Here is a 72,089-nt window from a genome sequence, read left to right on the forward strand (position 1 = left end):
TCCAGAAATGCCAGGAAGAGACAATTCTGAGCGATCTCTTATAACAATATCGAACACATTATTGGGAAAAATGTCAAATAGGATGGAGCGCTGAAATGATTTTTTTTTAACCGTGTGCATCATTTTTTGGGGAGATAAAGGGATGACAAATATACTTTAAGTTATGGGCTTCTCCTGGTTTAGGAAAACACAATGGCCTGAATTTCACAGTCAGCTGACCTCAAAGAAAGCTGCCCCCAAAGGTCTAGCGATATTTGTGCATAGATTTCCCTATTCCTGATGTCAGTGTGAAACTGACACCAAGTCAGAAAGTTTTCCAGGCATCGAGCAACAGTGATGTCATTCAACAAGGTGCGATTTTTTTCAGGGGCTTTTCAAGTGAGATTAAGTGTAACGGGACTAAATTTTTGTCAGCTCAGTAATTTCTACTTGATTGGTGGGGGGAGGTGGTACTTCAACAGTGCGCCTAATGGGATAGTGTGGAGCACTGACTGCAACTTTTGAATCTCTGCATTAAACTGCACATGTGCAGACTCCAGAAGCTGCTGTCAGTTTCAAAGGAGTAATAACGGTGACTGCTAACAATTTCACCGTCATTATTACCACAAAATCTGGACCAATGAAACAGTTTGTTTTTAAACTTTATTTTGCAGTTTTACCTCAGACAATAACACGATATAAGTAATTACATGAAGAAAAAAATACAAAAAAAATGAATAAACCAACTCAAAATCACATTGTAAAAATTACAAAATTAAAAGAGGTGGAGGTCATGGAATCCAGACAGAAAATATCAGCAATACTTGTCAAGGTCAAGGGCATCGCAAGCAGAAATAAAAGAAAACAGAGTAAATCAGGATGTTCAACCTTGAGCGGCATTTAACCTATTCTAGGTTATCCTTGACCATCCTTTAACAAGTGGCACAATATCATTAGCATAGATCAGGGAAAATACTGATCAGGTGTTCAAAGGGAAAGCAACCAGGAAAGATACAAATAAATAATGGACGAGTGCTGTATTTTGTTGTGGAGTGTTCTAAGCGTTCATTTCCATTGCACAGTTTCTAAGTTATATACATGCTGAAGAATAGGTAGATGGACCCAGTAATAAACTATGAACTTTTGGTGCTGTACTATGGGGATCAATATCTGCCCGTAAAAAACTGATTAAATTTCTGTAATCCCAAAAAGATGGTCTGTATTTTTAACACGTAACATACTCAAATCCACAAAGGACCAGAAAAGTAAAACAACAGCCCTAAGTTTCAATGTTGTGGTGAGACTGCACTTTGCCTCTTTGGGATAAATGTTATGGACAGAATTTTACGCCTTGTGAGCGGGTGCATGCCCAACCTGAACAGACGTGAACTAGCGCGAGATGATGTCGGGCGAGCGTCCCGATGTCATCTCACACGCGAGCAACCTTCAGATCAGTAAGCGCGCGGTTGGTGGACGGGCCAATCGGCTTTTACATTTTTGCTCAAACCTTGACCCAGGGCGGGATGAAATCTCCGTGGCGAGGTAAAAAAGAGATATCTGGGGACTTTTTTTTAATGAGATATGCTTTCAGATGCTTGATTGTGCCGCATGGACATATTTCGCAGCATTTTTGTTATTTTGTTTATTCTGTGGAGGTCTGCAGCTCCCTGAGGCAGCTGTCTGCCTTCAGGGAGCTCAGCGGAAGCGCTCACCAGCACCCGCGGTGACGTTGGTGCCTGGCCTCTTCCCACCCCCCACTGGCAATGCTGAGTCTTTCTCAGTGCGTGTTTCACACTGGTTGGCCGTTAATTAGCCAGCCAGCTTGAAATCGCAGTGAGGGGCCGATCGCAGTCGGGGGCCCGTTTCCCGCAGGCCCGACAAGCAAAAAATTCAGGCCTATAAGAAATATGGAAGCATTGTACAATTTTCACTTGCTGGATTTTTTAACAAGCATCAAATGATTCCTCTTCATAAGCCACACAATTGGGTTTCAGATTCATAATGATAATGTAATAAACTGAGTTGAAAGCTTATTGAAGGCAGATTAATTCAGCAAAAAAACAAACTTGGTTCAGAATAATCTGATAATAAATATTTTTCATCTAATTGTGAGTTATTGAAAGAAAGGGTATTTGTACAGAGCAAAATGTGGCTTGCCATCACCTTCTCAAGGGCAATCACGAATGTGCAATAAATGCTGGCGTTGCCAGTGATGCTCACATCCCTAGAACAATTAATAAAAAATATGATATGCTACAGCAAAACTCTCTCCAGTAAAATAGTTCCTGGAGAAATGTGCATTGTACTGCACAGTTACAGTGGCAGACTCAAGAGGTTGCTGTCAGTTTCAGAGGAGTAATGATGGTGAATGCCAACAGTTTCACCATCATTACTACCATTGAACACAGCTTTGATGGGTTTATGTATCAAAAATTAAAACCCCCAAGTTGGAAGCATCTTTTTGACAAGTGTTCATCAGAATGTGTATGTTTTTCAGTTCTATGTTTCTTTGGAATTATAAGAATTGGAAATTTCAAGCCAGTCATTTCACACTTCATACTTGTAATGGCACTGCAAAATGTCACAAATGAACTGCCAAATGCTATACAGCATCATCACAGGCTAATGTAATGAAATAAAAGCAGAATCTAAAGGAATATATCTAATGATTGAGGGATATTTCTAATGATTGAAAATGCAATGCTGCTAACTCCTAATTGTAACGAGCAAATACTTACAAAAAGATGTACATTTCCTCTCCCAGTTTACTTTCACATTCCTGCATTGTGTCCCTTTTTGGAAAAACAGGGAAGTGAATGACTCTCAGGCTTCTCCCAACTACTAACTTCAGTCATCAATCTGCTTCCCTCTGCAATGCAACCAGCAGCCAAGCCAGTAATCTGTCCCCATATCAAGAAACAGAGAATAATTCAGTTTACCAGCATATTGCCCCACCTGAATAAACATGGCCAGAACTTTTACCTCGTCGGACGAGACCGCGCCCAACCTGAACGAGCGTAAAATGGGGCACGATGATGTTGGGCGAGCGCCCCGAGGTCATCGCACACTCTTGCAACATTTTGGTGGGCGGCCATGTGCGGGAGTTGGCAGCGCGCCCAGCGTCAAATAACAGGCCTATTAAGGCCATTAAAGTTCCAATTAAATGTTCTTTTTCGCTGCCCCGTCCAAACTTATGGTTGGCGGGCAGACGAAAAGGCCAAGCGGCCTTTGCATTTTTTACAAAACCTCATCCACAGGCAGGATGAGGTTTCCAACAGCAATTAAAAATAAAATAAAAATTTTAACATTTCATTAATAACATGTCCCTGCTCACGTGGCAGAGTCGCATGAAGGGACATTTTTTTTAACATTTTACAATTCTTTATTTTTCGTTTTCAAAACTCTTCATCTCCCTGAGGCAGCTCTGTGCCTCAAGGAGCTTTTCCAGCATCCCCCCTGCATGCGCAAACTTGCACGCTCACCCTCCTCCCCCCACCACACAGGCAGCGCTGAGCATGCATTTCAAGGCCCGCCCAGTGTGAACTCGTGGTCACAGCCTGATCATGGGCGGCGGTCAGCTTCCTGACTGACCCCACCCACCCCCACCAAGCCCGCCCGACAAGGGCGAAATTCTGCCCCATGTGTTTGATGGGCAGTCTTCGTTACTTCTACATCAATGGCAAAGATGAAAATTTTTGACATTATAAGATCATTAGGATGTATGAAATGAGAAGAGCATCTACATTGGTTAGACCTCAGCTGGAATATTGTGACCAATTCTGGGCACCGTACTTTCGGAAGGATGTCAAGATCTTGAAGACAGTGCAGAAGGGATTTACTAGAATGGTACCAGGATTGAGAGACTTCAGTTAAATGAAGAAAATAGAGAAGTTGTGACAGTTCTTCTTAGAGCAGAGGTTAAGGAGTGATTTAATGGAGGTAATCAAATGTATGCAGGGATATGATAGGGTAGGGAGAACCTACTTACAGTGGCAGAGGGTTGGCATGAGCAGGCGGGTGGGAATGGGCAGCCTATTTTTTATGGCTTACCTGAAAAAAAGCAGGAAGGAAGTTTGGGGGGAGGGGGGGGCACCTCAGTCAGGGGGTGCCCTCTGTGCCTTGTTACTTTACCAGGTATACTGCCTTACTGATACTCTTTGGTCCACTTCTTTTTTGCCATTCTCAACATTTAACAACCACTCACAATAGAATTCTCTTCTACCTCTGTGGCAGCAACTTTTGAAAAAGCACATCCTACTGTTAAGCACCTTATCGCATAATACATCACATGAAGTGACATCAGAAAGGAAACAACCTTAACATTTAAAATGTTAAACTACATTATGGTAAGAAAGAATTATGCACTAGGACAGTAGTTCAAATCATTCAATCTTTATGTTTCAATTTTTGCTTCCTGATATATATCTCCTATTCAAGTCAATAACTATGTGTTCCATGAGAAATAGCAGACTGATGAAATATCTGCTAACAGTAGATCTCGCTTTTTCAAAATGATCAAAAGTGTTCTGGTATAAACTCCCTGAAGTCACAAAAGCCAATAACCAAAGGTTCTTGCATCTTACAGCTCGGAGTGAGACCATAGTGTAACCATATCCTAACAGGATGTTAGTCAATCTGAACCTTTGGGTTTTCTAAATAAGCTTCATAAACTCTTAGAAACAGCCCACCACCACCTTCTCAAGCGTAACTTAGAATGGGCAATAAATGTTGGCCTAGCCCACATCCTATAAATGAATTTTTTAAAAGTCCACCACATACATGAAATTACAGGTACCACAAAGGAAATATTTCTAACACTGTCATCTTTAAAAATGAGGCTGTTTCATTTGAGAACAAGTTATGATTCTGTCCTGAGAATGCTTACCATTAGGTATATTTATAACAGTACTAGCATGAAAACTGCTGAATAGTCAAACTCTTTAATATCCTGCATTTAATTGCAGGAACATAATGAGATTTTCATTTGCAAATTTAAATATTAAATTATGTTATTAAAGAAGTATATTAGCTGCTCGAATCAAAATGTATGACTCAACTTCCTGCTTCCTGGCCTATATGCTCTGTTCAAACAATGAGGGAAACAGTTTCAAGAAAAACATCAGACAGATGAAGTGTCTACTAGTTCCCAGTCCTTTGAGTTACTGGAAGATTAATAATATTTTCGCAGCAGAAAAAAACCCAGCATTTGCAGTTTGTTAAAGTAAGTCTTCAATCCCGTTTCTGCTGTGTCAAGGGTGAAGTTACTGATAAACTGCAAACTGGTTGTAAAGAAAGCTAGTTGTAAGCCAAGCTAATCTGCAACAATTTTTAAAAACAACTCATTGTAGAAGAGCAGTGGTTGGTTGCTGACATAAGGAGTAACAGTGCTGGTAACTATCAGCAGTCAGAACCTCATTCTAGCAGCAGAAGGTGAGGTAATGTTGCTTTCTAGAAGTGAGAAAATCAGTAACAAAAGGACGACAACAACTAATGTAAGAGCGAGCCTTTAGAACTGATAATATATCTGACCATTTGCTAATTTACTATGGATAGAAAAAGCCTCTTTAAACTATTTATTACTGTCCAGGTTTAAGTTGACAATGGATAATGGCAATACTAGGCACAAAATCAGGCAGGTACTGCATGGGTAGGTCAGCGCCATGTTGCCAGACTTCAGAGACTAAATTCTAAATGGCATTCCCATTCTTCACGCATTCAATTAAAGCCTCTTGTAGCTGCATCCATATGGTGCTTATTTTGTCTCTCTTTTCACCAAGAGATTAGCTTCTCATGCCATCAGTATAGTGCATTTAATCACTAGCAAAGTGCCAGCCTTTGTTTTCTCTATGCTAAAAGTGCAGCTTAACAATCTTTGGCAGTATTGATATAAGCATATAATAAATTGATTGGTTACCTCAAATAGGTTTCTCACAGACACACTGTAACTGTAATCACTGTGAATTTGGTCTTATACTTTTGTTAAAAAAATTCTGGCCATACAAAAGGTTGCTTTCTTTTCCAATGAATTAGAATTTACTGATAGTTTTTTTTAAAAAATCATTAGTAGTAGAAAATCGCTTCAGCTCCCTGAGCAGGTTTGCATGCAGCTCTGCTGTCATTACCTTCACTCTTAGCTACATAAGCAGACGATATATCTGCAGGCATCATTGTTGCTTTAATAGTCCTGTCACTGCACTTGCAGCACTAGTATAATTGCAGATTTTTTAAACTAATCTAGAATAATTCAAGAGCTCGCAGTAAGACATAACATTCATTGCAAATCTCTGAACGCTTAGAATTTTTTTCTATTGAATGTCAGTGAACCCTCCCAAATTGCTGACTTAAAGCTTGAAATTACAGTACTTCCAGTCAAGGAAGGATGGATAGCTGAATCCCTGTTTTTGTGTATTAGCTGCTGGCACTGTGTGGGCGCAGGAGGTAAAATCCACATGCTTTTCCTTGATAATGCAGATTATATCATTGTCTTATTTGAGGTTTGTGGCCCACATCAGTGCTGAAAGGCAGTAGTATTATTTCTGGGAAGCACATTTACTTCAAATACGAAGAGATAAACATAGCTATCTTTGCTATTGGCAGAAGAACTGTCCTTTAAAACAAAAGTATATGTTTCCCAGTCGTTTGTTGACAAGGCAGGCATGCTAGTCGCTGAAGTGCTGCTCTTTCATTAGTTCCTCTTTGACTGGTCTTCAAAGTACGCTAACAAGTACCTTCTAGCTCGTCTTCCAACACCAAGAGAAGAGAATCCTATGATCTTCTTTGCAGCATTTTCAAATTTAGTATCTGCAGATAGAATTATAAATAAATCACTATGCAATGCCAATTTCAAATACAGAAATAACTAGTTTGCCTTCTAACTTTAAAGTATTAATTTTGTGAATCATTGATAAATAAAATGAATAATTCATATTTGTTATAAATCATTAGGCTAGACCAGAATAAATTGATTTGCAGTCAGTTCGTAAGCAGTCGCGAGAGAAATTATCGAAAGGCATTTTCTTATGTGCTGCTTGTGGCTCATTTTCAATGCTTTCAATGGAAAGAGACCTGGTTACATTGTTTCTTTCAAAACAAAACTAATATTGTTACATTGCCTTACTGTCAATAAATTTGGACTTCAGTTGAATTGTGTGATGTAGCTAAAATCATTGATTGAATAGATTTAATCCACACAGCTTGATGAAATATATTCTTATCACATTTTAGCTGAATTTGTGGGCTTGCTTCTCTACTGGATATTAAACAAAATAAATACACTGCAAAAATGACTGGCAGCTCAATCTATTGATCGAGTTTTGACCTGGTGTTACAGCGAGGGAGATCCACAGAGTAGCCTTCCTGTCTTTTGAGTTTATGCATCAGCTTGAGCAGGAGCTTGACATGGTAGAAACCAAGAGATTGTTTCTCTGGCTGGGAAATCTGGAACACGGGGAACAGTCTCAGGATTAGGGGTCAATCATTTAGGACTGAGATGAGGATAAATTTCTTCACTCAAATGGTTGTGAATCTTTGGAATTCTCTACCCTGGAGGATTGTGGATGCTCCATTATTGAATATGCTTAAAAAAAAGAGACTTGCATTTATGCAGTGCTTTTCATGGCCACCGAACGTCTCAAAGTGTTTTACAGCCAATGAAGTACTTTTGAAGTGTAGTCACTGTTGTAATGTATGAAACTTGGCAGCCAATTTGCCCACAGCATGCTCCCACAAACAGCAAAGTGATGACCAGATAATCAGTTTTGGTGATGTTGATTGAGGGCCAGGACACCGGGGATAACTCCCTTGATGTACTTTGAAACAGTGCTGTGGGATTTTTTAATATCAGCCTGAGCAGGCAGATGGGGCCTCAATTAAATGTCTTATCTGAAAGGTGGCACCTTCTACAGTGCCACATTGGAGTGTTAGCTTTAATTTTAAGGCAGAGATAGAAAGATTTTTGGTCCCTTAGAGAAGTAAGAGGTAATGAGAGCTGGCAGGAAAGGGGAGTGAGGCAGGCATCAGCCATGACTGTACTGAATGGTGGAGCAGGCTTGAGGGGTGGTGTGGTCTACTTCTGCTTCTATTTCTTATGTTAAGCAGCAACCACTGAAATATGTGTGACAAGAGAACAAACAGAGCCATTGACCCTTTCTGAACATAGTTCTTAAAATGACATACAATTACTTGTTCCTTCCCCACATCCATTACCAGGACAACTTCATTCCACCTTTGCAACATCACTGGCCTCTAATCCCACCACTACAAAACCCGAATTCTAATTGTCACCGATGGGCTTGAATTCTCCAGTAGTCAGCCTCCAATCTCCACAAATTGCAATTCATTCACAAAATCCTATGTACTGATCAATGATGCCCTTGCCAGGCTATGGTGCCTCATGCACCCTGGCAAATAGATTTCAAGATCTTTTTCCCCTTTCCATTTACCTCCGAGTCTCACCCCGCCCTACCTCAGCAATATGCTTAAATCACACAACTCAGTGTGCATGCTCCGCTCCTCAAACAGTCATCTACTTTTCAGCCTCTGCTCCCTTAGCTACACCACCAGTAGTTAATCATTTAGTCATCATGTTGCTGTACTTTATAACCCCCTCTCGAATCCTTCAGACTTGTCACCTCCATCATTGTTGTCAAAATCCATCCAATTCTTTTTGACTTTTCTTTTCATTCCACCCCACAGGATTTTTGTGTTCCCATTTTCCTTTCTTGCTCACTCTGCTCTGTAGAGTGTTTCCTGATGTCTTTCATTAAATAAAGAGCTCCATAAAAATATAAGTTGCCAGGTACAGGGCATTACAGTTCATATCTGCAATGTTATTTTTTGCCCTTTAACGGCAACACACGTACCAACCAACTCTGATATTTCAATTGAATGAGGTTTTAAGCTTAACTTCTTCAGATGCAAACAGAATCTACACTAACATATGATAGATTTGCTGTTTTGATCAAATGGATAATGGGCAAATAATGCCTGATAAAAAAAGTAGTCCCTGCAACAATTACTTAGAACATTGGTGTGAAATTAGGAATTCGCTTCATAACACATAAATGCAGAAAAATTCTTAAAGCAGAATTTTCTCCCCGTCAGGGGGGGAGGTTGAGCGGGAGTGGGCGTGGGCAGGCGCGTAGCCAATTGCTGCCCACGATCGGCTGCACACCGCCAATTAAGGCCCGCTCAGCGTGATGAGCACATGGAAGCGCTGAGCACTCCCTGTGTGGGCGGGGGGAGTAGGGAGAGTCGGGGCCTGCGCTCTTTTGCGCATGCGTGCAAAAGAGCACAGAAATCTCGCTGAGGCACAAAGCTGCCTCAGGGAGGTCAGTTTGATATATAAAAATTTAAATAAAGAAAAACATTTTTGAAGACGTCCCCTCAAGTGACAGTGTCACATGAGCTGGGACATGTCAATGAATTTTATTAAAAATTTTTATTAAACTTTAAAAACCTTCATGAAACCTCATCCCGCCCATGGATGAGGTTTCATGATAAATGTAAAGGTCGCCTGGGCTCTTCACCTGCCCGTCAACCTTAAGGTTGGACGGGCAGCTCAGTTTATTAGTTTAATTGATATTTAAATGGCCTTAATAGGCCTTTGATAGTTGGCGGGTGCGCAGCCGACTGCGGTGCGCACCCACCGCAATCAAGGTCTGAATGATGCGCGGTGATGTTGGGACGCACGCCCAACGTCACCATGTGTCATTTTACGCGTCGGCGAGCAGGCCCCACTCCTGCTCACTGACCCGAAGATTCTGCCCTTAGTTTTCACTATGATGATATAGGGCCAGAGGTTTACTCACACTCATAACTCGAGTTAGTAAACTATAAGACACTGTAACTGCAGAAAAGCTATGCATTCTTCAGTCTTTTCTGCCATCATCGTTAACCTAATAATAAAAGTAAAACCTTCATGTCCACCTGGGGAAGACCTGACATTTTAACGTGAGTTTAATTCATCACTTCCTTAATTCATTATACACTCTTACCTTCTTTGCAGTAATACAGAAGGAAAGCCAATCCTGCTGCCACACTAAAGCAAGCCAGAAAAAACACAGGACCTGAAAATGAATGCAACATTCAATGACACACACTTTAGTATGGATTTTAGATCAAGTGTTTGAATTAGATTGTTGGGTCTCTTTACTCAATTTATAAAGTAAGCTCGAGAAAGGAAACAAGAGCTCTGAAGCTTGTAGTAAGTACAATTAGGGATGGACAATAAATGCTGGCCTAGTCAGTAATGCCCACATACTATAAATGGATAAATAAAAACATTTCTATGTCTTTAGTTCATGGAACCAGAACCATTTCACCATACACACATGGAATATATTTAGGCTCTCCTGGGTATACACTCTAACTTATGTCAGAATGGAAAACATTAAGAAAAAGTAAAAATATATTTGCACAGGTTCAGTTTGAATGTTGGAACATAATGTTGGTGCTTCAATTCACTCTGACATACAGCTCACTCTAATAGCTATATAGTGAGTTACTAAACTCAGCAGTGCTATTGAGAAGGGAGGAGCACAGAATAAGGGCCACAGTCTGCAATAAAGGCAAAAACAAGCCATCACAGGCATCTCAAGCTACAGGCTGACATACCACCAACATTTGCAGAGTCTGTTGCTTGGCTACTCTATTAGTTTGAGAACAGTGCAAAACACAGGGCAGCCTAAAGAGAGGTACAGTAAGTTGATTTAAAATAACTTGGGGGTACAAAGGGAAATCGATTTCTCAGCCTAAAATGCCAATAGGAAATGAACACGATGGAATGCATGTAAACATAAGATTGTGGTTCGATAACATACAGAACTGGCTACAGCATTCATGTATTAAACATCATATTTGAGCTGTACGAAGCAGATCACTGCATTTGCAGTGTTGGGTAGAGTTAAACGACAGTGAATCTTTTAATCCTTCTTTCCCATTCAGGACAGAGAAAACAAGCCAGGAATCGCTAATTACAAAAAAAGGGAACGGACAGGAAAGGATTAACCATTTGCATTCGAGTCAGGTAAAAAAATTCAGCCAGTTCCACTTGTGGTTGTTTCGTTCTTCACACAGGTGCTAGAATATCCATCATCAAAGAAATTGAATTTCCTCAAAAATCCACAGTGTAACTCATTCCGCAATTTAATAGATATATAACTGCAGTGAATAAGCGTTCTGTTTCAAAAACACCAGGGAAAGGTGTTCCAACTTCACCCTGGGTCCTTCATTCTTTTTTCATCATAGAAAGCTGGCTGCAGTTAACTTTCGTGAAAGGTTTCACATCTCAAAGTGATTAAGATCAGGTGCATAACATTCCAGATACAGCAGCCAACGTTAATCTGATTACAATGATCAGTAAAACAAGAATAACGCACTAAATTAAACATTTTGACAAAGCTGCCATATTTTTAATACAAACCCCTTTATTGAGTACACTTCAAGCATTCAACAAAAAAGTAGTCTTTCATGAAAGAGTAATTAAATGTTTGAGATTTATTAATAGACGAAGTAAATACTGAGAAACTGTCATGCGCCACCTTCTCTCACCCACAGCTGCCATACAATATGGAGTGGAACTGGGGAGACCACTGCGGGTAACACATGTAAGCCTAGAGCTTCTGAACTTCGGGGGATTGTACCCCAGAGGTACGCGCTGGGGTAAACCCCCCAGAAGTCCCCCTGCAAAGGCTGTATGGGAATTGTCCAGGAAGTTTAAGCTTCTGAAAGGCAATTATCCTGGACAGGGAACCATCTGTTACTCCGATTTAAATCGGAGACTTCAGACAGCTCCGACTGTTGTAGCAGAATAGTTACCCAGGCAAAGTTAGGAGTAAAACCACTTCTAACTCTTGCGGAACTATAGTACTGACCGCCCGATGCCCCATCATCCTTGCACCCCCGAGTACTCTCCCAACTCCCCTTGACTACCCTCCCAACCCACCCAACTACCCCGATTCACTCCCATTCAACTATCCTTCCAACCCCTCCTTCACCCCAACTATCTTCCCAACTCCGCCCCAACCATCCTGCCCCCCATCCACCCAACTACCCTCCCACACCCCTGACTGTCCCCCAACTTGCTCCCCATCCTGGCATCCTGTCCTCCCCCATGCCCCCGACTACCTTCCTCACCAACCTGCCGACCACCCAGCCACTCCCCCCACCCCCATCCCCTTGACTGGCCACCCAAAACCTCCCTTCACCCTATCCCACCGACCACCATCCCCCAGCCAACTCATTCTCTCTTCCCCGGCCCATCCTACCCGCCCGACCTATCACCCCCTCCCCCCTCATCCTACCCATTTACCTTCTCTTTGGCTTCTCAAAGTGGCTGGGGCCTTTAAATTTCACCTGCTTTATGGCAGCTAGTGCCTTCACTTCCCCTGCCGCTGCTGCCCTACCCTGGAAGGCCTTGGGAAGCCACTGTACTGCACATTTCTCACCAGGCCTGGGTCGGAAGGTTGGGCGAGAAATGTACAGCTCCTGGCTAAGGTAGAAAAAAGGAACGGAGTGGCAATCCAACTGTGATTGCCACTCCTTGGAAGTTGATAGTTAAAATAAGGCTATAGTTAAATCTAGCACCAAGCTCCATGATGGAAAATGAAGGAGTCAGTGTCCATCTCTCCCACATAATCTCACTTCATATCAAAACGCTTTAGCACTCTGAAAGGGAGGGACAATTCCAATTGCTGCACAGACTTTAATACTGACATAATTGCTGGTGAAACAAAACCTTTAAACGGACGGAGATGTAAACTTACTTTAATTTACGTAATTTTATTAATAATTACATATTGCTAAAGTATATGCTCTCAAAATGATTCCTGTGAACTTTCCCCACAGCACTCCTTCTCGTGAAGCATTCATCTTGACACAATACTAATGTGAATCAAACACAGTAATTATATAAAACAGAAGTTCAGAGTGTTCTTACACATTTTTATATCAACTGCTCATTTACCTTCAAAAAATATATTTTAAAAACAAATTACCCCTGTCATTGAGTATGTATTTCTCCCTATGGTAGGTATCCATGTTAACTCCCACTGATCCTGTTGTTTCTGCGAAAGAAATTAATGCATTTTATTTAGTTTCACTTTCGTGCACTATGTATATTATTCCAATATAAATGGTTGTGTGACAGAACTGATTAAGACATCGCAAACTCCAAAAGGTTGCTTATATTGAACTTAGGTGCAACCACACCATGCAAGGCTTTAAAGGTAGCCTGGTGGTCATCACAACAACATTTTTGGGCAAACCTATTTTTTGTTTTAGGGAGGAAAGTAATTAGATGTGCATGACTTCCGTCATGATAAAGTCACAAAAAGTGAAATCATAATGTGGTAATTTTCTTCATCTTCAGCTAGATTCGTATTTTTACAGAGTTTGCCCAATTTTCATTACACTGAAATCAGCCAGACCCAATGCTAGGCCCAACCAATATTCACACATCCTTACTTGCAGGTCACTGGATAGTGATTAAAACTAAATGTAGACCTCCAACTACAATCAGGTTAAGATTATTATTGAAATATAGCACAAGGGCATTAAGTCATCAAAAAATAACTGATCAGCACATTCCGGTTTACATCAAAATTAACTCTGATGTGGTCCATGGTTTGTGTCATACAGAAAAAATTGCCTTGTACAATTAACTCGTGTTAACTATTAGAGTTTGCATAAAATCCAGTATTACAAGTAAATCCAACAACTTTACTTAATATTTTCATGAAATCAAAAACTTACTGGCCAGACATTTGCTTGGCAGGTTTTGATATATCTGTGCATCATTTGTCTCTAAAGCATTGTAAAATTCCTTACAGGCTCTGTTGTTCTTGTTCTTCAGATGAAGGAGGAGCTCAGATACTCTTGCACACACTGGAGTGTTTACATTTCGGAACTGTTGGAAGAAACTGCAAGGTTCAGTATGGATATTGTAAGATGAGCAACATAGAAGGACATATAATTTACCAATGTTTGACACTGGACCATTTATCCTAATGATGTCAGCAATGGGTCAGTGGGTAGCACTCTCACCTCGAGTCAAATCCCACGCCAAGAAATTGAGCACAAAAGGAGGCTGATACTCCAGTCAATATTGAGGGAGTGCTGCATTGTCAGACGTGAAGTCTTCCAGATGCAGCAATAAACAGAAATCCTATTTTCCCTTTCAGAGAAATAAGAGATCCCATGACACTATACAAGGAAGAGCAGGGGAGTTCTCCCTGATGTCCTGGCCAATATCTAGATCTTAAGCAATACTTAAAAAACAGATTATGTGGCCTTTGCCATAATGTTGTTTGTGGGACACTGTTGCATGCACATTGGCTGCTGGGTGTCCCACATTCCAACAATATCTGCACTTTTTTTAAGCTGTTCACAGGATGTGGGCATCACTGCCTAGACCAGCATTTATTGCCTATCTCTAATTGCCCTTGAGAAGGTGGTGGTGAACCACACTCTTGAACCACTGCAGTCCATGTGGTGTAGGTACACCTACAGTGCTGTTAGGAAGGAAGTTCCAGGATTTTGACCTAGTAACAGTAAAGGAATGGCGATATAGTTCCAAGTCAGCATGGTTTGTGGCTTGGAGGGGAACTTGCAGGTGGTGGGGTTCCCATGCATTTGCTGCCCTCGTCTTTCTAGGTGCTAAAGGTCGCAGGTTTAGAAGGTGCTGTTGAGTCTTGGTGAGTTGCTGCAGTGCACCTTGTAGATGGTGCACACTACTGCCAATGTGTGTCAGTGGTGGAGGGAGTGAGTGTTGAAGCTGGTGAATGAGATGCCAATCAAGCGGGCTGCTTTGTCCAGGATGGTGTCAAGCTTCTTGAGTGTTATTGGAGCTGCACTCATCCAGGCAAATGGGGAGTATTCCATCACACTCCTGACTTGTTCCTTCTAGATGGTGGACAGGCTTTGGGGAGTCAGGAGGTGAATTACTCTCTGCAGAATTCCCAGCCTCTAACCTTCTCCTGTAGCCACTGTATTTATATGGCTAGTCCAGTTCAGTTTTTGGTTAATTGTATCCCCCAGGATGTTGATAGTGGGGGATTCAGTGATGGTAATACCATTGAATATCAATAGGAGATGGTTAGGTTCTCTCTTGATGGAGATGGTCATTGTCTGGGGCTTGTGTGGTGCAAATGTCACTCGCGACTTATCAACCTAAATTTGAATGTTGTCCAGTTCTTAATGCAAATGGACATGGATTGCTTCAATATCTGAGGAGTCACAAATGGTGCTGAACATTGTGCTTGAACATCATCAGTGAACATCCCCACTTCTGACCTTATGATGGAAGGAAGGTCATTGATGAAGCAGCCGTAGATGGTTGGGCTTAGGACACTACCCTGAGGAACTCCTGCAGTGATGTCCTGGAGCTGAGATGATTGACCTCCCACAACTACAACCATCTTCCTTTGTGCTAGGCATGACTCTAACTAGTGGAGAGTTTTACCCCGATTCCCACTTTAAAAGTGCAGTAAAGCACTTTGGCTGTGAACGGTGTTATATAAATGCAAATCTTTCTTTTTAATTTTCAGCCGTGTCCTGATATTTAATTAGGCAAAATGAAAATTAAAGTTTGCACACATTCCTGTGCCTCTGTCATTGATGACTGCAGTGCCATCTTTAAGTGAAGAGATCTTGTGGCTCTAAGGGTAGTGTCTCTGTCCCTGAGCCAGAGCTCCAGGTTCAAGCCACATTCTGGAACTGTTTGGCTAAGGAAGGTGCATTCACAACGCAGCCAAACAGGCTGGATATGGAAAAATGTAACGATTTTGCTTCCAATTTCACCCCTCTCTCACCTTCACATGTTCCATCTCCGACAGTTCCCTTCCCTTTCTTGGCCTCTCTGTCTCCATTTCTGGTGATAGATGGTCTACCAATATTCATTACAAGCCCATCGACTCACACAGCTACCTTGACTACAGCTCCTCACACCCTGCTTCCTGTAAGGACTCAATCCCATTCTCTCAGTTCCTTCACCTCCGTCACATCGGTTCCAATGATGATACCATCCAAAATGGCGCTTCTGACATGTCTTCCTTTTTCCTGAACCGACGGTTCCCCCCACAGTGGTTGATAGGGCCCTCAACCATGTCAAGCCCATCTCCCACACCTCTACCCTCACCCCTTCACCTTCACTTGTACCTCATTCAATTTGGTCTACTGTATTCACTGTTCCCAGTGAGGTCTCCTCTACACTGGGGAGACCAAACGCAGGCTGGGTGAACACTTTGCAGAATACCTTTGTTCAATCTGCAAGCATGACCCAGCCCTTCCTGTCACTTGCCATTTCAGCACACCATCCTGCTCTCATCCCCACATGTCCATCCTTGGCCTGCTACAATGTTCCAGTGAAGCCCAACGCAAACTGGAGGAACAGCATCTCATCTTCCAATTAGGTATGTTACAGCTTCTGGCTTTAACATTGAGTTCAAAAACTTCAGACCATGAACTCTTTCCTCCATCTTGACCCATTTTTTAATCCATTTATTTTATTTTTATTCATTTTTATTTAATTATCTTTATATATACACAATATATATTTAAACATTTTTAAATAATTTTTCCCCCAACTACCCCCTCCCCCCGACCGACAGGGCCATCTGTCACTTGTTTCTATGTGGTGCTTTCACAAAGCACTGACCCCTTGTTCTCCTATTAACACATTCTGCCATCTTACCTTTATGCCACTATCAGCACCTTCTTTAGTCTTTAACATGACCATTAACACTCCCTTTGTCTTGTGTCCATGACGCCTATGTCAATCTCTCCTGAGCTATCACCTATCACTGCCCCTCTATTCTGCTCTGTCTGCTTCACCCCCTCTTAAACAGCATAAAATCCATCACATTTCTACTTCTCTTTAGCTCTGAAGAAGAGTCATAAGGACTCGAAATGTTAACTCTGTTTTACTCTCCACAGATGCTGCCAGACCTGCTGAGTTTTTCCAACATTTTCTGTTTTTATTTCAGGTTGAGTATCAAACTGCAATTCCTTCCAACACATGCCAATGGCAGGCGGTAAGAGCGGGAGAGATTCCTGGTCAGCCATGTGATAGAAACAAAGTTGGAGCCTCTACCATCACTGTCTGTGGCTCCAGATTGCAACAGGCATGTAAAAGTGCATGTTGCCACAACAACTTGAACTCCCTGAGTGAACTGTAACACACCCCTACCTGTATGAGAAGCTATGCTTCACCTCCATTGTGCAGTTAATTTCTCGATCAACATTTTGCTGACAGATTTTCAGAAACCTTGCTGACCTTAAAATAAAAGCCTTAATAAACAAGGTAATCAATTGTCATGAAGCTATTAATGTATATAATATTTTGGAAAATATTTTTCTTTTAAAATAGAGGTTTAGTCTGTGGGTGTGTCCTAATTGGATTAAAGCCAGCTAGGCTGGGTGCTTTGATGTGTATTAGTTTTTATATGTAAGGAAGATAGCGTGCATCTGCATTTTTTGAAAAGCATTCAAGAAGTGGGATGAAAAATGACACCTATCTAGCAGATACCAAGCCATATGTTTATGTTACTAATAAAATTGGTACTATGAAAGGGGTTTTATTGTTAGAGAGGTTTAGTTCAGAGGTTGTTAATACAATGAGAATTAACATTCAGTGGGAGCGGTAGGTATAACTTCAGCATCTTTTGGGTGTGCAGAGCAGAGGCAATGTCAGACCAAAAGGCAGCTGCAAGCCTCCAACTGGCTCCACAGGAACCAAAGTGAAAAGAACCTCATTTTGAATTCATAAGGTGAAAATGTTTTGTCTGGTGTCTGGTTAAGTCTATGGATTGCTGTTGCCTTAATGGAGATTAGTTTGGGAATTAGTTAAAAGTTATGATAGTAGCAATTTGTAGCCATGTGTATATATATTTTAACCTGTGTAAATTAATAAAATGGTTCATTTAGTTTAATGTGAAACCTCAAACTGATTCCTGAATTTAGAGTTGCATTTCAAACATAACATTTAAAATTATAGGTTATGACAGTTGTGTAAAGTTTCCCTCCGGGATCTTTCAATAACTCCGCTTTACCAACTGCATTAGTCATAACATCAGTTAAGAACCCCACAACAGAAGGAAGATGTTAAAGCAAAAGTAACTGCTCACAATTAGCATTTAAAGTGCCTCTTCATTTATGTTGAAAATGAACAGGACTCTAACCAGGCAATTGTCACTAGTTAATGTATAATTTGGAAGGCAACCTGAATTGAAGAATACAAAAAAGTTACTTGCACTGACAAGAAATTTTAATCTTAAATGGAATGATGCTTTAATCTTAATAAGCAAGATTCATGCTAATGAATGTCATGCCTTTTTGTTCATCAATCAACCTTCTCAAGGGGCAATTAGGGATGGCAATAAATGCTGGCCTAGCCAGTGACGCCCATATCCCATAAATGAATAAAACAAAACAGGAAGAGTCAGACAGTTTTAATTCAGAAACTCAAGTACCAGAAAGAAAATAGTCTGTTCACAATGGTATTAGGTTGTATTTAAAATAGAGTAGTCCAACATATGTGATAAGTTACAAGAAACTATAAGCCTGTAACAAATAGTATCTTTAGTAGAACACTAACGGAAGATAATTAAATTGCACCAAATTATGTAGCAATTGTTAAATGTTTTCCATCAGGAAATTCAACTTCTTGTACCCACGGTGACTCATTTCAAATCAGAACCTATATTGCAGAAGTCTAGACTCAAAATGCATTCGGATCGGAGAGAAAATAGCTGAAAACTTAGCCTCAGACTGTCCATTTCACAACTGGGGTATATTTTGATTTATCCAGTTATTATGTGATACCTGATTGAGGAAACATTACATAATGGTTTTACTAGTGCAGCACTCAGTTTATCATTTTCATCATATTCACAAAAATAGGTTGTCATCAGATTCTCATTTGGACTTTGCCCTAATCCTAAGGGAGTTCAGGTGGTTAGCAATGATGAAAAGGACCTAGAAAACAATTATAGTGGAATGAAAAGCAGACATCTCATGAATATTTTCTTAAAGAGGATGACAAAGAACATTGACAAAAGCACCCAAAGAATACGGTTAATGCAATATAATTCGTAAGGGCTAACTCAACCGTGGAGCTGTATACTCAAGTATGTCTCCATTTGTGTCTTTATACAATAACTTACCAATCTCAGGGTAAGGGATCCTAGGCCACATATTCCCTATTTTCTGGTAGCAGATCTAGAGATGAGGACTGGCAAGACAGGTCCAATAGCAAAGAGTGGATAAAGATTGTATGAAGGAGGAAACACTAAGGCCAGAATCTTGGGGTCAGTCTGCGGGGACGGGCCCCGTTCGCCGACGCGTAAAATGACGTGTGGTGACATCGGGTGTGCGTCTCGAAGTCACCACGCGTCATTCAGATCCTCAGTTCAATGGGCACACACCGGAGTCGGCTGCGTGCCCGCCGAACTGTCAAAGGCCTATTAAGGCCATTTAACTATCAATTAAAATACCTAACTGAGCTGTCCATCCAACCTTAAGGTTGGCGGGCAGGTTAAGAGCCCAGGCGGCCTATGCATTTATCATGAAACCTCATCCATGGGCAGGATGAGGTTTCGTGAAGGTTTTTGAAGTAATAAAAATTTTTAATAAAATTCATTGATATGCCCCAGCTCATGTGACACTGTCACATGAGGGGACAATGTCTTTAATTTTTGTTTCTTCTTTATTAAAATTTTTAAAAATCAAACTAATCTCTCTGAGGCAGCTCCGTGCCTCAGGGAGATTTCTGCGCTCTTTCGCACACATGCGACTCAGTCTACTTCCCCCGGCCGCACAGGGAGCGCTCAGCGCTTCCGAGTGCGCATCACGCTGGGTGGGCCTTAATTGGCCCGCCCACATTAAATGGCGGCGTGCAGCTGATCGTGGGCGGCAATTGGCTGCGCGCCTGCCCGCGCCAGCTCCTGCCCAACCCCCCTACCGACAGGGAGAAAATTCTCCCCTAAGAGAAATAAAGAGTTATACGGATTTCAGATCCTGCAAAGAATGAGGTTAAGAAGGAGGCTATGCAATAGGTTAGAGAAGGGGCTGCAATTTATTTTCCAGCCTTGTATTCACCATGTTTTTTTTTACACTTTCCCTTCTTTCCTGACCTAATCCCCAACAACTGTTACATTCACTGTAACACCTCACAAAGAATGCCACCTGGTTAAGGTAGCAGATTCCTCCCTTCAAAATATTTGTTCAGTGCAGATAAATGTTAAAGTTATACATTTTGAAAAATATATATAATAAAGTACACCCCAAATAGATTATTGAAAGAGTGGAGGAACAGAAAGATCTAGCGATGCAGTTCAATAAACCTTTAAAAGTGTGCAGATCGAAAAGACCATCAAAAAAGCAAATGGGATTTATGGTCTCATGACTTGCATTAATAGTGAATTCTCACTGGGCACTGAGTACTGCATGCAGTTCTGGATACCCCATTATGGGAAGGATGTTAAGTGTATAGGATGGTTACAACAAAAATTCTTTAGAATGATACTGGGCAGAGGAGTTAAAAAGTTTTCAAAAACTGTGGCTTTTTGCACTGGAACACAGAAGCTTAGAAAGGAATCAAATGGAAATTTTCAAAATCGTGAAAGCTTTTGAGAGAATGAATATTGAAAGTAAAAAGAAAAATATTGCAAAAACAGAAACAGAAATTTTAAAATATTCAGCAGGTTGAACAATATTAGTAGAGAGAACAAGTGAATGTTTTAGAATTTGTTTTTTCCTCTTGTGGGGGAGACTAACACTAGGGGACATAATTTAAGAATAAGAGGTCTACCTTTTATGACAGAGTTGACGTGAAACTTTTTCTCTCAGAGGGTTGTTAGTCTGTGGAATCCTCTTCCCCAGAAAGTAGTGGAGGCTGGGTGTTTAAATTTATTCAAGGCCGAGTTAAAATTTTGATGGACAAGAGAGTCAAGGGTTATGGTGGGGTGGTGGGGGGCAGGGGCAAACAAGAAAGTGGAGCTGAGACCACAATCAGATCAGCCACGATCACATTGAATGACGGGGCAAGCTCAAAGGGCCAAATGGCCTACTCCTGCTCCTAAGTCATATGTAATTCAAGGACCTACACTCACTTGTCTGTTCCAGCCACAGGTGGTGAGTGATTTGCTGAGTGTTTGCAGTATTTTCTGTTAATAATGTTTTCAGCGATTGCTCAATCAGTGCTAAAGGGATGGGGGGGGACATAAGCTCAGCTTTATCACGAGAACAACAAAGGGGGAGGTTGGAAACATTTTTTTGTGCACAGTTATTCGAATACGGAATGTTCCACCACAAAAGCCAAATAAGGCACGGACTAACATCAATTAAAAAGGAATTAGATATGCATTTGAAAAGCAAGTAGATTAAAGGATATAGCTAAAGGGGAGAGTAATGAATTTGATTAGATAGTTCCAGCTGAGGTGTTAGCTAAAGTGTGAACGCCAGCACAGACACAGTGGACCAAATGGCCTCCCTCTGTGATATGATCTCTATGATTATCTCTCTCTTTCAGTTCCCTCACATCATGCCCTAATCCCAGGCCATTCCTCTCCTGTTACAAAGCTGTTTGAAAGCACCCAGAAGGTGGTGACAAAAAGTGCTCTCTGGCTTAATTTACCTTCTGATGTTTCCTCCCTGCATTGTCACCCTTGACAATAGAGAGTCACAGAGAGTTGCAGATATTAATTCTTCTAACAACTGTGAGAATGGCTGTTATTTTTAAAATATTTTTGGGGACTATTGTGTTATTGTGTGTGTGTGTGTTTATGTGTGTGTGTGTGTGAATTAATTAAGCTGGGCAGAGTTTAATAGGAGCCAGGTTGTCTGGGGTGTTTAAAACATGAAAAGGATAGAGGTGTTAAGTTTGAGGTACAAGTAAATAGGTTAGATCTAACATTTGCATTTTTAGATAAGTTGAGAATTTGTTTCAATATCAAAAAGGGGAGTCAGAGATAACAAGAAATATGTTTGCATCTTGCAGGAGTCCATAGTTAAATAGTAATAGGGATATTATATTTTATTGACCAGAAAGCAAAGAAGAATAAACAAAGAGACATAAAAGATTTTATATTTGAAAGGATTTGAGTTTCAAAGAGGTGTGAGAACAATGGAACCAGAGATGAAAGGCAAAAAGGTACTTTAGAGTTACTGTGGAGAGCTTAGTTATGGAGAGATAGCTGGAGCTGTTTCAGCTGCTGAGCTGTAGCTGGAGCTATGGGCTGGGAGGAGGTGCAGTCTGAATCAGCCATCCAGTCAAGCCAGAAAAGTCTCGGGCTGCAGCAGTTTTACTCTGAAGTGGATTCCACTGCAGAGTGGAAGAGGGAAAAGTCATGAGGTATGTCCTTATTGAAGCTACAACGGTTTGCCTTATGTAACACTACTGGATTTCTTTATAGTTAACATATAAGGGAGTGTTGCCTGGAGGTATGTACTTGTGGGTCTGACCAAGTAGAGTGTCTATTTGGGGAATGTTTTGTAAAATTAACCTTAATTGTGTAACTGTAATTTTGTGTGCTTAAGTTTTCTTTTATTCTTGTTAATAAAGCTTTTACTTTTAATTTTAAAATCCCAAAAAAAGTGTTACTGAGCCTCTTACTGCTGAGATTGGTACGTCGTCTTCTCTTTTTCAGAATACAAAAAAAAGGGCATGGCCTGTAAGTCAAGTTTCCCTCTGGGATTTCGTTTGCGAAGCAATTAACACTGGGTGTGGTCATAAAACAACCCTGCGGCAGACAACACAGTAATGAGCTGTGTCATCGAAATACCACTGTACTTTAAAAAAAATTAATGAGCTCACAATACACATTCACCAGTAACACAACAAAACCATTCAGAGGGTTATAAGCTTGCATGTTATTAGCACGTAGTAACATAATATATACACTTCTCCTACCATTTCAGCTTCTGCATTATTCAGAATTTGGGGATAGATTCTGTAGAGGTGAAGAACGATTTTGTCCACCAGTTTCTCATTGAGTGAACCTTCATTCGTCAGAAACTGTTCATCCTTTTCCAGCCGCTTGCAGTAGTCTGTAAAATACCACAACATCAGCATACATCTGGATGACATCAGTTAATAAGTCAGAGTCAGATTTAGCATGTTGTTGTTACTGTCTTCCACTCCCGATGACCCTAAGTATCAGCTGGGTGTTGGAGGTTGTTTAGTGATTTTGCAGTTTATCCACTATATGCTCCCCCACCCCACCACCCTACCACCCCACCATCACAATGTGATAAACAACTACTGAAAACGTTAAGACTAATCATTGTTCACTTTTTCAGTGCAGGCAAATCCATTTCATCGCAACCACTCGGAACAACTTTGCAGATTGCAATAAAATAGGAGTTTCTATAAAGTGAAAAGCAATTTCACTGCCACATAAGACTGGGAACAAAGTTAAACTGTTTTTTTGGCACATCTTAGGCACATGGCCATGTTAACTCACATTGCTACTTTTAATGATTTGTGAATCTGTACCCCTAAATCCCTTTGCTCCTCTATCCCATTTAGAATTGTTCCTTTCCCCCCCTCAAGTGGTGTGTGATATTAGGCACGTTGACCAACAAACCTGCATTCATACATTAAAACCATTACAATTCACATGTGCAGAAAGCCTTCAATATCCTTGCACCATTTTCAAACAATGTAAGAAATGTAATTTTGTACAGTGGCTATTGCCAAATGGTGAATTAAAATGGGAGATGTTTAAAAAGAAACGCTCTGTGGAAAAGAGCTACATTCAGTAATAGCAATAGCCAGCTGTGGTCGGAAACTTGGCTCCATTTCCGTGCAGGTATTCCCCCTCCAGCTTTGACAAAGGTTACTACAGCATATGTGCTTAACATAGGAAGCCACCGATATTGGCAAAATGGCATTAACCGTTTGTCACCATCAAATTACAAAGGTGCTGCTTAAAATGTATTTAGTGCTGTATTTTGTGCAGTTCAATTTAGCAGTACCGTTTTAAAGCTCTGCTGATTTCAAGCAAAGTCAGGTCTTCCAACAGTTCCAAGAAGTTGTTTACACTGTTAACAATTATGGTCTGATTATTGCCTCAAAGTACATCAATAAAAAAATCTTTGATGGGGTCCTTGTAGCAATCAATGCAAAACCCCAACATATTTTCCCCTTCTTGTCTGGTGCATTGATCAATTTGAAGTCAAAGTCAAAGACCATAGGTATTAAAAGTGGCTCCTGAAAATGTTCTCAGCATTTCCAACACTATTTTTCCATAGAGCGTTTCTTTTTAAACATCTCCCATTTTAATTCACCAACTGGCAATAGCCACCGTACAAAATTACATTTCTTACATTGTTTGAAAGCGGTGCAAGAATATTGAAGGCTTTCTGCACATGTGAATTGTAATGGTTTTAAACTGCAGGCTAAAGGTAGGATAAGTGGTGAGGCACAGCATAGGGCCTCCAGCACAAATCCCACAAATCTCTATTTACCACATGCAGCATGTTTTTCTGCCCAAACGATGCAATTTTACATAAAAAGACAGAGGCTGAGAAAATGCAACTCCACAGGCAGAATTTTTCGCTTGGTGGGTGTGTGCCCGACCCACTTGAGTGTGAAATAGCACGTGATGACGTTGGGCCAGTGTCCCGACGTCATCACGTACTCATGTGATATTTTGGTCGGCGGGCACACACGAGAGTCGACTGTGCACCCTCCGACAATTAAGAGGCCTATTAAGGCCATCGACGTAGTGATCTACGGTGATTTTTCGTTGCCCATCCAACGTTACGGTTGGCGGGCAGGTGAATCAGCCAGGCGGCCTTTGCCTTTTTAAGGAAACCTCATCCAAGGGCGGGATGAGATTTCCGATATTAATTTTAAAAAAGATAAAAATGTTTGGACAGAATTCACATCAACCACATGTTCATGTGACTGATCCTGATGCGTGGACATCTTTTTTTTGGCATTTGAAAACCTTTATTTATGGCCTTTTGAATTCTTCAGATCCCTGAGGAAGCTCTCTGCCTTCAGGGAGCCTTCTGTGAGTGCTCCCCCGTGCACGTGCTGACTTCAGCGCTCGCCCTCCTCCCGCTCCCACCGCGGCAGCGCTGAGCATTTCAGCGCGCCTTTCACGGTGGCTGGCCATTAATTAGCCAGCCAGCATGAAATCGCGTTCGAGGGCCAATCGCAGGCGGTGGCCTGTTTCCCGGCCACTCCCGGACCCACCGTCCATGCCCGCATGCCGAACTCAAAATCCTACCCCATGAGTGGATCCGAGTGATAAAATCACGTGCCACACAAATCATTTGCCTTGCCAGGAGCATGGAAAATGAATCACAAATCTCTCCTGCTTACCACGTTGCTTAAGGCAGTGACTAGCTAAGATCTACAGACCACAGGTTAAATCTGGCCTGTGCCAGAGTAGTTCTTTCCAGTGAGGATGACAGTAGGGTTGGTATCATTGGAGTCAGTACTTTGAGTTAGTGAGGAGAGAACTGTCCAGTGTTCCCACTCCTTATTGTTATCCAGTGACTTCTGCTGGAAATGCACGTGCAGACACGAGGTAAAAACAGGACCGGACTTAGCTTTTCCCCCAAAGTAAATCAGCCTGTCAACATTCACCACCCTCACTCATGAAGAACAATCATCCATACAGTGGTTTCTCAGCTAATGTCAAGTTATATACACTCCCTCCAAGTACTGCTCTACAATACCTGTATTTGTGAAATTACCTAAAACCATGTTCAAGAAAATCTTGAACATTACACAAAAAATGGTGCATTCAGGCTCATTGTACTACATTTACTACTTTGTAGTTGATGATTTTTAATCTATTGAAACATTTTGAGTAAACTTGTTCAAAGTTGATCACTACAGTACTTTAAATCAGATATCAGGTGTCAGACGGGCTGGTCAGATGGGCAGAAGAGTGGCAAATGGAATTAATCCTGAAAAGTGTGAGGTGATGCATTTTGGGAGGATTAACAAGGCAAGGGAGTACATGATGAATGGTAGGACCGTAAGAAGTACAGAGGGTCAGAGGGACCTTGGTACGCATGTCCATAGATCCTTGAAGGCAGCAGGACAGGTAGGTAAGGCGGTTAAGAAGGCATATGGGATTCTTGTATTCAATGCCTCAACTAATAAAGATAAGTGCTGGGAGGTTATGCTGGAGCTGTATAGAACATTAGGCAGTGTGTGCAGTACTGGTCGCCACACTATAGGAAGGATGCAATTGCATTAGAGAGGGTGCAGAGGAGATTCACCAGGATGTTGCCTGGGCTGGAGCTTTTCAGCTATGAGGAGAGACAAGATAGGCTGGGGTTGTGTACTTGGAGCAGAGAAGGCTGAGGGGGGACCTGATTGAGGTGTACAAAACTATGAGGGGCATTGATAGGGTACATAGGAAGAAACTTTTCCCTTTAGTGAAGGGGTCAATAACCAGGGGGCATAGATTTAAGGAGAGGGGCAGGAGATTTAGAGGGGATTTGAGGAAATTTTTTTCACCCAGAGGGCGGGGGGTATCGGGAATTTACTGCCTGAAAGGGTGATAGAGGCAGGAACCCTCACAACATTTAAGAAGTATTTAGATGAACACTTGAAAAATCATAGCATACAAGGCCACGGGTCAAGTGCTGGAAAATGGGATTAAAGTAGATTGGGGCTTGAGGACATGATGGGCTGATGGGCCTCCTTCTGTGCTGTAAAACTCAATGACTCTATTTAAAATTATAAGAGAAAAGGCACTCCAATAGGAACAGGACATACAAGTACTGTTACAATGGGTGTCCCAAAGGGAACGATCCCTGCGGAATCCGTCCGCCATTTCCGCCAACTCCAGCATGATGCCACCACCAAACACATCTTCCCGTCACCCCCCCGGCGGCATTCCGCAGGGATCGTTCCCTCCGGGACATGCTGGTCCACTCCTCCATCACCCCCTACACCTCAACCACCTCCCACGGCACCTTCCCATGCAACTGCAGAAGGTGCAACACCCGCCCCTTTACTTCCCCTCTCCTCACCGTCCAAGGGCCCAAACATTCCTTTCAATTGAAGCAGCATTTCAATTGCACTTCCCTCAATTTAGTCTACTGCATTCGCTGCTCCCAGTGCGGTTTCCTCTACATTGGAGAGACCAAACGCAGGCTGGGTGACCGCTTTGCGGAACACCTTCGGTCTGTCCGCAAGCATGATCCAGACCTCCCTGTCGCTTGCCATTTCAACACTCCACCCTGCTCTCATGCCCACATGTCCGTCCTTGGCCTGCTGCATTGTTCCAGTGAAGCTCAACGCAAACTGGAGGAACAGTACCTCATCTTCTGACTAGGCACTTTACAGCCTTCCGAACTGAATATTGAGTTCAACAATTTTAGATCATGAACTCTCTCCTCCATCCATACCCCCTTTCCGATCACCCCCTTTCCGATCCCCCCCTTTTCCAATAATTTATATAGATTTTTCTTTTTCCACCTATTTCCATTATTTTTAAATGTATTTCCATCCATTGTTTTATCTCTACCTTTTAGCCTATTTCGATCCCTTCCCCCCACCCCACCCCCACTAGGGCTATCTATACCTTGCTTGTCCTGCTTTCTACCCTTAATGTCACCTATTAGCACATTCCTTAGATAATATCACCACCTTCAACACCTCTTTGTCCTTTTGTCTATGACATCTTTTGGCTATCTCCACCTATCACTGGCCCTCTATCCAGCTCTACCTGTCCCACCCCCCTCCCCCTTAAACCAGCTTATATTTCATCTCTTTTCTATTTTTCCTTAGTTCTGTTGAAGAGTCATATGGACTCGAAACGTTAACTGTGTTCCTCTCCGCAGATGCTGTCAGACCTGCTGAGTTTTTCCAGGTAGTTTTATTTTTGTTCTTAATATGTAGAGTTGGACTTATCTCCACAATGGTCTGCTCCTCCCATACTTTCATTATCTACACTGATTCCCCTTTCTCCACACCCCATTGTTTTTCTCAGTTTCCCCCACTCACTATCTTGTTTTTATTGGAAATGTTGGGAGCTAGTGTTGTAAAGTTGTTTAATAATGACTATATATTTCTCCAAGGTACAGCCCTGCCTGGGTGCTGTCTCCACGCTGGCTCTTTCCAGGCTCTGATACACAGACTTCTATCATATGATTCTACATCATACAGTGGACTGTACTGTTCCCCAGTCCCACATAAACTCTTGCTCTGCCGAACACCCTTATACTACAATGGCATGCTGCTATCCCTTAAAGGCATATTACAACAGATGTGTGATTAAAAAATTGAGACACGATTTGCAGATGAATTGAAACACACTGAGCGTTGCATATTTTAGTGCAAGTTATTTCAAATTGAGACAATTTTCAAATAAAATGCAGTGTCCTTTTTTTCAAATGAGTAAGATTTTACAAGCTTGATCACTTTCTCAGAATGTTTTCTTTCCCTTTTTAATTACTTCTCCCTTCTCATATTTACAATCTCAACATGGCTCCCATTTCATGTTCCAAGCCTTCAGGAAGATGTCATCACATGACCTCCAACTGACCCCCAGGCTCTGATCTTTAGTCACAGTGGCTTCTCTGTCAGAAATTTGTGAGACAGTCTTCTCATGCCAAATGGAAAATGAACAACCTCTGTTCCCTAATTGGCTGATTCTTGATAGTCAGTCAAAAAACCTTTATCTCCTCATCCCTGATTTTTAAAAATATCCCTGTGTTTCTCCCTTGGGTTGCTTGCATCAGTCTATGGGATATTTAACTTTAATTCCTGAAGACTCCAAGACAATCCTGGAAGGCTGGCAAGACGACTTCCACTATCGGCTTTCCACCGCAACTGGAACACAGGCCTCCCTCCTTCCCAACCCTCAACAAAGAATGGCACATGAACAGGGGTAACAGTGGACAGAGCGCCCAGGCCGCCCTCCAGAGCTGTCCCACACTATCCTCGTCCTATTCCTGTTCCAGCTGAGGCAGAGGGGGCAACACACTCCCACAGAAAGTGGAGGTCACTAAAGGTCAAGTTTCTTACTTTCCCAAGTCTAACTAAAACCAGAACTTCTGTAGTTGAATGTCAAATAATCTCTAGGAGAAAAGGCTCAGTTGTCAAGCCCAGATAAGAGCTCAGAACCTGGTAAACTATGAGCTCCTTTAGGCAAAACATTTCCTCTCAGGTGTTGCTCTAGAATTACAAACACAGACTCCAAAATGTGTCTGGCACACAAAAAAAAATTAGCACATTTGCATAGTGCCAGGCTTCTCTGGTCAAGGTACCAGAGTTGCTTGGTATTCATTAAACTGTACCCTGTCAAGAAGTCAACCCTCTTTCAGAGGAGGAGAAAGAAGAAAACTTAAAGGGAAAGAAAATTAAGTAAAAAAATGTAATGGCCCAGGACTTGCTGGCAAAATAACAGCAGGTTTAATGCACATGAAGTTCTAAATGTTTAAATAACACAGCAATTTGTGACAAGGAAGTGATATGCTGAGAATTGCTGGATGGTGATGGACGATTAGCACTGCTCCGCCGTCAGCTTCGCAAAAATGGGAGCTCGCCACCAATTTCCCATGTGCATCAAGGAATTGGGGTATTTTGCTCTGTTACACAAACTAAACTGGCCACAGAAACTTAGGGCTGGCACTTAACAATGTAAGCAGCTTTTTTAATGATGAAATTTTTGTTTCCACAGTGCCACACAACCTCTCTGGCCCAAAAACAGAACTACTGAGACTGTGGACACACTCATTCCTGAAGGTAGCAGATGATACCTAAAGGGTTTTAAAATATTTAATTTTTATGTTTTTCCTTTCTTTTTTGTCTCACTCTTAATTGAGTCTAATTTGACTCTAATTCACCCCATTTCCTCCTCCATTGTTCCTGTCTTTATCTTTAAATCTCATCGGTTAAGGGGACTGTTGGTCCCCTGATCCCCAAGGTCACCCCGTTAACCTTGGACGATATCAGCTCATATTTTCAGCATTTGGCAGCACAATTATTTTTCAAGCTAAATGCAGAGATGAAAATTCTAACAAATGGGGTCTGCTCCAACAAATTCTGGGCCAATGTGTCTCCCTCATGGCCGATTTAAACTGTTGTTCTCAATTCAGACTGCTTGCCTGTTTCTGTTCACAATCCAATTTTTAGATGGCAGGATAGCCAGTTTAAGTTCTTCCTGAATGGGTTCAAACCAATCGCCGTTAGTTTCCATTGACTGAGAACCTGCTGCCAATTTGTGGAAACAGTGGATGCTGCAAAAACATAATTGCACTCCTTTAACAGTTTTTCTGTCCTGGTTTGTGACTGTAATGCTTTCCAGATTGACCTTAGCAAACATAATTATAATTATGGAATCGCTGAAGGTTTAAAAGAATGTCTTTTATATGGGAAAATGTGCCTGCTACCCCAGCTTCCAGTTTGTCCATTCATAATCTGTATACACTTACACATTTTGTTACAAAGCATTACATAGGGCCCGTAACTTCCAGTGGAGTGGCAATTGGGTCGGATTGCCACTCAGCTTGTAGTTATTTACCCTGAAAATCAGTTGCTCCTAGCTTGCCCAGCCTTCCGACTCAGGCTGGGCGGGATCTGTGTAGCGCAGCAGGTTCCCGAGGCCTATAGGCGAGCGCAGCTCAGTCGAAGTAAGCCATGCCCCCTTGTATACAGCACTAGCTGCCGTAAAGCAGGTAAGTTTAAAGGTCCAGCCACTTTGGCAAGCCAGGGAAGAAGTGTATAAGGTAAGTGGGTAGGATTTGGGTGTGGGGGTTGAGGCGGGTGGTCAGGTCGTGGGTGTGTCAGGAGGTGCGGGTCGGGTCAGGTGGAGCCAAGAGTGGGGGTGTCGGGGGGGGTAGTCCATGAAGGGTTGGGGGTTGGTAGTGGGATGGTGGGGGTGTCCTGAGGGGGGGGGGGGGGGGGGGGGTGAGAGGAGTCCAATGGGGAGTTGAGGGGGAGTCCCTTGGGGGGTAGTTGGGGTGGGGGAGGTGGGGCGTTCCATGATGGGATTGAGGGCTAGTAGGGGGATGAGGGGAGACCCGTTTGGGGGAGGGGTTGTGGGGGAGGTCAACACGATAGTTACCCAGAAGCTAGAAGTGGTTTTAATTCTTTTAACTTTTTCTAGGTAACAATTTTCTAGGTAACACTCGGAGCCCTCTGAAGTTTGCAATTTAAATCACATTTTCAGGTGGTTCCCAGTGCAGGGCAATTGGGAAGTTCGAACTTCCCAAGCAATTGCCATGCAATCCTTACCTGGGAGCCTCTGGGGTGGGGTGTAAGGGCGTTCCATAGTCCATTTTCAGGGTAACCCCCAGTTACACTGCCCTGGAACTTGGAGGTAATGTCATTATCCACATGATCCACACATATAAACACTTTTAATTGAGAAAGAGTTGTCACTTCCTGGCGTAAACAGAGCATAATTGGAATTGGCCTGGCTCCTGGACTGCTAGTCTTCATTCATATGCAGTGGAGTTAACCCCGGTGTCCTGGACAATATTTAGCCTGTTTTTGTGATGTTGATTGAGGGATAGCTGGTCATTATCACATTGCTGTTTGTCGCTATTTGCTGGATGCATCTTCACCGCTGTGCTTCCCACATTGCAACAGCCACTACTCCAAAAAGCAGTTCATTGGCAGTAAAGAGCTTTGAGACATCCAACGGTCGTGAAAAAACGCTATATATAAATGTAAGTTTTCCTTTATACATGACACAAGATTGTCCAAAATGAAATCCAATTGCTCCCGGAATTGACGTTAAAATTTAATCCAAAAAAGCATAAGAAAGGTAGTTTCAAGGTCTGTGACTACATGAATAATGTGTAATTACAGAGCAAACGCCACCTGATAAAACGCCAAGGTTAGCTGGCTGACCGAAGCCAAGGTTAGCTGGCTGACCGAAGCCAAGGTTAGCTGGCTGACCGAAGCCAAGGTTAGCTGGCTGACCGAAGCCAAGGTTAGCTGGCTGACCGAAGCCAAGGTTAGCTGGCTGACCGAAGCCAAGGTTAGCTGGCTGACCGATGCCAAGGTTAGCTGGCTGAACGAAGCCAAGGTTAGCTGGCTGACCGAAGCCAAGGTTAGCTGGCTGACCGAAGCCAAGGTTAGCTGGCTGACCGAAGCCAGACCAATGCCAAGGTTAGGTGGCTGACCAATGCCAAGGTTAGCTGGCTGACCAATGCCAAGGTTAGCTGGCTGACCAATGCCAAGGTTAGCTGGCTGACCAATGCCAAGGTTGGCTGGCTGCGCTCTGACGCTTCCTGTGGTCCGGTCAAATAATGCAAGGACAGGCTTTGGGAGCTGGGACCAGGGGATCACGAACAGCAGCGAAGTGGAGAAATGTCAACAGATCGCGAGGAAATGGCAAAGGCGGCGCCACGAATACCCCCAACCCCCTCCCTGGGTGAAAATGAAACAAATGGAGCGGGGTCCTGAGCTCAGCCCGCCGGGGACGGGCGCTAAGCGGAGAGTATGCGGGTACCTGGAGGCTATGTGCTACCAGACCTGGCCGCTCCGTCCAGCTCTCGCCCTCTGGAGCTCGGCGCTGCTTTTTTTTTTGCTGTGTGACTGGGCGGTGAGCACTGACCTGCCATGGCGCTGCTGCTTGATCCTGTTCTCCGCCCCGCTTACTGACTTCCGCGGTCTCTTTCTCCTCTGCCGCCCCAGCCCCAGCTCCAGCTCAGTGTCAGGTTACAGGCGCAGCGGAACAAAGTTCCCTCAGTCAGAGCTCAGAACAGGATCAGACCTCGGAAGGGTCAGGGGAACAACAAATGCCGTTTAGGGATGATCAACATCTCAGGAAACGTGACTAAGAATTGGTGGATGTGTATGTTTAGGAGGAGGGGGGGAAAAAAATGAGGATTTCGTTTAATAAGCTAAGCTGCTAGAGGGCGACTGAGTCAGACGTTGCAAGACTGCGGGCACTTTTAGCTTTGGGCCTGTGCAGGGCGGGTGGTGGATTGGGTGTTTGGTTGAAGAAGAAATTAACATAGTGGGGAGAGAACCTTTAGATCAAAGGCAAGGGGAGAGGCAAAGAGATACCGAGAAGGGAACAATAAGGAGTATGAGAAGATATAGAAGCTAGATATCTATAGCATAAAGCAAGGGCTGGTGGATAGTAACAACAAAAAGCTACTGCGGATGCTGGAAATCCAAAACAAAAACAGAATTACCTGGAAAAACTCAGCAGGTCTGGCAGCATCGGTGGAGAAGAAGAGTCGACGTTTCGAGTCCACATGACCCTTCAACAAAACTGAGTATAGTTAGGAGAGGGGTGAAATATAAGCTGGTTTAAGGTGGGGGGGAGAGAGAAGTTGAGGGTGGGGTGGTTGTAGGGACAAGCAAGCAGTGATAGGAGCAGATAATCAAAAGATGTCACAGACAAAAGGATCAAAGAGGTGTTGAAGGTGGTGATATTATCTAAGAAAAGTGCTAATTAAGAACGGATGGCAGGACACTCAAGGTACAGCTCTAGTGGGGGTTGATGCTCTGTAGCTAAAAAGCTGAAAAAAAGAAATATTTTTTATTCAGAGCTTTTATCTCACTGAGGAGGGTTCAGGCAATCCACATCCAACAACCTGTTCTGAAAACTCTGCTCACATTTTGACAGCTGTGTAAATTGCACCATAGGAGCTGAGAAAATCCACAACATTCTAAAAGAATCAACAACATTCTAAAAACAACCCACAACATTCTAAAAGAAAAGTCAGTTTGCCCTATCTCCCAATGTTAACAGATCCTTTAAAAAATTCCAGGATCCAGATCTGTATCTTCACGAAAAATGAATCAGATCATGGCCCATACCCTGTGTACCAAGTTTCATTGAAATCCATCTTTGGGATGTATCACTTACAGACTAACAGACAGGGGCGAAAACATTACTTCCATCCACTTTCAGTGGCAGAGGTAACAAACAGATCAGTGTTGGATATAGGGGAAGTCGATGTCTTAGAGCAAAGAACAAAATAGGATACCTGGGGCTTCGTTAGTTGGGATGATCTCAAGCATCACAAAAACTCTTCGATACAACAACAACTTACATTTATATAGCACCTTTAACATAATGAAATATCCCGAGAAGCTTCACTGGAGCATAATAAAACAAAATGTGACACAGGAAATATTAAGTCAGATGACCAAAAGCTTGGTCAAAGAGATAGGTTTTATGGAATGCCTTAAAGGGAGAAAGTGAGGTAGAGAGGCAGAGAGGTGTAGGGAGGAAATTCCAGAGCTTGGGCCCAAGGCAGCTGATGTCATTGCCATTAATACTGAAGCAATTAAAATTGGGGATACATAAAGGTCAGAATCGAAGGAATGCTGAGAGTTGAGGCTGGAGGAGATTAGAGATGTAGGGAGGGACAAGATCAAGGAGGAGTTGAAAACAAGGATGAGAATTTTAAAATCAAGACATTGCTTTATTGGGAGCCAGTGTATAGTAGGGGTGATATGGGAGTGGGACTTGCTGTGAATTAAGACAAAGGTAGCAGAGTTTTGGGTACCTCAAGTTTATGGAGAGTAGAATGTGGGAGACCAGGAGTGAGTTGGAATAGTTGAGGTAACAAAGGCATGAGGGTTACAACTGCATGGGAACACCACCATACGCAAGTTTCCCTTCAAGCCACACACCAGCCTAATTTAGAACTACACAACCATTTCTTCATTGTCACTGGGTCAAAATCCTGGGGCTCCCTAACAACACAGTTGGTGTACATGTACCTGATGGACTGCAGCAGTTGAAGAAGGCAGATCACCACCACCCTCTCAAGGACAATTAGGAGTGGGCAACAAATTCTGGCCTTGCCAGTGACACTCACCTCTCATGAAAGAATGCAAAAACAAAGAGTTGAGACATGGGTGAAGTTATGGAATGGAAATTGGTGGTCTTGGTGATGGCACAAAAATTAGGTCAGACCTTGGGATCAAATATGACATCAAGGTTGTGGACAGACTGGCTTCATCTCAGACTGTTACCAGGGAGAGGGATGGAGTCAGTAACTAGGGAAGCCTTCCCATTATTTCATTGGAGGAATTTTCTGCTCATCCAATATTGGATGTAGGATAAGCAGTAAGATAATTTAACAGAAGTGGAGGAGCTGAGCGAGATGGTGGTGAGATAGACAACAGTGGCAGGGGTTGGGTAAACATGAGGTACAGATTATAAAATACAGATTGCTTGATAGAGATACAAGTGGTGGTGGTAGGGGAATTGTTATGGGACAGCAGATGGTAAATGCCGAACTGCTCAAATCCCTGAGTGAAACAGCTACCACAACTGTTTTGCAATTTGTATTTTATTTCGAGATGCATGCCTTGAAATCAGTAGTAAAAAGTCCACCAAGAATTAGAAATTTTTTTACAAAACAAAATTAAACATTTATTAACAAAAGAAAAGGTTTCAAGCACATACATAGGTCTACAAATTACTATTATAATAACTCCTAAACGCCTAATTAATCTGGCTCCCAGTTACACCTCAGTTAAGGCAATAGTAAAAACAAATAGATTTAAACAGACCCAGCCGAAGCAACACAATACCCTGAACAGTCACATTCAAAATGGGTTTTCTCAGCTTCGGTTCCTGTAGACAGCAACTTGATGTACAGAGGCTGGAGGCTTTTCACACTTGTGTTAGATCTCTGAATGCCTTCTCCGCCAACACGTAGACTCACCTCCTTTATACATGTTTCTCCCTTTTTAATGTAAATTCCATTTTTACAATATGTCTTTGCAACTTTACTTTTCTCACAATACAAATCTTTCATCATACTAATTTTATCAGTCACCTTTGGGAAAAAAAAACACTGCTTGGCTTAGCTTCTTTTAGCTATGTGTAACATCTTACCATCTCCTTGAAATTCAGACTAACCTAATTTATCTATAAATGTAAATTTTCCTCACACCTCACATTGTAAAATTCAGCCATGTTTACATATTTAGCATTTCAAACCTAGCTTCTTGTTTGATGTCTCAAAAAACTCCAGACCAGATGTCTCCAATTCAACTAAATCCACCCCCCCCCCCACCCACACACACACACACACACACACATCCACACAGAGAAACTAATCCAAATCCCACTATTTACCTATTTTTACAATAAATCATGATAATATTATGAAAAATTATATTTTCATGACACCCCCATCCTTACTGGAAAATGAACCATGCAAATTAAAAAAGACAGCTTCATTTTCTTAACCCATCTTACATTACCTGCTATACTTATCTATATACTTACATTATTACATTACCAGATGCATGCATTAACATAACTATATACAAATCCTTCATTTCAACAGAAATCATTCCAGTCCAGGGGGAGAAGGAATTCTAAGATCTAACACAAGTATGAAAAGCCTCCAGCCTCTGTGCATCAATTTACTGTCTACAGGAACCAAAGCTGAGAAAATGCATTTTGATTGTGACTGTCCAGGGTATTGCATTGCTTTAGCTGGGTCTGTTTAAATCTATTTGTTTTTACTGTTGCCTTAATGGAGGTGTAACTGGGAGCCAGTGTCCAGGTTTTTAAATGTCCAATTTTCCCTTTCGAGCTTCAAATTCTTGACAATGAACCTACAATTAGATTTTCTCATCCAGCCACATGTATAATCTATAGATTAAATGGTTGCAGTAATAAACTCCATCTGAATAGCCTTGCACTTCGGTCTTGAAATTTGTCCAGAAGCTTTAAAGGATTGTGGTCTGTATAAACAATTGTTTTTGACAAATTATTTGCAACATAAATCTCAAAATGCTACAACGCTAACACCAGCAACCAGAGTCTCTTTTTTGATCTCTGTTGTACTTTCAATTCCGTGAAAAATACCCAATCGGTTTCCCAATTCCAGTTTCATCTTGTAAAAGTACGACGCCTATATTGTTTGTGTCAATGGCCAACTTAAATTGCTAGGCATAATTGGGTACTGCCAAAACTGGTGTCATAGTCAATACAGTTTTCAAAAACTGTCAAATGCCTTCTGAAACTCCTGTGTCCATTGAAACTTCTTGTTCTTTTTTAATAGTTCAGTCAGTGGAGCAACCACACTGCTAAAATTTGGTACAAATTTCCAGCTAATCTCACTCATGCCCAGAAATCTCAAAACTTCTCATTTTGTTGTAGGCATGGGGAAATCCACAATAGCCTTGACTTTCACATCTCTTAGAGCCACTTTACCACGTCCAATGGTATGGCCTAGATATGTAACTTGCGCTTTTGCAAATTCACTTTTAGCCCAGTTCATCAGCAAAATGGCTTCTTGTAGTCGACTAAATAATTCTTCCAGATGTTGCAAATGCTCCTCCCACGTTTGACTGAAAACTATCAAGTCATCAATATAAACAACACAATTGCTCAGACCTGCAATTATTTTGTTTGAAAGGTTGCAGGTGCATTTTTCATACCAAATGGCATGGCGTTAAACTGATATAGTCCATCTGGCATCACAAAAGCCGATGTCTCCTTTGCTCTCTCCAATGATGGTACTTGCCAATATCCTCTCAGCAAATCAATCTTTGCGATAAACTTTGATTGTCCCACTTTTTCGATGCAATCTTCTAACCACTGTATAGGATATGAATCCGCTTTTGTCACTGCATTCACTTTCCGATTGTCCACACAGTCTGTGCTCCATCCGGTTTTGGTACCAGTACAATAGGCGAACTCCAGTTACTGCAGCTAGACCCAATGATGTTGTTTTGAAGCATAAATTCAATTTATTTCTGGACTTGTGATAACTTTGCCGGATTTAATCTATAAGGATGTTGCCTTATCGAAGATGAAACTTCTACACACACATCATGTATAGCTAAATTTGTCCTCCCCAGCTTATTCCCACAAATAGTTTTGTCTGACTGCCATAGCTTCTCCAAATCACTTTGACGTTTGTCTGGAAGGTAACTCAATATTACATTTAAATTTTCAAGTACTGCCTCATTATCCAATTTGGTTAGAGGAAAATAAATTTCAGAATCCTTCATTTCTACCTCTCTCTCTTTATCTACGACCACTAATACCTTCTTTTGGTCCTCTTCCCTGCCAAAGTACTTTTTAAGCATATTTACATGGCACACCCTCAGCTTCTTTCTTCTATCTGGAGTATTTATTAAATAATTTATTTCACTCAGTTTCTTTTCAATCCTGTAAGGCTCACTAAATCTTGTCATTAATGAGTCACCTAGTACCAGTAACAGAACTAGCATTTTTTTCCCACAGCAACAAAATTACGAGCTATAGCTTTCCTGTCTGCCTTCAGTTTCATCACTTACTGTGATCTCTTTAAATGTTCCCTAGCTAACTCTGTCCAATCTTTCTCTGAGGTTTGATGCATAATCCAGGGGGGTAGTTTCTGAATTTTGACCCACCAAATTCTCATGAATCAATTTCAGTGGTCCCTTTACCTCATGACCATAAACTAATTTGAAAGGACTAAAACCAGTTGATGCATTAGGAGCATCCCTAATTGCAAATAACAAGAATGGAATTCCCCAACCCTGTCCTATGGATAGTCCTGACTATACGCCCTTATCATAGTTTTTAAAGTTTGATGCCATCTTTCCAAAGCCCCTTGTGATTCAGGATGGTAAGCTGTTGACTTAAACTGTTTTATCCCCAAACTGTTCACTATTTCCATAAACAGCTGTGACATGAAATTTGAACCCTGATCTGACTGTATTTCTTTTGGTGAACCATATCTTGTAAAAGATTTAGTCAACTCTTCCACAATTCTCTTTGTTGTAATATTTCTCAAAGGTATCACTTCAGGAAACCTTGTAGGCACATTCATCATTGTCAGTAAGTGCTGATTTCCACTCTTAGTCTTAGGGAGGGGTCCTACACAATCAATCATGACCCTAGTAAAATGTTCTTCAAATGTTGGAATTGGAATTAAAGGTGCCGGTTTAATCCCTGCTTGTGGTTTTCCTATCACCTGACATGTGTGACATGTTCTGCAGAATTTAACTACATCTCTGTGCAACCCAGGCCAATAAAATGTTTTTGTATTTTCACTTCTGTCTTTCTAATTCCTAAGTGCCCCTCCATTGGAATTTCATGAGCTATTCTTAGGATCTCATTTCTATATCCAAATGGTATAACAATCTGATGTACTTACTTCCAGCTTTCATTTGCTGAAACATGATACAGCTGCCATTTTCCCATTAAAACATTACCCTTAAGCTAACAATATTCTGGAATATATTCTGCCTCTCTTTCTGAGTAAGCTGTTTGATTGAACTGTCTTATTTGCGTATCCCTTTTTCTGTAACTCTACCAACTGCCTTGAGCTAAATACCTCAACTGCATTATCTTCCACTCCTTATTCCTGAACAATCTTATCAAAAACAGTGTCAGCTAACTGGATTTCCACACCTTCTCCCTGCCTTTTTTAACTTCCCGTTCTTCCTGTTTCAACCTGTGAGCCTGTGATCTTGTTATCACACAAACTGGAAACAATCCAGGATATTCTTTCTGCAGCACTTCTGTTGAAAGCACCCCTACAGGCTGTTCAACTACCATAGGCATCACCCACATCTGTGACCCAGCTATATATTTACCCAAAATAAATTGAACCCTTGCAATGGGCAATTTTTCCACTACTCCAACAATCACCTCACCTGTTTTCCACTTACTCTTTAAATTTACCTTCCACAATGGAATAGGTTTAGCATCTCAATGAACCCCACTTATTATCAATTGTTCCTGCAATACTCACTCTGAACAACAAATATCGCTATCCCACAACATTAAGTATTGACTAGCCCCTGTGTGTTCAAAATTTTAACATATTTACCTACTCCACCCCATACACATGGAAAGACTTCCCCTTAACATACAAAATCTTTAAACATTTCTGCAACCTGCTCCTCAGAGCAACCTTGGGTAAATTGTGAACACATTCCCACTTCTTTACTTATCACTGATTCTTCTTGTCTTACCTGTACACAAACCACTGCTTTTTCCTGTGCCTGAACCTCAGAACCCACAGTACTTTTATTTCCAGAGCTTTTCTGCATTCCAATAATCCCAACAGATTTTCTGTATAATTTACAACACACTGATTTTGTGTGTCCAACTTTATGACAATGAAAAGACCTCAATTTTCGAGTGTCAATTCTACCCTCAGCACCTTCCTTTTTAGTTTGAGAAAAAACTTCCTGGGAATTTCTACCTACTCCTTCTCTTCCCTGACTACCCACCTTCCTTTCACCTTCCGACTTCCTATCCTGCTTGGATTTAAAAAGGTGACCAAAGAATGGTTTAGATCTATGAACTAGCTCATAATCATCAGCGATCGCTGCTGCTTGTCTTACCATTTTAATCCTCAGTTCCTCCACGCATTCTCAACTGAAGGATTTGGATCTTTAAATTCTTCCAAAAGAATTACATCTCTTAAGAGCTGCATATGCCACCTCTATCTTTAATGCCCATTTCCACCAGTCAAAATTATTTCATTTTACTCTTTCAAACTCAGTATAGATTTGCCCAGGCTGTTTTCTCATATTCCTAAATTTCTGCCTGTATGCCTCAGGAGCCAACTCATATGCACTCAAAATAGCCTTTTTGTTCCCACATAGTTCACCAACATTGCTTCTGACAGTGAAGGATAAACCTTATGTGCTCTACCCACCAACCTAGATTGCAACAACAATGTCGTTTTCCTGTGGCCATTTCATCTGTTTAGCTATCTTCTCAAATGAAATAAAGGCTGCTTCAGCATCTCTTTCTTCAAACTTTGGAAGAGCTTGTACAAATTTAAACATCTCCCCACCGGGTTCTGATCGGGAAATAAGTCCTTCCTCACCTTCCTGTATCGCTTTTTTAACTGCCAGCATTTTAAACTGGAATTCTCTGTCTCTCGCTTTTTCTCTTTCCTGCCTTTCCGCCTGTTCCCTTTGAAGTGTTCTTTCTCTTTTCTTTTTCTTCTGTGCCTAGCTCAAGTTTTTTCATTTGCAACTGAATTTGAGCCCATTCCAATGACCCACCCCTCGGAGAACTCAGTCTCTAAGGTATTCCTTCCAATTTCAAATGCTGTGCTATACCTTCAATTATGTCTGATTTCCTTACCATTGCAGTTAATCCTAAGTGTAACTTATCGGTCAGTTCCACTCACTTAGCTTTATTTACCTTTTGTAAACCATCCAAAGTTGTAACTTCAACCCCCAGACAAGTCTTAGCAACTGCCAAAGCCATATTGCAGTCTCACCACTTTAAAAATCCCTCACACCAACTCCTGAATTCAAAATGCTTCTTGTACTCATAACCTTAAGATTCACCAACTCCAAACCAATCAAGGAATTTGAAATATATCCTGCAAAGAGCCCCCAATTTTGTTATGGCACAGTAGATGATAAATGCTGAACTGCTCAAATCCCAGAGAGAAACTTTAAACAGCTGCCAAACTGTTTTGCAATTTGTATTTTATTTCGACTACCATGACTTCAGAAGTTTTTAGAAAACTAAATTAAACATTTATTAACAAAAGAAGAGAATTCAAGCACATACATAGGTCTACAAATTACTACTATAATAACTCCTAAAACCACTAATTAACCTGGCTCCCAGTTGCACCTCCGTTAAGGCAACAGTAAAAACAAATAGATTTAAACAGACCCAGGCAAAGCAACTCAATACCCTGAACAGTCGCATTCAAAATGAGTTTTCTCAGCTTTGGTTCCTGTAGACAGCAACTTGGTGCACAGAGGCTGGAGGCTTTTCACACTTGTGTTAGATGTTAGAATTCCTTCTCCCCCGACACATAGCCTCGTCTCCTTTATACATGTTTCTCCCTTTTTAATGTAAATTCCATTGTTCCAATATGTCTTTGCAACTTTACTTTTCTCATAATATAAATCTTTCATCATATTAATTTTATCAGTCACCTTTGGGAAAAATAAACACACTGTTTGGCTTAGCTTCTTTTAGCTAGAACTAACATCTTACCATCTCTTTGAAATTCAGACTAACTTAATCTACCCGCAAATGCAAATTTTCCTCACACCTCACATTCTAAAATTCTGCCATGTTTACGTATTTAACATTTCAAACCTAGCTTCTTGTTTGATGTCTCAAAAAACTCCAGACCAGCTGTCCCCAATTCAATTAAATCCCACCCCCCCACACACACATCCACACAGAGAAACTAATCCAAACCCCACTATTTACCTATTTTTACAATACATCATGATAATATTATGAAAATTATTATATTTTCATGACAGGAATGCATTGTCCTTTTATTAGAAAGGAAACCTAATTAATAAAGGAGATTGACCTAGTTGGACAGGCTATGTTCCTCAGGTAGGGCAGAAACCTCCATTTGAAGGTTTACCTGTTGTTGCCCAAGTACAACTAGCCTATCAGTTTTCAGTCATTAGGCCATTTGACTCTATGGAAATTTGAATTTTGCCACACAAGAACAAGAAGTGAGTAATGATTTTCAGGGATCTAATGTTGTTAAAATATAGTTGAGTCTTTGTTTAATAAATAGGAGTAACATATTTTTCAAATGCTTGTATATCAAATATTCTTAGCTCTGCCTGTTGGCTTATAGCCTAAATCTTGGTCTGACAGAGTGTACAATCAATCTACTGAAGTTCCAGTTAAGTCAGTGACCTTTGGCAAGGATTTAGAAAAGAAGATAAAGATATAATCTGGATCGTAAGGGGTGCAAAATCAGTCTGTCTCGGTCTCTCTCTCATGATGCGGTACCAAATGTAAAACCACGATATGAATCCATGAAAGCAGGGTGATTATTGGACCGGGCATTAAGCAACAACCAGTAAGTAGTAGAGGAGGTCAGAGTTCACAATAACAACCAGAATATAGTAGAGTGTAAGGTTGTGCTTATAATGGCAAAGACAATAACTACAGTAGAACAGCATTCATGGTGGATGCTGCAATTAGTTGGAAACCAGTATTTTTTTAAAAAAGGGCCGAAAATGGTTCTTTGGACTCAGGCAGCTGATCTGAGCTACTGGGTCACCCGAACCAATATGGTGCTCACCTGGTATGAAATGTACATGCACATATGCTGTATTCCATATCTTCTGTGCTTGTTTTCACTTGGAAAATGGGTGCTGCATGATCAAATTTCTAGGTCAATGGTCCTAAAGTATTAAGCTGTGAGTAGCACGGTGAATCAAGACAAATATACAACCAAGATAAAGGAGGCAGGATAACAGGGAATTTTGAGTACAGTTAATCATGTCTAGAAATGTATTTTAAGCAAGCAGGTTAAAAAAAAGCATTGCAGCCAATGAAAGAGCCCAAAGATGACATGATAGCAAATGAGCAAAGATTAGCAAGCATACTAAATTAATCCTTCCTTTCTGTGTTCTTGGAAGAGACTGGCACAGCAGCTAAATATATAATGGTAACAGGAAGTATTGAATGCAACAGAACACTCAAAACAGGTATAATAAAAACAAAATACTTAGGATGCTGGAAATCTGAAATAAAAACAGAAAATGCTGGAAAAACTCAGCAGGTCTGGCCGCACCTGTGGAGAGAGAAACAGAGTTAACGTTTCAAGTCCGTGTGACACATCCTCAGAACTAAAGAGAGGCGTAAATGTAATGGATTTGATACTGTTTAAGAGGGGGGTGGAGCAGGTGGAACAAAATAGAAGGTCGGGGTAGGTGGGAGCTCAGGAGAGATTAGACGAAGATGTTATGGACACAAGGCAAAAGGAGTGTTAATGGTAGCATTAAAGACTAAAGAAGGTGCTGATAGTGGCATAAAGGTAAAAGAACAGGATGTGTTAAGAGCAGAACAAGGGTCAGCGCTCCATGAAAGTAAAACATAAGAACAAATGACAGATGGCACTGGGTGGGGGGTGTGGGGGGGGGGGGGGGGGGGGGGGGGGGGGGGGTGGAAAAAATTTGGATTAAGGAAGGGGTCAAGATGTAGGAGAGAGCTCATGGTTTGAAGTTGTTGAACTCAATGTTAAGTCCAGAAGGAAGTGCCTCATTGGAAGATGAGGTGCTGTTCAAGAAAGTTTGCATTGGGCTTCACTGGAACATTGCAGCAGGCTAAGGATGGACATGTGGGCATGAGAGCAGGGTGGAGTGTTGAAATGGCAAGCGACAGGAAGGTCTGGGTCATGCTTGCGGGCAGACCGAAGGTGTTCCGCAAAGAGGTCACCCAGTCTGCGTTTGGTCTCCCCAATATAGAGGAGACCGCATTGGGAGCAACAAATGCAGTAGACCAAATTGAAGGAGGTACAAGTGAAGCGCTGCTTTACCTCTAAAGAATGTTTGGGGCCTTGGCCGCTGAGGAGGGAAACGGTGAAGGGGCAGGTGTTGCGCCTTCTGCAATTGCAAGGGAAGGTGCTGTGGGAAGGGGATGAGGCATTGAGGGTGATGGAGGAGTGGACTAGCATGTCACGGAGGGAGTGGCCCCCTGGAATGCTGACGGGGGGCGGGGGGCTGCTAGCGTTTGGTGGTGGCATCATGCTGGTATTGGCGGAAATGGCGGAGGATGATCCTTTGAATGCAGAGGTCAGTGGGGAGAAAAGTGAGGACAAGGAGGAGCCTATCATCATTCTGGGAGGGAGGGGAAGGGCTGAGGGCAGAGGTGTGGTAAATTGAGGGCCCTGTCAACCACGGTGGGGTTGGGGGGGGCAACCCTCGATTAAGGAAAAAGGAAGACATGTCAGAAGCATCGTTTTGGTGGGTAGTTTCATTGGAATAGATTCAATAGAAGCGTAGGAATTGGGAGAATGGGATGGAGTCCTTACAGGAAGCAGGGTGTGAGGAGCTGTAGTCGAGGTCACTGTGGAAGTTGGTGGGCTTGTAATGAATAATGGTGAACAGTCTATCACCAGAAATGGAGACAGAGAATTCAAGGAAGGGAAGGGAAGTGTCGGAGATGGACCATGTGAAGGTGAGAGAGGGGTGGAAATTGGAAGCAAAATCGATGAATTTTTCCAAGTCCAGACAAGAGCATGAGGCGGCACCGATACAGTCACTCAAACAGGTATGTTACTGAAATCGTAAAGAAAGATAGATGGAAGGATGCAGCACGAATCTTAAGAGTTGATTGTAAATTTGTGCAAGGCACTGGTTGTTCACAACTTATATATTACATACCATTTTGTTCAACACATTTTAACAAAGGCTCAGTGAATGTATTATTCTCGTAAGTAAGATTTTTAAGGGAATAGACTAAATAAACTTAGATAATATGCTTCATATTGTCACAAACCTTAGGATCGGGGACATGAGAAGGGGGAAGGTGCAGACAGTTTGGATTTAATTACTTCACACAAAGGGTGAGGAATGTGTGCATCAGATTGTCCATGGAAGCAGTGGAGATGGATCACAAGAAACTTAACAGCGAATTGGATCACTTTGAGGTAGTAAACGATTAAGGTTTATTAGTTTTGGAAACGGTTTGATAGACTGCAGAGACTTTTGTGGATCTGCACTTTCCTTTGCTGAATTTATTTGCATTTTTACACACCACTCAAAAAGAAATCATAAATATCAAGTGAAATTGCACTGACATCTAATTTCTCAAATTACTTAGCTCAAAGGGTAAGGAGAGTGTAATGAAAATACTTTTTGTTTAATGCACTAGCCCTAATAATGTAGTATTCTTCCCAGAAGTTCATTTCATTTTTTTTTAAACATTGATTTCAGCTTAGAAATGGAGATCCTCAAACAAGGCCTCCCCCACTGCTTGGATGTAGTCAGATTTTCCAGCCTGCAACATGATTTCCAGGCATTTTGGCAGCTTTAAGTGTGGGCCCATAATTAACAACAGTGGATCAACTAGAAGATTGTTAAATCCTATGGAAGAATCTTGGGGGGAAAATAAGACATTCCTAGTGAGTAACCCTTTGTACTCTGGACCAAAGTATTCACTCCTACAATTTCCTTCCCATTTAATATATTTAAAGAGGCTTATTAGATTAATATTCAGAGCCCTTTAACAATGAGCTTACATATTTAACTCTGCTCTTGTGAAGATGTGCAGAGTAAAACCAAGAAAATGAAAGTGTGATAAAGTAGTCATCTGAAAATAATGTACTTACTCAATAACTTCTCCTCATAGAGACATGAAGCTCTCACTCTCCAGTACAGCAACTTCAAGGTATTCATCCTCAGCTTGAAATAAAAAAAAAGCAGATCTCACAACATTTCAATTCAGCTCACTTTGGAAATGTTTCCAATATTCCCTAACAAAATGCATGTTCATTGGCTGCTGTGTTACTTTTCTCAATTACATCAATTACTGCAGGATGTGAAGAATTTAAAAATGGATTCCTCAAAATAATGCTTTTGTGCTGCCAAATATTCTGTTATACATTCAGATCAAGATTTTTTGGCCCTTTTGTTGTTTTACATAGGGAAACAAAACATAACACAGCAGAACTAATTTAATGAAGTCAAAGACCACTCTAGGTTTGGAATGTTTTTTGTATAAAGCCATTCCCAATGTAAAAATATTGTTAAAGATCAATCAGTTCCATATAGGTTAAGTTTATTTATATTGTAAATATATTAGCAGTCTTGCTATTCAAATTAATATTAGAGGATATGCTATTCTCAAAGGAACAGAACATAATGAAAGATAATGTATTAATCTTCTGAAGTGTAGATGTTTGTCCCCTTTTTAGCTACAAAACAGATATTTTCAGCATTTTTGAAAACTCTCCTTTAAAAAAGCATAAACGCTTCATTAAATTTAAAGTGTGTTTTTGCTTACAGTTAGAAATGTTACTTTACTTGAGCAGAGACAGGATTTCCTAAAGGCGTTCCCCACACTAGCTGACTGGGGAACCCCCCTATTCAAACTGAAAATATGAAATTCAGACTGATATTACTGTTTATACAATAGATTTTCCAACTACTATTGGAAAAACCTTTTAAAACATCTTGAGATGGAGAGGCAAAGGATTCAAATCTCTTCGCACTCAGTCCAATTCCCACCCACTCTTCCCTCTCTGCTCTCTCCGACTGCCTCTCCCATCCATCCTCTATCAGCTCTGAGCACCTTGTTTCCCCCTGCAGCCACACCCCCTTCACCATGCAGTCAAATGTCCTTCCCTTCCCTGCTTCCTTTCACTGCCCCACTGTCATGCATTTTACCCTATCATTGCTGCTCTCTGAACCCAAGGACTCACCTTTATAGACCATGCTATTCGTACCTCAACATGTCAGAGAGCTGCCTTCACCTCATCCACTTGACTGCAAAGGCAATACTAAATCTGCTGCAGGCCGATATACAGGGAACCTCAAGGAATGGGATGGCTATTTCTGTAAGTTACTATGGTAATAAGCTTCCGTGCAATAGGTTTGTTCCAAACCATTGCAGTTGACAGCTTCAGGATAATCTTATTTGCATTCAATCTTGAATAAAGCAGGTGACTGACATCATATTTGCCAAGCAATACAACTTTCATCATTTTTCAAAAGGAAACACCATCTGGAGAGGGCACAATTTTTTCCAGATGGTTTCCCAAGAGTCAAGAGAATTATACATGGAACCTACATGGAAACCTTAATCCAGACATGAACAGGAGAGGAGGTGATATCTAGCCACAGAAAAAGAGCCATCCACATGATCAATATCCAGGGAGCAATGATGATGTAACAGCCCATCATACCCTCTTTGAAAGTATCAAGAGATTTAATGAATTAAGGTCTTCAATATCATTTGCTGCATGCTGCACAATTATGAGTAAGCAGCAGGATTTTAAAAAATATGCGTTCATGGGCTTTGGGCATCGTTGGCTGGGCCAGCATTTATTGCCCATCCTTACTTACCCTTGAGAAGGTGGTGGTGAGCTGCCTTCTTGAAACGCTGCAGTCCATGTGGTGTAGGTACACCCACAGTGCTGTTAGGGGGTTCCAGAATTTTGACCCAGTGACAGTGAAGGACCAGCGATATGTTTCCAAGTAAGGATGGTGAGTGACTTGGAGTGGAACTTGAAGGTGATGGTGTTCCCATGTATCTGCTGCCCTTGTCCTTCTAGATAGTAGTGGTCGTGGGTTTGGAAGATGCTGCCTGAAGAGTCCCTGCAGTGCATTTGTAGATGGCACACATTGCTGCCAATATGCATCGGTGGTGGAGTGAATGTTTGTGTGTGGGGTGCCAATCAAGTGACCGTTTTGTCCTGGATGGTGTCAAGCTTGATTGTTGTTGGTGCTGCACTCAGCCAGGCAAGTGGAGAGAATTCCATCACACTCCTGACTTGTGCCTTGTAGATGGTGGACAGGCTTTGGGGATTCAGGAGGCGAGTTATTCACCACAGAGTTCCTAGCCTTTGACCTGTTCTTGTAGCCACAGTATTTATATGGCTAGTCCAGTTCAGTTTCTAGTCAATGGTAACCTCCAGGTTGTTGATAGTGGGGGATTCAGTGATGTAATGCCATTGAATGTCAAGGGGCGATGATTAGATTCTCTCTTGTTGGATATGGTCATTGTCTGGCACTTGTGTTGCATGAATGTTACTTGCCATTTGTCAGCACAAGCCTGGATATTGTCCAGGTCTTGCTGCATTTGGGCATGGACTGTTTCAGAATCTGAGGAGTCATAAATGGTGCTGAACATTGTGCAATCATCAGCGAACATCCCCTCTTCTGACCTTATGATGGAAGGAATGTCATTGATGAAGCAGCTGAAGATGGTTGAACCTAAGACACTACCCTGAGGAACTCCTGCAGTGATGTCCTGGAACTAAGATGATTGACCTCCAACAACCACAACCATCTTCCTTTGTGTTTGGTATGACTCCAACCAGCAGAGAGTTTTCCCCCTAATTCCCACTGACTCCAGTTTTGCTAGGGCTCCTTGATGCCACAGCCTTGATGTCAAGGACAGTCACTCTCACCTCATCTCTGGAATTCAGCTCTTTTATCCATGTTTGAACCAAGGCTGTAATGAGGTCAGGAGCTGAGTGGCCCTGGCAGAACCCAAACTGGGCATCAGTGAGCAGGTTATTGATAAGCAAGAACCACTTGATAGCACTGATGATGATCCCCTCCCATCACTTTACTGATAGAGAGAGTAGACTGATGGGGCAGTACTTGGTCAGGTTGGATTTGTCCTATTTTTTGTGTATAGGATATACCTGGGCAATTTTCCCCATTGCTGGGTAGATGCCAATGTTGTAGCTATACAGCTTGGTTGGGGAAGAGCAAGTTCTGGGACACAAATCTTCAGTACTATTGCTGGAATATTGTCATGGCCCGTAGCCTTTGCAGTATCCAGTGCCTTCAGCCATTTATTGATGTCATGTGGAGTGAATCGAATTGGCTGAAGACTGGCAGCTGTGATGCTGGGGACCTCAGGAGAAGGCCAACATGGATCATCCACTCGGCACTTCTGGCCAAAGATGGTTGCAAATGCTTCAGCCTTATCTTTTGCACTGATGTGCTGGGCTTCCCCCATCATTGAGGTTGGGGATGTTTGTGCAGCACCCTCCTCTGGTGAGTTGTTTAATTGTCGACCAGTGGATGTGGTCGTACTGATGATGATGATGATAAGAACTATAGGGCTGCAGACTCACAGAATGAGGATGAGATAGCATGGGGATTGAAACTGATTCACCAGTTGAGGAGGGGCAGTAGATGATAACCATGAGATTTCTTAGGTTTTTTTGATCTGAAACCATGACACTTAATGGGATCTAATGACAGTGTTGAGGACTCTCTGGTCTAAATCTATCCAACTATATACCATTTTGGCCTCACTTCTGGAGGGTCTACCTTGCCTGTAGGACAGGGTATACCCCGTGTTAGAGGCATCTGGGAAGTTAGCTGATAAATGCAATGCTGCCAGGCTGTTTCTTGAATAGTCTGTTGGAATTTGATCAACATGAGTGCAAATCCCCAGAGGTTAATGACAAGGATTTTGCAGGGTCAACTGAACTGGGATTGCTCAAGTATTGTTCAGGTTTGATGCCTGGGTCATGGCTGATGGGTCATTCTGATATTTTTATGATTCTCTTCTATATTAATTGATTAGCTTGCTAGATCACCTTAGAGAGCATTAAGAACCAACCACACATTGGAGTTACATGTATATCATATAAAGGTTGGGGTAGCAAGTTTCCATTCTTGAAGGACCTTAGTGAGCCAGTTGGGTTTTGATGATAGTCCAGCAGCTTTTATGATCATTTGCCAGGTTTTATTTTATTCAATTTGAACTGTCAACCTCTGAACTCCTAGCCCAGTACCATACCACTACACTTCAAGTGCTACACAATGTACAGGTGGTTAGGAACAAGAGAGCAATATCATAATTGATTGGAGGGCCAAAGATATTAGGCCTTGCTTTAGAAGGCTAATAGCACTTGCTCGGCTTTCAAAGGGAGGATGATAATGGAGTATCACACCCAAGTGCAGCCACTGCAGAATGTAGCTGAACAGCTTTCTCCAACGCATCATTTTGTAGCTTTGATATATTCTCTGGTTTACTAATATTTTGCATCTAGCTATGTTCATCACACTCCAGATGCCAAATTTTGTTACAGAAACAAAACAATTCAAAATGAATCATTAAACCTAATCCAGAAATTTATAATTACTTTCCAACTTACAAATTCATCAATAAACAATAATTAAAATCTAATTAACCTATAGACCTTATAGGTTTAAAAAGACATTGATTCAGTTAATAGTAAAATAATACATTATGATTTAAATAGTTTAGCACTTCTGACCTGAGTGCAAATTGTGAAAAACTCTAGTAATTATAAAAGATTAAGTCTTACTGGGATCAATGTGTTTGGGCCAGAACTTGATTTCAAGGTCATGTTTCATTAAATTCCTTTCCATACCACAATAACCAAGGCCACTTTTTTTTTTACAATGGATAAGAAGTTAATTTTATTAGGCAGTTTGCATTCCATAATTCCATCCACTGGTTTATGACAGATCAGTAAATCAGTTTCCACCATCTACATAAGGTTACAAGACCTTCCAGAATTTTAGCTGATGCCTTGGAGATCATGTTCTGTGATTGTCAATTTCTCCTTGAAACGCCAACTCATTGCCTTACAAGATTGTGTTCATTAACCTATTGTATGAGTAATAGACTTTTTTTTCCAAATGTTGAACCTATCACAGTAATTCAGCTTTTCTTCAAAGCTTTGAGGCAGAAACCTTAACTAAGATCATACACTTCAATATATTTACTGGTTGGGAGATTCTTTATCAATTCTATTTTGAGGTTTGTACATTCCAATAGCATTGGTACAAGCAATATTGATCACTTTAAAAAGTTCCTGAACTGTTTGTGGCGTTGTTTTACTGCCAGAAATATTGTTCAAGTTTGTCAGGCACAAAACTGACAGTATCCTATCAGCCACCCATTATACACACGATTGAATTTTCTTTTCCAACTGAAATTGACTGAAGTACAACAGGCAGCCAATCCAATACCACCAGTTTTACAACTACACTAAAGATAAATGTTCACCCCAGTTTGTTATCTGTGAACGCGTCCAAAAAACTGGCACTCTGTCAGACCGACTGATTTTTGATATTGATTAGTGTGTGCAATGATAATGAGGCTGAGTGTTTAGAGGAGCAAAGGAAGACAAACTGGACCATGTGAAACAGGAGCAATTATTGCACAAAGGACCAATTTCTTTTAGAGGTAAGAGTGCTTGTGGGCCAAGCTACTGCCACATTTGGACTTATTCTTTTTGAACATGGATTAAAAATTGTTCAGCGTGAAAACCTTTTGTTGCACTTTGGAAAACTATACTCCATTTGTCAAGGTCATGGATATTCAAACTGGATCCCACTGGCTCTTACATCAGCTTTGAGAACTGGTTGCTACTTAGTCCTACTTGCACTGATGTTTCTCACTTTCAGTTTTGTCTTGTTTGCATTTTGTGACCTGAAAGTTTGGAATGAATTGTTCTTGTTGCTGTTGCCTTTTGGTGGGTAAATCTTAAATAAAACACCAAGATTGTCAGTATCAACAACTTAAGATATATGCAAATTAATGGGAATATTTGATGTAAACTTTATATATACCCCCAAATAAACAGCTTGGTCATCCCACCCAATTTTCCAATTAGGCTATTTAAATAAGACTGAATTCTACATCCGTCCCTCACCTTACAATTGTTACATTCTTTAGTCCTAAAATGTACAATAATATTTTGTAAAAGGACTTGATATTTGCCCTCATAACTTAATGATTAACTTTATAATTAATATTTGTGACTTAAAAATGTAATAAAGCTCACTTCTGCCCACACAATTTAAATTTATGATCAAAATCTCACCGTAACAACGTACAGCCTCCAGTGATCAAATACATGGATTGGCATCAGAAAAAAAACTGTAGATTCAAAGCACTGAAAAGTAGATCCATGATCATTTCATATCAATAAACAGGCAAACCAACTTTATGTTAAACAAACAGAAGAACAGAGTTAAGAAAGGCTTCTCTGTTTATGCAGTACACATGATTACTGCCTCAACACGTCTCTGATTCTTGTGTCTTTCCAACTGGACTCTAAGTGCCTAAAGATAGTCAGAACATTCCACTCCCCCACCCATAAACTTACCTCTGTTGAACCATAGGAACTTTCACTTTTCATATCAGATTTACTGCTATATATTCAAACGGGCTGTCAGGCAAAATCCAGCAATAATCTAATGGCAGCAATCCATTCAAGGTCACACAGTCAACATTTAACTTTCATCCCAACGCTGCAACGACCTTTGGCAAACAAACCCCATGACAAACAGCCTCTGATGAATCATTGCTTACTCACTCTATGAAATCTTAACCGGAAATTTTCACCTGACAGAGAATTACTATAACCTTAACCAGTGTACAGACCTAACTAATAAAATCTTATAGGCTTGATAATCACAAACTCACCTAACCAATCCATTTTATTTTCCCAAAGTTCCATTCTGAAAGTAAAAACAGAAATACCTGGAAAAACTCAGCAGGTCTGGCAGCATCGGTGGAGAAGAGCAAAGTTGACGTTTCGAGTCCTCATGACCCTTCAACAGAACTGCGAGGTCTCGAAACGTCAACTTTGCTCTTCTCCGCCGATGCTGCCAGACCTGCTGAGTTTTTCCAGGTATTTCTGTTTTTGTTTTCAGCATCCGCAGTTTTTTGTTTTTATCCATTCTGAAAGTGCCTGCCATGATGACATTATCCTACTACATTTATTACTGTGGCAATGGTACATATTGGCGCTGTTAAATCTACAAGGAAATAAATGGCTCATGAAAAACAGTAGGTGACGCTTGCCCTGCTCATTTGCTGAGGAAATGCAGTACTGTAAAAACTCAGCAGCTCTGGAGCACGTGAAAAGAAATGTCATAATTAGCATCCTGCGCTAAAAATGCAAGGTTACAACAAATTATCTTTAACAATTAGTTAATTCTCCCGGTATCTTTTGTCCAGCTACCAAACGTTGGTAAGTATTACTTAGGGAACTGGCAGCAAGATTAACCGAGCCCTATTATCTGTGGGAGGTGAATAGAAATAACTCAGCAATTTGTGCTGATAACGAGAGACCCGGTGACTTGCGAGTCGCCACAACTTTCTGGATGATCTGTGGCTTTCCCGCTCAGCACAGCGGAAATGGGGGCATGTATCTGAAACAGAAATCGTCTGGGTTAATGGTTTACAGTATTCTGGGTTAAAGGTTACGTTTATTCAGTTACCTTCACACAGCCAAGGTCAAAAACTCTTCCAAACTATTTTCCCCTGATTCTGTTTAAACCGAAATATTCGTGCCAAGTGAATGGAAATAAAGAAAAAAAAATGTTAATCACAATTCTGTAAGCAAACAATATTTCTCTGTTACAACCACATTTTAAAAATTGCATTACAATTGTAACTGCTTGCTACTGAACAATGTCAACCTTATTTATTATTGGGTTCTAATGCAAAGTGCTTCTTGCTGGAGAAGGTAGCCGAATTGGCAGGACTGAAAAAAACAACTCATAACTGTGGACCCAGGACTCTTTCTACCAAGTTCACTATCAACAACTCACTTCTCTATTGCAAGGACATAACAGGAGCAGCAGTACTCCATTCAGCCCTTCAAGGCTTCTCCATGACCTTCCATCTAATTCCGCCTTCCGCACTCTCCCGATATCCTTTATTCGCCTTGAACAAAATGACCTACAGTCCATCTGGTTGGGTAACACTGCAGAAACATGACTCACGTCATTAAGTGCAAGCCCGTCCTCCTGTTGAGTGTTTGGCTTGTTTTAAAGTGGGCAAATGCAACAATTCCTTGAAACCCATGAGAAGATTAAAGGCAAACTCCCATTTTGGCAATGCTAATGGCAGAGCTGTGCAAATCCTTCCAGAAATTGCTGGCATTTTGCAACCCGCAGCTAGCTGCAAAGTTCCATCCAAGCTGACTAATCCCCGCCCATGGCCATGCAAGGCTCGGTCTTTTTAAACACCACGCATGCGCGGCAGCGCAAAAAAAATCTAACGGGGCCACACAGTCAAGTAAATTACCACCCCCCCCCCCCAAATTAAAGGGATCATTGCCCTTTTTCACCACAAATTGCTGAGTTATTTACGCGTTAATAATTTTAAAAATTCATTTTTTATTCATTCATGGGATATGGGTGTCACTGGCTAGGCCAGCATTTATTACCCATCCCCAATTGCCCTTGTTCAGAGGGCATTTTTTTTGAGTCAGTCATATTGCTGGGGGTCTGGAGTCACATGCAGGCCAGACCAGGTAAGGACTGCAGATTTCCTTCCCTAAAGGACATTAGTGAACCAGATGGGTTTTTACAATAATTAACAATGGTTTCATGGTCATCATTAGACTTTTAATTTCAGATTTTTATTGAATACAAATTTCACCATCTGTTGTGGTGGGGTTTGAACCCAGGCCCCCAGAGCATTACCCTAGGTCTCTGGAACAATACCACTATGCCACTGCCTCCGCTTTATGGGTTGAAAGCATTGCTGGCTAGGCCAGCATGTATTGCCCATCCCTAATTGCCCTTGAGAAAGTGATGGTGAGTTGCCTTCTTGAAACGCTGCAGTCCATGTGGTGTAGGTACATCCATAGTGCTGTTAAGGATGGAGTTCCAGGATTTTGACCCAGCGACAGTGAAGGAACAGCGATGTATTTCCAAGTCAGGATGGCGAGAGACTTGGAAGGGAACTCGCAGGCGGTGATGTTCCCATATGCCTGCTGCCCTTATCCTTCTAGATGATAGCAGTCGTGGGTTTGGAAGATTCTGCCTAAAGAGCCTTGTTGAGTTTCCGCAGTGCATCTTGTAGATGGTACACACTGCTGCCACTGTGCATTGGTGGTGGAGCGAGTGAATGATTGTGGATGGGGTGCCAATCAAGGGGACTGTTTTGTCGTGGATGATGTCGAGCTTCTTGAGTGTTGTGGGAGCTGCACTCATCCAGGCAAGAGAAAAGTATTCCATCACGCTCCTGACTTGTTCCTTGTAGATGCTGGGCAGGCTTTAGGGAGTCAGGAGGTGAGTTGCTTGCCGCAGGATTCCTAGCCTCTGACCTGTTCTTGTCGCCACAGTATTTATATGGCTAGTCCAGTTCAGTTTCTGGTCAGTGGCAATCCCCAGGATGTTGATAGCAGGGGATTCAGCGATGGTAATGCCATTGAATGTCAAGCGGCGATGGTTAGATTCTGTCTTGTTGGCAATGGTCATTGCCTGACACTTGTGTGGCGCGAATGTTATAAATGGCATATGTATTACATTCTCAGTTATTTTCCCACTAATTTTTAGTGCATTGTCACAGCTACCTAAGGTTATGCAATCTGACGTCAGTATACTCACCATGTGCCCTTCCAATAGATACTGATGTTTTTACATCAAGAATGTTCATTGTAATGCATTGAATCAAAAGAATTTGTACTGTAAAGAAGTCCTCATTACAGAATACATCCGGTAAACATGCAATTAATATAATTTAAGCTATAAACCTCAAGTATTCGACTGTGTGAATTTGGTATTTGTTACTTAAAGAAATTCAATAGTTTTACAACAAAAATCACACAATAATAATGTATCTGCATTGATGTCTTTTAATTAATAGACATGGTGAAAGGATAGATTGCTATGTCAAATTGCCCTCGTTCTGCAATCAATTAGCAACCTTGAAGTAAATGTTTATATTAGCAACAAAAATTAATTTGTTCAAAATCAAAGTCTCAAATTTTAAAACTGTAACACTCAGAAAAACACTGTTTGAAAGTGACTTAATTAAGATATTGATCTGTTTGAGGCAATTAAGGATTCTCAATGTTCAATTTTTTCCTCAGATTTTCTTTCCACTATCTCTCCTGAAGGCACTGATCCTTTTTTAAAAATCTGCACAGCGTTTATCTTGTCAAAACATTTCAAATGCTTCACAAAATAGTGCTTTTGAAATGTAGTCGCAGTTGTTAAGGAAAAATGGGAGACATTCTGCAGCAGCAACATCCCAAACACAACCATAAAGATAAATGGTCAGTTAACCTGTGTTTTTCTTGTTGGCACTGGCTGTTGTCAGGGATACAAGGGGAACTCCTTGACGTTTTCTCAAATAGAGCCTTGCGATCTTCTGCATCATCTGAACCAAAAAAATCAGGCAGCTTGGGCCTTAGTTTAATGTCTCATTCAAAGGACTGTACCTTCAGCAATGCAGCATTCCCTTCCTATTGCACTCAAGTGCTAATCAGATTACAACTCAAAATCATTAATGTTTCCTGTCATTCCTGGACCTGTCATTCTCAGTCTATTTGCTCAATGGGAAATCATTCAAGTGTGAATCCTGACAATAAGTGTTGACGGGCTGTGACAAATGTCACAGTTAAACTCAATCCCATCCTACCTGATGTCATCACATGCATACTACCAGAAGAGGTAGCATTCAAAAAGCTACAACCTGTGCCAAAGTACTTGTTTCCTGCCAGAGGAGCTAAAGTCGATTATAGTTTTAGTACTACTGCTGCTCGAGCCAAAATCAGCACAGACCAATAATGAATGTACAGCCGTTCTAATCTGCATGGTCTAAATTAAGTCACTGCGCCATCGAGGATGCATCTGCAGCACAATCCATATTGCTTCTACTATACTTCACCAATGTTATATGTATTCTGAAATGAGAACATTTCTAAAAACTTCATTGGGTTACTGCACTGCATTGAACAAGCAGGGAATGAGAGCATTAAATCCATTGGTTGAAATATAAACCACTTTATGGCACCATGTAAAAAACTGCGCTTTGAGATTACACTATTTTCATCTACTCTAAGGAACAAGAGGCTACAATTTTGAATCCTGCACAAGAATCAAATTGATGCAACCTCCTTTTTTGCCTATGAGATAATCAGGAATCAGATAGATAAGCCACCAGAACACAGTCATCAATCACACTAATTTTCTAGGTCACAAGGGAACAGGATGATGCACCTCAAAGAAAGACCACCTAGTGAAGATAATTTTATGATCAATTGCTCCAACAGGGAGGGTACACTCACAGTGAGCACACCTCAGGAAATCGCAGGCATGTGTAATTGCCAATTCAAAACAATGGGTTGGACATTACTCCCGCCATCCTTCTTGCGAGATCAATTTTAAAATTAAGGAGTTTGTTTCTTGGTTTCAATGGCCGAGATAATAGTTTGAAAAACATTTGTTTTTCCAGTTTTCATACATTTTCAGGGTAAGGGCTTCAGCTGTTCATTGCATTGCAGCAAAATGGATGCTTTGATGGGTCTTTTTTTGAAGCTACAGGAGGAGGAGGATCAGCAGCTGCTGTTACAAGAGGGCAGGGTGCAGGAAAATGCCTTACAGTATGCTGGTCTTCTGCAATAGAATCTTCTAACAACTTCAGTGAGGAACACTGTGTCCAGTGCCTCTTCTTCGACAGGGATGCTGTCACTGAGGTAGGTCACCTGTTGTTACAACAATTGGAGCCCAGCAGCTAGCCATGCATAGCATGCCTGTGCCACTTAAAGTAACTGTGGTGCTCAATTTCAATGCCTTGAAGATTTTCCAGTCAGCAAGAGGAGAGTTCAAAGGATTAGCAGAACACTGCATCTGTTTGCCATTTTTAAACTGCAATGGGCAAGTACTCATAATGCACCTACCCTTTAAGAAGTGCAGGCTGCCTTTAAATAGCGAGACTAGCTGATTTCTTGCTGCCCAAATTGATGAGATGCCAAACAAGAGCATGAGGAACGCTGGCAGCTTATTACAATGAGGCATGGGTTCCAGTTTCATGCATGCCTCTGTAGTTTGAGTTATTGGATGCACATTTTCAACATGACATTGATTTTGTGTGGTTCCCAGTGATAACTGAATTTATTCTAATTAGTCAGCTTATCCCATGTTTTCCTCTTAATGCTCTTCAAATATAAACATTGCAATCCTGACACAATTAGACTTTTCAATATACTTCACCCTTCAATTTTCCATCTTATTTTGCCATCACGATCTTTCTCCTTAATTGTTTTCCTAACTGTTCTAAGTCATCTCTCCATTTCCTTTGAGCAGACTATTTAAGGTCACATTGTACTTACTTTATACTGGTTCTTAACCCCTCACCTATATTTGCCCTTTTCTTTGGCTTTTTAAAGTATAAATCCTCCCTTTTGGCTTTCATTGTTGAGAACGTGGAACTAGTTCAGCTTAGGTGAAGCCCACCTCAGCTGTACTGCTTCTCCTTGCCCCAGAACTCATACCAATGTCTTAAAAATCTAAGATCCTTCTAAACTATTTTCAAATCATATGTTGGTAGCTAAACTGGCTCAACTGGCCTAGCACTTGGTCCTAGGAATAAAGTGCAATTACTATCCTCCAGGTTGTATTTTTTAAATCTCAGGCTAACTCCTGAAGTTCCCCATGTAAGAACTTCATCATGTTGACCCCACCCACCCCTCCCCACATGTCACTGGTTTAAATGTGAACCATGACTTTGACCTGTTAACCCTCCCTTCCAGACTCATCTTCACCCACTCTATTATATTCATTAGCTAGGGAATCTTTGCTTCATAGTGCCATGTGATTATCCCTTCCCTGTGGCAATGTCCTGGTTTGCATAATAATTATCCAGCACTGCACATCTATCAAACAACTCCACACCCCAGTGGTTTGCCACAGTATCTCCAGCCCTTCTTCTCCCTCCTCACTTTAGATGGTCATCCATTTCCCTTCTGTCTCAGTATTTCCCTTTTATCCGAGTGATCTCCTCCAGCCAGGAATCCTCCCTTCTTCCATGCAATCTGTAATATCTCCACTTCTCAAGCTTGGTACCATTGAGCTTCAACAAATCCCCTCAGAATCACTTCCTGGACATTCATAGTTTCAGATGCTTCCCCACATCATGTAATTTTCTGAAATAGCACATTCCCTAAAATGTTAACTTCGTTATTCTATTTAAGCAATACCGTAATATTATGTAATGTTACAACATACAGGAATCAGATGTGAAATATTGTAGTAATTTAACATAGCTTTGATTGGCTGCACTGCAGTGGATTAGGGCACATTTAATAAGACCATAAGACGTAGGAGCAGAAGTAGGCCATTCGGCCCATCGCGTCTGCTCTGCCATTCAGTGAGATCATGGCTGATCTGATAATCCTCAACTCCACCTTCCTGCCTTTTCCCCATAACCCTTGATTCCCTTACTGATTAAAACTCTGTCTATCTCAGCCTTGAATATACTTAACGACCCAGCCTCTACATCCATCTGTGGTAAAGAATTCCACAGATTCACTACCCTCTGAGAGAAGAAATTCCTCCTCAGCTCTGTCCTACTCTGAGATTATGCCCTCTGGTCTTAGACTCTCCCCAAAGGGGAAACAACCTCGCAGCACCTACCCTGTCAAGGCTCCTTAAGAATCTTATATGTTTCTATAAGGTCACCTGTTATTTTTCTAAACTCCAATGAATACAGGCCCAACCTACTCAATCTCTCCCCATAAGAAAATACCCCCATACCCTGGATCAATCTAGTGAACCTTCTCTGGACTGCCTCCAATGCCAGTATATTTTTCTTAGATAAGGGGACCAAAACTGTTCACAGTATTCTAGGTGTGGTCTAACTAGTGCCTTGTATAGTTTTAGCAAGACTTCCCTATTTTTATACTCCGTTCCCTTTGCACTGAAGGTCAACATTCTATTTGCCTTACCTATTACCTGCTGAACTTGTATGCTAGCTTTTTGTGATTCATGCACAAGGACCCCCAAATCCCTCTGTGGTGCAGCTTTTTGCAGTCTTTCTCCATTTAAATAATATTCAGCTCCTCTATTCTTCCTGCCAAAGTCCATAACCTCACATTTTCCCACATTATACTTCATCTGCCACATTTTTGCCCACTCACTTAAACTCTTTGTGTCATCGTCATCACTTGCCACCCCATCTATTTTTGTGTCATCCACAAACTTGGCGATAGTACATTCACTTCCCTGATCCAAATCATTAATATGTATTGTAAATAATTGTGGCCCTAGCACTGTTCCCTGTGGCACTCCAGGATGCCATCCTGAAAATGCCCCCCCTTATTGCACCTCTCTGTCTTCTATTAGTTAGCCAATCCTCTATCCATGCAAATATACAACCACCAACACCATGGGCTCTTACCTTAAGTAGCCTTATGTGTGGTACCTTATCGAACGCCTTTTGGAAATCCAAGGAAATTACATCTACTGGTTCCCCTTTATCTATTCTGCTTGTTAGCTCCTCAAAGAATTCTAATAAATTTGTTAGGCATGATTTCCCCTTCATGAAGCCATGCTAACTCTGTTTGATTATATTATGTATTTCTAAATGCTCTGCTATTACATCCTTTATTATTGACTCTAACATTTTCCCAATGACAGATATTAAGCTAACTGGCCTATAGTTACCTGTTTTTTGTCTCTCTCCCTTTATGAATAAGGATGTTATAATGGCAGTTTTCCAATCTTCTGGGACTTTTCCAGAATCTAAGGATTCTTGGAAGATTACTACCAGTGCATCCACCATCTCTGTAGTTACTTCCTCTAATATCCTAAGATGCAGCCCATCAGGTCCAGGGGACTTAATGGCCTTTAGCCCCATTAGTTTCCCTAGTACTTTTTCTCTAATGATAATTACTGTATTTATTTCCTCCCCTCTCCCCTGCCCCCACCCCCTGCCTTTTGCCCCTTGATTATTTAGTGCTTTTGGAATGCTATTAGTCTCTTCTACTGTGAAGACCGATGCAAAGTATTAATTCAACTCCTCCGCCATTTCCTGGTTCCCCATTATTATTTCCTCAGCCTCATGCTCTAAGGGGACTATGTTCACTTTGGCCTCTCTCTTGTTTTTTAAATATTTAAATAAGCTCTTACTGTCCATTTTTATATTACTTGCTAGCTTACCCTGAAAGTTTATTTTCTCCCACTTTATTTTCTTTTTGGTCATCTCTTGTTGGTTTTAAAAACTTTCCCAATTCTCTGGCTTAGCACTAATCTTTGCCACATTGTATGGTTTTTCTTTCAATTTGATACTATTCTTAACTTCCTTGGTTAACCATGGTTGGTTTATCCTTTCCTACAATCCTTCTATCTCACTGGGATGTATCTTTGTTGCGAGTCATGAAATATTTTCTTAAATGTCTGCCATTGTTCATCAACCATCTCTTCTGCTAAACTCCTTTCCCAGTCCACTCCAGGCAACTCTGCCCTCATTCCTTTGTAATTACCCATAATTAAGTTTAGCACAGTTATTTCCAACCCACGTTTCTCACTCTCAAACTGAATGCTAAATTCCACCATGTTATGGTCACTGTTTCCTCGGGGATCTTTTACTCTGAGACCATATATTAAACCTGCCTCATTACACATTACCAGATCCAAAATAGCCTGATCCCTGGTTGGATCCACGACATATTGATCTAGAAAACTGTCCCAAATACACTCTATGAATTCTTGCTTGTGGCTACCTCTGTCAATTTGATTTTCTCAATCTACATGAAGATTAAGGTCACCCATGATTAATGTACTGCACTTTTTACATGCCCTCATTATTTCCTAATTTATACTCTATCCTACAGTATAGCTACTGTTAGGGGGCCTATAGACTACTCCCACCAATATCTTCTTCCCTTTGTTATTTTTTACCTCCACCCATATGGATTCTACATCTTCCAAACCAAGATCATTTTTTGCTATCGTACTTATTCCATCTCATACTAACAAAGCCACCCCACCACCTTTTCCTTCCTGTCTGTCCTTTCGAAATTCACATACCCCTGAATATTTAGTTTCCAGCTTTGATCTACTTGTAACCATGTCTCTGTAATGGCTATAAGATCATACCCATTAACTTCTTTTTGTGCCGTTAATTCATTTATCTTGTTCCGAATACTACATGCATTTAGTAAAGAGCTATTGATTTTGCCTTTTCACCATTTTCTCCCCCTTTGACCCTAATTGCTGCTGTTTTTTATGTTTGTACACTCTGTCCCTTCCTGTCACACTCTGGGCATCATTACCTAAATAGCTGCCCTGCAATGCTGCCATATCCTTTTGCTTTATAAGCCTACTTATCTCCTCTCCAGAACACTCCCCTCCTCAATTAGTTTAAAGCCCTCTCTACAGCCCTAGTTATTCAATTCGGCAGGGCATTGGTCCCAGCACGGTTCAAGTGAAGTCTGTCCCACCGAAACAGCTCCCTTCTACCCCAGTACTGGTGCCAGTGCCCCATGAACTGAAACCCATTCCTCCCACACCAATCTTTGAGCCACACATTTATTTCCTTGACTTTATTTACCCTATGCCAGTTTGCCCATGGCTCAGGTAGTAATCCTGAGAGTGTTACCCTGGAGGTGCTGTTTATTAATTTAGCTCCTAACTGTTCAAATTTTATCAGCAGAACCTCCTTTCTAATCCTATCAATGTCATTGGTACCAACATGGGTGATGACAACTGGATCCCCCTCCTCCACTCCAAGTTCCTCTCCAGCCCTGAGGAGATGTTGTAAACCCTGGCTCTGCACAGGCAACACAGCCTTTAGGACTCATGTTCACAGCTGCAGAGAACAGTATCTATCCCCCTAATTATCCTTTCCCCTACCATTACTACGTTCCTATTTCCTCCCCCCACTTGAATGGCTCCCTGTACCATGGTGCCGTGGTCAGTTCGCTCATTCTCCCTGGAGTCCCCACTCGCGTCCACACAGCTTGCAAGAAACTCGTAACTGTTGGACAATTGCAGGGGCTGAGGCTCCTCGAACACTACCCCTTGGGTCCCCATACCTGCCTCACCTGCAGTCACACCCTCCTGTCCCTGCTCACAGGCCAAATTTGAATTACCTAATCTGAGGGGTGTGACCATCTCCTGGAGCAAAGTGCCCAGGTAACTTTCCCTCTCCCTGATGTGGCACAATGTCTGCAGTTCAGACTCCAGTTCCTCAACTCGGATCCAAAGCTCCTTAAGCTGTAAACACTTACTACAGATGTGTTCGCTCTGGATCACCTTAGTGTCCAGCAGCTCCCACATGCTGCAGCAGCAACACATCATCCATCCTGCCATCACTGTCGTATTTTACTTATTAATTGATTACCTTAATATTCATGCTCTTTACATTTGAAGAATGCCTCCCTCTTTACACTCTATTGTAATTATTTTTTTACACCAGTATCGATCTTATAATTAACAAGCTATATTTAAGAAGAGACAAAAAAAAAGACTAGAGACCGAAACACAAACTAAAGACCTTACTTTTACTTTAAAGACTAGAAATACTCACCAATCCTACTCGCCAATCAGTTGCTTTTCCTGCACTCGCATCACGTTGTGCTTGATGATGTCACAACTCCGCCGTTGGTCTTACATGAAAGCTCCCCCCTCTTTTTAAAATCAAATCTCCCCACTCTTTTTAAAATGAAGTCTTCCTGCTCTTCTTTTCATGTTTGGCACTCAAATTGAAAACCAGTCATAATGATGGGTCGAAAATCTTCTCTCTGTCTGCGAGAGACCTTATGTGCAGGTTGACAGTACAAAGTTGTTCATAATTCAGCACTAAATTGCTAATATTACCCAGAGAGGGAGAAATAGGAAATTTGCAATGGTACAGTACTAATGCCTTTCTGACGTTGAGATTAGTACATGCTGATGGGGTAGAATAGTGGGAACCTAACATCAGGCCTGTGCCACATCTGGCCAGGGAGTGCTTGATCATTCATCTAAAGGAGAAAATGAGCTAAACAGTTTCTCACAAAGGTCTGAAGTGAATGCTAATTCCAACCACCCAATCCTAAATAAATAGAGTAGAAGAGTAACATTAAGATGATCCCTATTAATGTTACTTTCAAACAAACTCATATCAGTATTTTAAGGATATCCTTTCATGCTTCATCCTTTCTATATCAAAACTTTATCAAATATTTGATACATTGCCAAATTCAGATTAATATGGGCTGTATGACAAATCACGAGGGAGTGCTGTACAACATAATACATTGCAGACACCTGTTTAAAGGGTTGATGTATCATTTACAAATTAGTCGTGTTTATGCATAAACCTGGCATTTTATGCAGCAATTTTAATTAGTTCATGATTGTAATGTAATGAATCCATTGTTCATGGATAGAAGATTGGCTGTCTGGCAGGAGGCAGAGAGTGGGGATAAGGGGGTCCTTCTCAGGATGGCGGCCGGTGACTAGTGGAGTTCCGCAGGGGTCAGTGTTGGGACCACAGTTTTTCACTTTATACATTAATGATCTAGATGAAGGAACTGAGGGCATCCTGGCTAAGTTTGCAGATGATACAAAGATAGGTGGAGGGACAGGTAGTATTGAGGAGGCGGGGAAGCTGCAGAAGGATTTGGACAGGTTAGGAGAATGGGCAAAGAAGTGGCAGATGGAATACAACATGGGGATGTGTGAGGTCATGCACTTTGGTAGGAAGAATAGAGGCATGGACTATTTTCTAAATGGGGAGAGAATTCAGAAATCTGGAGTGCAAAGGGACTTGGGAGTCCTAGTCCAGGATTCTCTTAAGGTTAATTTGCAGGTTGAGTCGGTAGTTAGGAAGGCAAATGCAATGTTGGCATTTATTTTAAGAGGACTAGAATATAAAAGCAGGGATGTGCTGCTGAGGCTTTATAAGGCTCTGGTCAGACCACGTTTAGAATATTGTGAGCAATTTTAGGCCCCGTATCTCAGGAAGGATGCGCTGACCCTGGAGAGGGTCCAGAGGAGGTTCACAAGAATGATCCCAGGAATGAAAGGCTTAACATATGAGGAACGTTTGAGGACTCTGGGTCTAAATTCGATGGAGTTTAGAAGGATGAGGGGGGATCTGATTGAAACTTACAGAATACTGAAAGGCCTGGATAGAGTGGACGTGGGGAAGATGTTCCCATTAGGAGGAGAGACTAGGACCCGAGGGCACAGCCTCAGAGTAAAAGGAAGACCTTTTAGAACAGAGATGAGGAGAAACTTCTTTAGCCAGAGAGTGGTGAATCTATGGAATTCATTACCACAGAAGGCTGTGGAGGCCAGGTCATTGAGTGTATTTAAGACCGAGATAGATAGGTTTTTGATTGGTAAGGGGATTAAAGTTAACGGGGAGAAGGCGGGAGAATGGGGTTGAGAAACTTATCAGCCATGATTGAATGGCGGAGCAGACTCGATGGGCCGATTGGCCTAATTTCTGCTCCTATGTCTTATGGTCTTATGTTAATTGACTGATTAGATTAACAATCATAAAGAATATCTCATCATTAAAAGTAAATGATTATTGGTCTCTTATAAATATTCTGCCATTTATTGAAACTGTGACAATCCAGTATTAACTCAAATGATGCAACTTTGGCAGAATATTGCGATCCGGCATTTCACTTAACCCAAGATTGTGCAACGTAATCTGAAAGTCAGTTCCAGCCTGTTTGTTGATTTAATCTAGCCCCTGAAGTTTCCTCTACATTGTCCTGGCAATCACGTGTTTTAACCTCAAACTCAACAGAGCATTCACCACAGTTCCAGTCTCATTTCTCATATCAGCTATGAACTCTGACAATTTGTAATAAAGTTTGGCATTTGGAAGTTAGACTCATGATTACAGGGAACCAGAGTGAGTTACTTTGCTTCATCACCAAAGAGAGGCTTTAGTCCATATCAGACTGGGTTACATCTGAGACCCGGTCCAAAAAATAAAAGTTCTAATCCACTTTACCTTCAATTTTTCAGAAAATAGTTCATTGTACCTAAAGTTTTTGATTTTTATATTTGATTTTATGCTTATGTTAGTGTACTGAGGATAACACCATATTTTGTATGCGATCAGAAAATATGAAAAAAATAAGGTCACTTAGCTTGCTGCTTGCTACACTATCTACTCCATCATACATTCCAACTCAGTCATTTAACCTCCTGGACCTAAGATCTGTATATTTTCGCCTGAATTTCAGATGTGATACATTCCAAATTAAATTGACCATTGTTGCATCTCTAACAAAAACAGAATTACCTGGAAAAACTCAGCAGGTCTGGCAGCATCGGCGGAGATGAAAAGAGTTGACGTTTCGACTCCTCATGACCCTTCAACAGAACTGAGCAATGTCAGGAGAAGGGTGAAATATAAGCTGGTTTAAGTGGGGTGGGGGGGTGGGGGTGGAGAAGAGAAGTGGAGGGGGGGGTGGTGGTTGTAGGGACAAGCAAGCAGTGATAGATAGGAGCAGATAATCAAAAGATGTTACAGACAAAGGAGCAAAGAGGTGTTAAAGGTGGTGATATTATCTAAGAGAATGTGCTAATTAAGAATGGATGGCAGGACACTCAAGGTACAGCTCTAGTGGGGGTGGGGTGGAAAGACTGACAGGGCATTACAGGTATAGATTTAAAAATAATGGAAATAGGTGGGAAAAGAAAAATCTATATAAATTATTGGAAAAAAGAAAAGGGAAGGGGAAGAAACGGAAAGGGGGTGGGGATGGAGGAGGGAGTTCAAGATCTAAAGTTGTTGAATTCAATATTCAGTCCGGAAGGCTGTAAAGTGCCTAGTCGGAAGGTGAGGTGCTGTTCCTCCAGTTTGCGTTGGGCTTCACTGGAACAATGCAGCAAGCCAAGGACAGACATGTGGGCAAGAGAACAGGGTGGAGTGTTAAAATGGCAAGCGACAGGGAGGTTTGGGTCTTTCTTGCGGACAGACCGCAGGTGTTCTGCAAAGCAGTCGCCCAGTTTACGTTTGGTCTCTCCAATGTAGAGGAGACCGCATTGGGAACAACGAATGCAGTAGACTAAGTTAGGGGAAATGCAAGTGAAATGCTGCTTCACTTGAAAGGAGTGTTTGGGCTCTTGGACGGTGAGGAGAGAGGAAGTGAAGGGGCAGGTGTTGCATCTTCTGCCTGGGCATGGGGAGGTGCCATAGGTGGGGGTTGAGGAGTAGGGGGTGATGGAGGAGTGGACCAGGGTGTCCCGGAGGGAACAACCCCTACGGAATGCCGCCGGGGGGGTGAAGGGAAGATGTGTTTGGTGGTGGCATCATGCTGGAGTTGGTGGAAATGGCGGAGGATGATCCTTTGAATGCGGAGGCTGGTGGGGTGATAAGTGAGGTCAAGGGGGGCCCTATCATATTTCTGGGAGGGAGGAGAAGGCGTGAGGGCAGATGCGCGGGAGATGGGCCGGACACGATTGAGGGCCCTGTCAACGACCGTGGGTGGAAAACCTCGGTTAAGAAAGAAGGAGGACATGTCAGAGGAACTGTTTTTGAAGGTAGCATCATCAGAACAGATGCGACGGAGGCGAAGGAACTGTGAGAATGGGATGGAGTCCTTACAGGAAGCGGGGTTTAAGGAGCTGTAGTCGAGGTGGCTGTGGGAGTCGGTAGGCTTGTAATGGATATTGGTGGACAGTCTATCACCAGAAATTGAGACACAGAGGTCAAGGAAGGGAAGGGAAGTGTCAGAGATGGACCATGTGAAAATGATGGAAGGGTGGAGATTGGAAGCAAAATTAATAAATTTTTCCAGGTCCCAACAAGAGCATGAAGCAGCACCGAAGTAATCATCGATGTACCGGAGAAAGAGTTGTGGGAGGGGGCCGGAGTAGGACTGGAACAAGGAATGTTCCACATACCCCATAAAGAGACAGGCATAGCTGGGGCCCATGCAGATACCCATAGCCACACCTTTTATTTGGAGGAAGTGAGAGGAGTTAAAGGAGAAATTGTTCAGTGTGGGAACAAGTTCAGCCAGATGGAGGAGAGTAGTGGTGGATGGGGATTGTTCGGGCCTCTGTTCAAGGAAGAAGCTAAGGGCCCTCAGACCATCCTGGTGGGGCATGGAGGTGTAGAGGGATTGGACGTCCATGGTGAAGAGGAAGCGGTTGGGGCCAGGGAACTGGAAATTGTTGATGTGAAGTAAGGTGTCAGAGGAATCACAGATGTAGGTGGGAAGGGACTGGACAAGGGGAGAGAGAAGGGAGTCAAGATAACGAGAAATGAGTTCCGTGGGGCAGGAACAGGCTGACACGATCGGTCTGCCGGGACAGTTCTGTTTGTGGATTTTGGGTAGGAGGTAGAAGCGGGCCGTCCGAGGTTGGGCGACGATCAGGTTGGAAGCTGTGGAAGGAAGATCTCCAGAGGAGATGAGGTCAGTGACAGTCCTGGAATCAATGGCTTGATGTTCAGTGGTGGGCTCATGGTCCAGGGAGAGGTAGGAGGATGTGTCTGCGAGTTGACGCTCAGCCTCCATGAGGTAGAGGTCAGTGCGCCAGACAACAACAGCACCACCCTTGTCAGCGGGTTTGATGACAATGTTGGGATTGGACCTGAGAGAACGGAGTGCAGTAAGTTCAGAGACAGACAGATTAGAATGGGTGAGAGGAGCAGAGAAATTGAGACGACTAATGTCACGCCGACAGTTCTCAATGAAAAGATCAAGAGAAGGTAAGAATCCAGGGGGAGGGGTCCAGGTGGAGGGAGAATATTGGAGGTGGGTAAAAGGATCCGTTGAACGGGGAGAGGACTTCTGCCCAAAGAAGTGAGCACAGAGACAAAGACGGCGGAAGAAGAGTTCAGCATCGTGCCGAGCCCAAAATTCATTGAGATGAGGGCGTAAGGGTATGAAACTAAGTCCTTTGCTGAGCACTGAACTTTCAGCATCGGAGAGGGGAAGGTCAGGGGGTATAGTGAATACACGGCCGGGGCTGGGATTGGAAGATGGGGTGGGGATGGAGGGACAAGCAGGGGTGGAGGGTCCCAGATGGGTGTTGGTGTCGATGAGTTGTTGGAGCTTGCGTTCCTTAGCACTTGAGAGAAAGAGAAAAAGTTTCTTGTTGAGGCGTCGGATGAGATGAAGAATAAAATGAAACTGGGGGCACGCGCAGCTTTGATAAAGGGTGCGGCAGTGCTGCTGGAGGGAGAGGTCAAGTGTGTTCATATGGCGGTGCATGGCACTGATTGTGGATCTCAGAATGCAATGGGAACAGCAGTCTGAGAAACGTTTTATGTCCCGGAGATACCTGTAATCCTGGGTAAGTTCGAAACAAGACCTACATCCGTAATTCCTCTGACACCTGACGTCACATCAATAATTTCCAGTTCCCTGGCCCCAACCGCTTCCTCTTCACCATGGACGTCCAATCCCTCTACACCTCCATCCCCCACCAGGATGGTCTGAGGGCCCTTAGCTTCTTCCTTGAACAGAGGCCCGAACAATCCCCATCCACCACTACTCTCCTCCGTCTGGCTGAACTTGTACTCACTCTGAACAATTTCTCCTTTAACTCCTCTCACTTCCTCCAAATAAAAGGTGTGGCTATGGGTACCCGCATGGGCCCCAGTTATGCCTGTCTCTTTATGGGGTATGTGGAACATTTCTTGTTCCAGTCCTACTCCGGCCCCCTCCCACAACTCTTTCTCCGGTACATCGATGATTACTTCGGTGCTGCTTCATGCTCTTGTCGGGACCTGGAAAAATTTATTAATTTTGCTTCCAATCTCCACCCTTCCATCATTTTCACATGGTCCATCTCTGACACTTTCCTTCCCTTCCTTGACCTCTGTGTCTCAATTTCTGGTGATAGACTGTCCACCAATGTCCATTACAAGCCTACCGACTCCCACAGCTACCTCGACTACAGCTCCTCACACCCCGCTTCCTGTAAGGACTCCATCCCATTCTCACAGTTCCTTCGCCTCCATCGCATCTGTTCTGATGATGCTACCTTCAAAAACAGTTCCTCTGACATGTCCTCCTTCTTCCTTAACCGAGGTTTTCCACCCACGGTCGTTGACAGGGCCCTCAACCGTGTCCGGCCCATCTCCCGCGCATCTGCCCTCACGCCTTCTCCTCCCTCCCAGAAATATGATAGGGCCCCCCTTGACCTCACTTATCACCCCACCAGCCTCTGCATTCAAAGGATCATCCTCCGCCATTTCCGCCAACTCCAACATGATGCCACCACCAAACACATCTTCCCTTCACCCCCCCTGGCGGCATTCCGTAGGGGTCGTTCCCTCCAGGACACCCTGGTCCACTCCTCCATCACCCCCTACTCCTCAACCACACCTATGGCACCTCCCCATGCCCACGCAGAAGATGCAACACTTGCCCCTTCATTTCCTCTCTCCTCACCGTCCAAGGGCCCAAACACTCCTTTCAAGTGAAGCAGCATTTCACTTGCATTTCCCCTAACTTAGTCTACTGCATTCGTTGCTCCCAATGCGGTCTCCTCTACATTGGAGAGACCAAACGTAAACTGGGCGACTGCTTTGCAGAACACCTGCGGTCTGTCCGCAAGAAAGACCCAAACCTCCCTGTCGCTTGCCATTTTAACACTCCACCCCGTTCTCTTGCCCACATGTCTGTCCTTGGCTTGCTGCATTGTTCCAGTGAAGCCCAACGCAAACTGGAGGAACAGCACCTCACCTTCCGACTAGGCACTTTACAGCCTTCCGGACTGAATATTGAATTCAACAACTTTAGATCTTGAACTCCCTCCTCCATCCCCACCCCCTTTCCGTTTCTTCCCCTTCCCTTTTCTTTTTTCCAATAATTTATATAGATTTTTCTTTTCCCACCTATTTCCATTATTTTTAAATCTATACCTGTAATGCCCTGTCAGTCTTTCCACCCCACCCCCACTAGAGCTGTACCTTGAGTGTCCTGCCATCCATTCTTAATTAGCACATTCTCTTAGATAATATCACCACCTTTAACACCTCTTTGCTCCTTTGTCTGTAACATCTTTTGATTATCTGCTCCTATCACTGCTTGCTTGTCCCTACAATCTCACCGCCCCCCCACAACCTCTCCCCCACCACCCCCAACCCCCAACCCACCCCCCACCTTAAACCAGCTTATATTTCACCCTTCTCCTGATATTGCTCAGTTCTGTTGAAGGGTCATGAGGACTCGAAATGTCAACTCTTTTCTCCTCCGCCGATGCTGCCAGACCTGCTGAGTTTTTCCAGGTAATTCTGTTATTGTTTTGGATTTCCAGCGTCCGCAGTAGTTTTTTGTTTTTATTATTGTTGCATCTCTATTCCTCAAGCCTCGTCTTTTGCTTTTCACCGCTGTATAATTCATTGGGCCGAATGTTTTGCTTGGCATGCAGGCACATGCCCAAACCGCTTGAGTGTGAAATAACGCATGATGACGTCAGACGAGCACTCGTTTGACGGGCACGCGCAAGAGTCAGAAGCACGCCCGCCGACAATTAAGAGGCCTATTAAGGCCATTAAAGTTGTAATTAACGGAGATTTTTCGTTGCCCATCCACCGTTACAGTTGGTGGGAGGGCGAATCGGCCAGGCGGCCTTTGTATTTTTCAGGAAATCTCATCCACGGGCAGGATGAGGTTTCTGTTATTAAATTTTTTTAAATGTATGGACAGAATTTTAACCTTGTATATGTTCAGGTGAGTGATTCTGATGCATGGGCATTTTTTCCAGATTTAAAAATCAGTTTTTATTGCATTTAAATTCTTCAGCTCACTGAGGCAGCTCTCTGCTTTCAGTGAGCTTTCATTCCGCGCTGACTTCAATGCTGACCCTCCTCCCACCCCTACCCTGGCAGCATTGCACATTTCAGCGTACACTTCACGCCAGCTGTCTGTTAATTGGCCAGCCAGCATGAAATCGCAGTCGGGGGCTGATCGCGGGCAGCAGTCCATTCCCCTACCACTCCCGGGCCTGCCAATCCTGCCCATACACTGACCTAAAAATCCTGCCCATTATCTTCTATGCTGCCCTGTAATTA

At 42.1% G+C, this 72,089-nt stretch overlaps 1 protein-coding gene across 2 annotated transcripts; it reads right to left on the bottom strand.

Annotated features, from left to right (window-relative positions):
• Window positions 1-2,451: 2,451 nt before the first annotated feature.
• Window positions 2,452-54,291, bottom strand: card19 (caspase recruitment domain family, member 19). 2 transcript variants are annotated; one of them, XM_078543490.1, is made up of 7 exons: window positions 53,918-54,291; window positions 45,967-46,039; window positions 22,886-23,022; window positions 13,732-13,885; window positions 12,975-13,043; window positions 9,975-10,046; window positions 2,452-6,780 (listed from the first exon to the last, which is right to left on the bottom strand). In XM_078543490.1, exons 1-7 carry the CDS (start codon window positions 54,056-54,058, stop codon window positions 6,665-6,667), a joined length of 762 nt encoding a protein of 253 aa, XP_078399616.1. In that variant the 5' UTR covers window positions 54,059-54,291; the 3' UTR covers window positions 2,452-6,664. The 2 variants fall into 2 exon arrangements, with proteins under 2 accessions (XP_078399616.1, XP_078399617.1); XM_078543491.1 differs by lacking the exon at window positions 53,918-54,291 and adding an exon at window positions 32,520-32,678 and having other exon boundaries at window positions 45,967-46,042.
• Between the last annotated feature and the right edge of the window lie 17,798 nt (window positions 54,292-72,089).

This window comes from Cetorhinus maximus, chromosome 6 (assembly GCF_964194155.1).
Source record: "Cetorhinus maximus chromosome 6, sCetMax3.hap1.1, whole genome shotgun sequence".
Lineage (NCBI taxonomy): Eukaryota > Metazoa > Chordata > Chondrichthyes > Lamniformes > Cetorhinidae > Cetorhinus > Cetorhinus maximus.

Excerpts from the sequence above, each read along its gene's own strand:
- card19 (XM_078543490.1), bottom strand. The coding sequence starts at position 54,058 with ATGGACTGTAGGTCATTTTGTTCAAGGCGAATAAAGGATATCGGGAGA. Across the intron at positions 13,886-22,885 it reads ATAATGCAGAAGCTGAAATG|TTCCGAAATGTAAACACTCC; the intron begins GTAGGAGAAGTG and ends TTCTTCCAACAG. Across the intron at positions 10,047-12,974 it reads ATACATACTCAATGACAGGG|GTCCTGTGTTTTTTCTGGCT; the intron begins GTAATTTGTTTT and ends ATTCATTTTCAG.